The sequence below is a fragment of the Triticum urartu genome, chromosome 5, assembly GCF_003073215.2.
Source record: "Triticum urartu cultivar G1812 chromosome 5, Tu2.1, whole genome shotgun sequence".
In the NCBI taxonomy this organism is placed as follows: domain Eukaryota; kingdom Viridiplantae; phylum Streptophyta; class Magnoliopsida; order Poales; family Poaceae; genus Triticum; species Triticum urartu.
The window spans coordinates 614214199-614284845 of record NC_053026.1 but is presented as its reverse complement, the minus strand read 5'-3'; the positions used below and the strand labels follow the sequence as shown (position 1 = coordinate 614284845).

General features: G+C 44.8%; 4 protein-coding genes and 3 pseudogenes across 5 annotated transcripts; 4 read left to right on the top strand and 3 right to left on the bottom strand.

Moving 5' to 3' along the window:
- LOC125507543 overlaps positions 1–2945 on the bottom strand; it is a 5371-nt pseudogene extending 2426 nt beyond the window's left edge.
- Positions 2946–8299: 5354 nt separating this feature from the next.
- LOC125506307 (glycolipid transfer protein 3-like) lies at positions 8300–10611 on the bottom strand. The gene is made up of 8 exons (XM_048671156.1): positions 10406–10611; positions 10212–10267; positions 9969–10099; positions 9733–9868; positions 9424–9479; positions 9176–9306; positions 8920–9055; positions 8300–8557 (listed from the first exon to the last, which is right to left on the bottom strand). The coding sequence occupies exons 1-5, from the start codon at positions 10572–10574 to the stop codon at positions 9456–9458; spliced, it is 516 nt and encodes a 171-aa protein (XP_048527113.1). The 5' UTR covers positions 10575–10611; the 3' UTR covers positions 8300–8557; positions 8920–9055; positions 9176–9306; positions 9424–9455.
- Positions 10612–13570: 2959 nt separating this feature from the next.
- On the bottom strand, positions 13571–16563 carry LOC125507542 (annotated as a pseudogene).
- A 5880-nt stretch (positions 16564–22443) lies between these two features.
- Positions 22444–24581, top strand: LOC125507541 (annotated as a pseudogene).
- Positions 24582–27805: 3224 nt separating this feature from the next.
- On the top strand, positions 27806–35862 carry LOC125511266 (protein HLB1-like). The gene is made up of 14 exons (XM_048676593.1): positions 27806–28240; positions 29774–29893; positions 29987–30056; positions 30208–30318; positions 30570–30653; positions 32799–32849; positions 33449–33478; positions 33577–33639; positions 33762–33827; positions 33959–34075; positions 34511–34546; positions 34971–35090; positions 35198–35368; positions 35469–35862. The coding sequence occupies exons 1-14, from the start codon at positions 27915–27917 to the stop codon at positions 35577–35579; spliced, it is 1476 nt and encodes a 491-aa protein (XP_048532550.1). The 5' UTR covers positions 27806–27914; the 3' UTR covers positions 35580–35862.
- Positions 35863–39323: 3461 nt separating this feature from the next.
- Positions 39324–43983, top strand: LOC125511264 (kinesin-like protein KIN-14E). Of its 2 annotated transcripts, none has more exons than XM_048676591.1 (18): positions 39324–39400; positions 39489–39565; positions 39647–39824; positions 39919–40028; positions 40126–40225; positions 40306–40392; positions 40482–40658; positions 40825–41098; positions 41244–41405; positions 41495–41710; positions 41791–41828; positions 41974–42137; positions 42233–42358; positions 42492–42617; positions 42708–42779; positions 42890–42952; positions 43088–43150; positions 43255–43983. In XM_048676591.1, the coding sequence occupies exons 1-18, from the start codon at positions 39358–39360 to the stop codon at positions 43909–43911; spliced, it is 2733 nt and encodes a 910-aa protein (XP_048532548.1). In that variant the 5' UTR covers positions 39324–39357; the 3' UTR covers positions 43912–43983. The 2 variants fall into 2 exon arrangements, with proteins under 2 accessions (XP_048532548.1, XP_048532549.1); XM_048676592.1 differs by having other exon boundaries at positions 39343–39400; positions 39492–39565.
- A 1646-nt stretch (positions 43984–45629) lies between these two features.
- On the top strand, positions 45630–52417 carry LOC125511263 (probable RNA-binding protein EIF1AD). Its single transcript, XM_048676590.1, has 4 exons — positions 45630–45970; positions 46055–46130; positions 46259–46385; positions 52012–52417. Exons 1-4 carry the CDS (start codon positions 45854–45856, stop codon positions 52196–52198), a joined length of 507 nt encoding a protein of 168 aa, XP_048532547.1. The 5' UTR covers positions 45630–45853; the 3' UTR covers positions 52199–52417.
- The last annotated feature ends 18230 nt before the right edge of the window (positions 52418–70647 follow it).

Sequence of the window (70647 nt, the reverse complement as noted above, 5' to 3'; positions counted from 1 at the left end):
TGAACAGGATGAGGGTACGATTGTAGGTCATGAGAACCTAAAGCTGCACATCACTAACTATTATAAACAATTGTTTGGGGATCCAGTTGAGAATTTTGTCAGCCTGGATGAGGCAAGAGTAGATGGCATCCCTCAACTTCGGAATGACGAGAATGAGATCCTCACAGCTCCTTTTTCTGAGAAGGAGGTATATGAGGCGATTGCTCAAATGAAAAACAATAAAGCACCTGGTCCGGATGGTTTTCCAGCTGAATTCTATAAGAAGTGTTGGGGTATCATTAAAGGAGATTTGATGCCTATGTTTCATGATCTCTTTAATGGGCACTTACAACTTTTCAAATTTAAATTTTGGAACTATCACTTTATTGCCAAAGAAGGAGGAAGCAATCTGCATTGAGCAATTTAGACCGATATGTCTACTCAATGTGAGTTTTAAAATTTTCACGAAAGTTGGCACAAACCGTCTTACACAGATTGCACATACGATGGTTTAGCCAACGCAGACTACTTTCATGCCAGGGCGACATATCCTAGAAGGGGTGGTTGTCCTACATGAGACCCTTCATGAAATCCACTCGAAGAAACTCGATGGAGTGATTTTCAAGGTGGATTTCGAAAAGGCTTATGATAAAGTCAAATGGCCTTTTCTGCAACAGGCCTTGCGCATGAAAGGATTTGATGAAGCCTGGAGAAAGCAGGTTGAATCCTTTGTGCAGGGAGGCAGCGTTGGTATTAAAGTGAATGATGATATTGGTCATTACTTTCAGACGCTTAAGGGATTAAGACAAGTTGATCCCATGTCTCCAATTATGTTCAATGTTGTTGTCGACATGTTGACTGTTCTTGTTAATAGGGCGAAACAAGAAGGCCAAGTAGGAGGCCTAATCCCACATTTGGTGGATGGTGGGGTTTCCATCCTACAGTATGCGGATGACACAATTATTTTTATGGAACATGACCTTGCGAAAGCAAGGAACATGAAGTTAGTGCTTTGCTTGTTCGAAAAACTATTCGGACTTAAGATTAATTTTAATAAGAGTGAATTGTTCTGCTTTGGACGAGCCAAGGAGGAACAAGAAAGCTATAAAAAGTTGTTCGGATGTGAATTAGGTGTGCTTCCCTTTACGTATCTAGGGATACCAATTCACCATCGCAAACTAACTAACAAAGAATGGAAGTGTATTGAGGATCGATTTGAGAAGAAACTAAGTTGCTGGAAAGGCAAACTTTTATCTTATGGAGGAAGATTAATTCTTATTAACTCGGTTCTGACTAGCATGCCGATGTTCCTCCTTTCTTTCTTTGAAGTACCAGTAGGAGTACGGAAAAGATTAGACTTTTACCGATCCAGATTCTTTTGGCAAATGGATGAGAACAAGGCTAAATATAGGCTTGCCAGGTGGGATATAATTTGTAGACCGAAGGACCAGGGTGGCTTGGGTGTTGAGAATTTTGAGGTAAAAAACAGATGCTTGCTGAGCAAATGGTTATATCGTCTTTCAGTAGAGACAGAGGGTGTGTGGCTGCAGTTATTGCGTAACAAATACTTATATGCGAAGTCTTTGGCTCACGTAACGGCACAACCCACCGACTCACCATTTTGGAAAGGACTTATGAGGACGAAAGTTGCTTTCTTTAACAGAGTGAAATTTAGAGTAGGGAATGGGCAAGGAACTAGATTCTGGGAGGATACCTGGTTAGGGGACACTCCATTAGCGTTGCAGTATCCAAGTTTATATAACATTGCACAACGGAAAGATGTTTCGGTTGCTTCAGTGTTACAGTACAGTCCGCTCAATATTCATTTTAGACGGGCACTTGTAGGTCCACGTTGGGATACATGGTTGCATCTCGTGCGTAGATTAATGGATATTAATCTGTCGGATGCCAATGACACGATAGTTTGGAAGTTAACGGTGTCAGGAGTCTTCACGGTTAAAACTATGTATACGGATTTAATCAATACCAGAGACATCCCAAGGTCGGGCCATATTTGGAGGATTAAAGTGCCGTTGAAAATAAAAATGTTTATGTGGTTTGTTCACAAAGGTGTCATTTTAACCAAAGATAACCTAGCTACGGATTTAATCAATACCGGAGACATCCGAAGGTTGGGCCATATTTGGAGGATTAAAGTGCCGTTGAAAATAAAAGTGTTTATGTGGTTTTTTCACAAAGGTGTCATTTTAACCAAAGATAACCTAGCCAAACGTAATTGGGTAGGGAGTTCCCGTTGTTGCTTTTGTGATCAAAACGAAACAATTAAACATTTGTTTATCAAATGTCCGCTTTCTAGGTTACTCTGGAGAACTATTCATGTGGCTTTTAATGTCAATCCGCCAACTTCAATATCACAATTCTTTCATAACTGGCTGAACGGGGTGAGACCTCAGACAGCAGCACAAATCAGAGTCGGAGCATGTGCGTTGCTTTGGGCTATATGGAATTGTCGGAATGACATGGCTTTTAACAGGCAACACATTACTAATTTTTTGCAGGTCATATTTAGAGCGTCTACATGGATCCGTACATGGTCCTTGCTGAGCCATACGGACCACAGGGCGCATATGGCTATTGGGTGCAACCGATGGGAAATGGTTGCACGGGATACTTACAACCGATATGGATGGCGGTCCAGTAATAGGTTAGGTGTGTAGGCAGCTTAATCTATTTTAGCCGGTTGTGGCTTTTTTTTGTTTTGGCCGCATGTGGCATTGGTTTCTTTATGATATTTTGAGAATGGTTGAGGAGACTTTTGGACCTCTTTGATTTTTAATAAAATGGTTGTGTGCATCAATGTGATGCAGAGGCCGAGGGTTATGCCTCCTTTTCTCAAAAAAATCTCCAGAGCTGACGAAGCAGAGCTCCTCCTGTCCTCCATGCATGGCCATCCTCAGCTCAGACTTTCCCTTGTGCATCTTCATCCTTTCTATCTCTGCTTCCATCTCTGCTAGCTACTACTACCTTAGCTTGACATCTGGCTCCATTAGTCCCCTAGTTATATACACACACATTCAGCCTCATCTTCTGCCATTTCTTGGAGCAAATGATAGGGGTCAACTTCTTGATGCTATTCTGTGATGTAATACTAGTTGTGTGTTGGAGCTATCCTCTATGCATGTTTAGTCAGACAGAAGCAGCAAGAGGTGATTGTATTGTTAGGAGTAAAGTAAGAGGTGGTGGCTCTGTTTCCTAGCTTGTAAGTGGATGATTTGACTCAATTGATGCAGCTGGACCTGTACTTGTTGTGGTGTTGTTAAGCCATTATTAGCAATTAATCTGCATAAGACTCTTCTAGCTTGCACAGATACAATGTTGTTAAAAAGACAGTCAAGTACTAAGTTGGCCTTCTGTAAATAGCAAGTTGCCTTCTTTTTAATTGGAGATCATCCCTCGGGAGTGACATATAAGATTCCCTCGCAAAATAGACCATCAAGAATGGCATATTTTATCAGAGAGAACTACTTTAGGTAAGGGATGTATGCATATATGAACATCATGTCATCATCTAGTTGGAGCAGAAAAATCATCATGTCATCATCCATCAACCCAGCTATCAATGTAATCGTACTTGAAAGTTATAATAAAGGGTAGTATGGGTTTGAGTGTTTCTTTACCTTTATTCTTTTCCATAGATCACAGCAATGATGATAAAAAGTTCATATGCTAATCCCAGGATTTTTTTTGAAACTATGATGATTTTTATAGCAAATTCGGAAACTATACACCCTAATGCATAAAAATCAAAAGTATCACCCCGTCAGCCTACCGTTGGCCGAAGAGGGACTTTTCGGCCTACTATTGGCCGAAGAGGGACTTTTCAGCCAACCATTGGCCAAAGAGTCCCTCTTCGGCCAACAATAGGCCGAAAAGTGGTCTTCGACCAACACCTACTCTCCTGTATTAGAAAATTCATATCAATTAGGATTTTTAATATTTTAATTTGATTCTTTTTGCATTAGATTAGAAATTTTATGAAGTTGTTGTAGATATCAAGTTTGACTAGATTTGAAACTTTGAATTTGAATTTTCATGAATTTGCTCAAATCACTAGATTGCCTATAATTTGAGCTAGGAGTATTTTTTTAGATGATTCTTTTAATTTGAGCTATTTCTTTTAATTTTAATTGCTTTGAATTGTTTTCTTTAGTTTTTTTGACATATTCTTTTAGTTTCTGTTAAGTTAACAGTAGATATTTTATTTGTAGTATTTTTTATTTTATTTATTTTATCGTCCATTTTCTTTCCCGCCGTTCTTTCCCTCCATTTTCTCCCGCTATTTTCGTTCCCGCCATTCGTTGCCGCCATTCTCTCCCGCCATTTTCTCCTGCCATTTTCTTTCCCGTCATTTTATTTTCTGCCATTCTCTCCTTCCATTTTCTCCTGCCATTTTCTTTCACGCCATTCTGTCCCGCCATTTTCTTTCACGCCATTCTCCCCTGCCATTTTTTCCTGCCATTCTCTCCCGCCATCTTCTTTCCCGCCATCTTCTTTCTCGCCATCTTCTCTTCTCAACTTATAAAACGAGCCTCATGGTGTCCACGACCGTAGATAACATCGTCTGACACGGTCTGTGCCACCTGCGTCGGTGCAGGTGGTGGGGTGTGAAACACTGTCTGAGAGAAGTCATAAGTGTTTGCAGCTTCGTCATCATCATCGGAGAGTGTTTCACACTTATGACTTCTCTTAGAGAGTATTTCACACTCCACATGAAGGCATCATCGTCATCCTCTGCCGATGCAGCACTCTTGCCCTTTGATGATGCGGTACTATTGCCCTTTGACGATGCGGTACTCTTGCCCTTGGTGCTCGGCATGAAAATATCGTCTTTGTCCTCGTTGTCTTGGGTCCATAAATAAGTATGTTTTGCTGCAGCCTTTAGGAATGATTCACCCTTATGTTGTTGCTTCTTCCATCTTCCATGCAACCTGAGACATTCTTTTCGTATCTCCTCAAAGGTCCTTGCAGGCTACCCGCACCTACTTAATGCGTGAGCCAACTCATTCAGTAAGGTGTCACTACTAAGGAGTTCGTCCCATGGAACTATCCTATTGTCTATCGTGAAACTGGTGTCTAAACCCAAAAGACATTTGAACACACTAGGATGAAAACAACTACGATCAAAAGGATGACCAGACATCTTGACGAGACTACACTGGCCTCCTTAGTGTGGCGGGAGAGAATGGCGGGAAAGAAAATGGCGGGAGAAAATGGCAGCAGAGAAAATGGCGGGAAAGAAAATGGAGGGAAAAAGATTGCGGGAAAGTATAGTTTTTTCATGTATAAAACAGCAATGGTTGTACAGGATTTATAAGGCACTTTTAAATATAAACTCCTATCAAGCTCAAAGTTTTCTAGTAGGATAAAAGAAATAAAATACAAAAAATACTACAAATAAATAGCTACTGATAAATTAACAGAAACTAAAAGAATATGTCAAAAAAATCTAAAGAAAATAATTTAGATTAATTAAAATTAAAAGAAATAGCACAAAACCTATAAAACACTAAAACAGAATTGTTTTCATAAAAATCTAATTTTAAATAATCCTAAAATTTGCCAATTAATTACTACTGATAAACAAAGTCACAAAGAACTAGTAGCAAAAAAGAATCATCTAAAAAATACTCCTAACTCAAATTATAGGCAATCTAGTGATTTGAGCAAATTCATGAAAATTTAAATTTAAATTTTCAAATCTAGTCAAACTTGATATTTACAGAAACTTCATAAAATTTCTAATCTAATGCAAAAAGAATCAAATTAAAATACTAAAATTCCTAATTGATATGAATTTTTTAAAACAGGAGAGCACGTGTTGACCGAAGACCACTTTTTGGCCTACCATTGGCTGAAGAGGGACTTTTTGGCCAACGGTTGGCTGAGAAGTCCTCTTTGGCCAACGGTTGGCCGAAAAGTCCTCTTTGGCCAATGGTTGGCCGAAAAGACCCTCTTCGGCCAACAGTAGACCGAAAAGTCCCTCTTCGGCCAACAGGAGGCCGACAGGGTGATACTTTTGATTTTTATGCATTAGGGTGTGTAGTTTCCGAATTTGCTATAAAAATCATCATAGTTTCAAAAAATCCTCCTAATCCCATGGGAAGTGATGACTTCACATAAAAGAAGTCTAGTTGATAAAACTTATTGGAAATTAACAAACATAGCATTGGTCATTGATACAATTCATGAAAGAATAATAAAGTAAGAGAGATTTCACATATAAATATACTATCTTGAACATCTTTTATGATTGTGAGCCCTAATTAATTATTTCAAATCAAATAATTGATGTTGGATAAGAAAGACAATGTAATAAGTTATGTTTACTTATATTCACATAGAAATTATATTGCCATGGATCCTCTAAGATATGATCTCTTACAGATTACTGGAGCGACTTTGTTTAAGCTGGTGCTTGTAGAAGCAGCAACTGACCAATGAGTGTGTGTGTGTGCGCGCGCGCTTGCGTGCGGTAAGCCACTGGGCAGTGTGTAGCCTATGAGCGTGATTTGCCTCTCGAAATGGACAGACTTGCTACACATTAACCAGGTTAATCAATGATGATCAATGGTGTTGGTCTATATATTTGTCCAATGAGGCGTACGTACTGCCGTGCATGGTTTCTTATATGGGTGAATTTTATATTGAGCAGCCATCTATAACTAAATGGAGATCCATATAACGACCTAAGTGCGTGCATGCAAGGTTCCTTTTTTCAGTGAAGGGTGTTAACTCAAAATATAGTATCAGTGCGATACAAAACCAAATCATTTCGGCATAGCCATAACGACTAAATCAAAGCTAGCGCTTCCATCCTAATCAACGAGCACGCAAAACTTCTGTTACACCCCATCCAACCAACTTCCTCTCCCCCGAGGAAACGATCGACACAACAAGGAGTGATTCGATTTCGATGGCGGGTTTCGATCCGCGGCTATGGCGGACGGGACCGACGACGAGCCTGCCCAGCTCTGAATTCGGAGCTCTTCCATGATGGTTGCGGCACCAGTACGGGCGCGGGGGGCAGCGGCGTGCATGGAAGCAACGCGGCCGGCGGCGCGCAGGAGCAATAGGGGGAGGCGAGAGAGAGGGGGGGAGAGAGGGAGGGAGAGAGAGAGAGAGAGAGCTGAAATTTATAATCCGGCCCATCTCGATGGGTATATTTAGAGAGAAGTTTGGGGCCGGAGTAATAAGTTTACTCCCTTACGGCGGATTGAGGATCAGCTAGGTGCCGCTAGTGAAGTAAAACTAAATTTTTACTCCTCTAACTGGCTATAAGGAAACGGTTAGAAATGCTCTAGGGACTTACATTATAAGGAGTCAGGTAGAGATGCCCTTAGGTCAGCGTCATTGTCATTGTCAATCCGCATGTCAAGTGATTAGGTAAACAATCATGTTTTCTTTGGTTTCTGTATCTCGCAGTCGTTGCTTTTTCTTTCTAATTTAATTTAAGTCTTTGTTTTTTAAATTTATTCTCTTTTGCTAACAAACTATCAAGTTGCATACTGGATTAAGTAGAGATTATGACGTGCCGGCATATATTATCATTAGTTTGAGCATATGATAACTAGAAAAATATCTTTGTGCGTAGCTAGCTTTGTGCTGACCGAGTAATAAATAGTATAAAACTACTACTTTACGGGTTAGGGTTTCAAAAAACTGCCGGTTTTTTATTATTTTTTTCTCAAATAACTACCAAATGGGTGGTCAACTGTTTCAAAAAACCCAAATCGTTAATTCTTTATCAGTTGATTACGATTATGATAATTGGGACCCAAATGTAAGATAACCGTTTGTTTGACCATTTACTTTGACCGTTAACTTACATGTGGGTCCCATATGTAAGTTTTTTTAAAAGCAATCGGGTCCTTATATGTTTTTTGAAAAAAAGCAATCGGGTCCATGAAAAGCTGCGCCAACCCGCCCTGAGCAACTGCGTAGGTGGCTCGCCGGCGGCCAGGTCGCGAGCCAGGCCGAAGAAGCCGCGCAGCCGAACGGTACTGCTGCTCCTTGCCGGCCCCGCCCAGAGCAACGGCATCGACGGCTCGCCAGCTGCCAGGTCGTGGCCCAGGCCGAAGAAGCCGCGTGGCCGAACGTAGCTGCTGCTGCTCCTTGCCGGCCCCGCCCTGAGCAACGGCGCCGGCAGCTCGCCAACGGCCAGGTCGCGGCCCGGGCCGAAGAAGCCGCGCGGCCGAACGCTATTGCTGCTCCTTGCCGGCCCCATGGTGGCGGAGGCGTCCGGCGAATGGGCCAACCCACGCATCGGCCAAAAAAATACGGTGAGGCGGAGAGGAAGGAATCAAAAGGAAAAACAAGAGATGCATTGTGCTTCAGTTATTTTAAGTCCTCTGACACGATACATCCAACCGGCTATTAAACTACAGGTACAACAACAAATACAACGCAGACATCTGTAGATGACATTGATCTCCTCTAGCAGAGGCTGTACAATGGAGACCAAGATCATGACATCTTCCCCAAAATCCCCGGTATCCTGGCAGTTCCCCATTAGCAACTCAATGAAGATGTCTCTCTCTGGAATGAGTCGCAATGCTACCTGACAGTTTGCAAGTATGCCCAACACGTTAGTTCAGTTGACAAAACTCAAACTCGAGTCCCTCCAATCCACATTAATTATCGCTGATTGGTACAAAGTTGTATTAAATCACTGACAATTAATATGGATCCAATGGAGTATTAACATTTATCGAAAAAGTGAACTACATTTATCGCGTGAACAATCTCCGAAAGATTGCTAGCTTATACAGTCATGTAAAATACTCCCTCCGTCACATAATATAAGAGACCGTTTTTTACACTAATATAGTGTCAAAAATGCTCTTATATTATGCGACAGGGGGAGTACGTAGCAGCCGTGATGATGGACAGCAGTATGTCAGCTGATCAAAGTGGTCATACCCTGTAAGCAGCTGATGAGATCCATCCATGGAATGGCTTCAGGGTGCTCTCGTATGCTTCTTCCACCATCTCTTGCAGGCTTGACTCTGGGTTCTTCACTAATCACTCCAGCAAACATATCGAGAAATTCACCGACCTAAACCGAACGTATTTTGCGACACATGAGAACAAAGGTTTTGGAACAAAAATGACACATATGGTATACAGGTACCATATGTTGTTAGATGATAAGACAGTCCATGTACAGTTAAGTTACCTAGCCAGCCAGATAATTGCCCTTGTACAACTGTTGGTCTTCTTTGAGGTCCCTTCCTCCATTTCTTCCATCACGATCTCCATCAAGCCCGTGTATTTCGAGGTGTCTCTTGCATGGAGATCCTGTAATCTCTGCATAAGGAAAGATAGATAACTGTGATCGCTTCGCTGCAATTAAAACGCGGAGCCGGTATGCTCAGTCAGTCGCTTAGTTATGTGAACAAATGCAATGCAGAATCACAATATTACCTGAACATTTTGCTGAATGTCTTGCCTGAGGACTAGAAGCGTTGGCCCAATCGCATCTTTGACGGCGAAAAACAAAGCATACAGTGAAAAAAGAGGGAGTACTAGATTTATCGCTGGAACAATCTTCAGAAAATTGTTACTCCCTCTGTTCACTTTTATAAGACCTTGAAGACATTTCAGACAATGTACAAAATAGCCCATTTTGAGTTATCTGAAATGACTTACAAAAGTAACGGAGGGAGTAGCTTATACGGTCATGTAAAATATGTAGCAGCCATGATGATGGACAGCTGATCAAAGTGGCCATACCCTGTAAGCAGCTGATGAGATCCATCCATGGAATGGCTTCAGGGTGCTCTCATATGCTTCTTCCACCATCTCTTGCAGGCTTGACTCTTGGTTCTTCACTAATCTCTCCAGCAAACGTATCGAGAAATCCACCGATCTAAACCAAACGTGTTTCCCGACACGTGAGAACAAAGGTTTGGAAATAGAATGGACATATACAGTACAATGATAAGACAACCCATGTACATCTAAGTTACCTAGCCAGCCAGATAATTGCCCTGGTACAACTGTGGGCCTTCTTCGAGGTCCCTTCCTCCACTTCCTCTATCACGATCGCCGTCAAGCTCGCATACTTCAAAGAGTCTCTTGCATGGAGATATTGTATTGTCTGCAAACGAATGATAGATAACTGTAATCACTTCAATGCAATTAACGGAGGGAGTCGGTATGCTCAGTCGCTTAGTTATGTGAACAAACGCAATGCAGAATCGCAATATTACCTCAACATTTTGCTTAATGTCTTGTCTGAGGACTAGAAGCGTTGGCCCAATCGCATCTTTGACAGCCAAAGACAAAGCATATATACATTGAAAGAAGAGGAGATGGTAAGCCAAGGTTTAAAACAGAGTAGCTCTGAAGAAATAGAAGTTTAATCCATACTGTTTTCAGTTTCAGTTTTGTTCAAGTAACTAACCAAGGACACGTAGAAGCTGGTTGGAGACACAGAGGAGATCCATGGTGGATGACCTCCTAACTTTCCCCTGCTGCTCCTGATATTCACCATCTCCTGAGCTGGGCAAGCAGAGGTCGTCGATGGCCATCCTCAGCTCAGACTTGCCCCTCTCCATCTTCTCCCTTTCCATCTCTCCTAGTCCTAGCTACTACTACCTTAGCTTGACATCTGGCTCGATTAGTCCCCCAGTTATATACGCACATATTCAGCCTCATATGCTGCCATTTCTTGGGACAAATGATGGGGGTCAACTTCTTGATGCTATTTTTGTAATGTATTAATTGTTATGTCTTGGAGCTATCCTATCCTCTATGGGAAGTCAGAGCAGCAAATGATGTATTATTGGGAGTAAAATATGAGGTGGTGGCTCTGTCGCCTAGCTTGGAAATGGATGATTTGATTCAGTTGATGTACTTGTTTAACGGTTAACCAGCTGGCTTGTACTTGTCGTAGTGTTGTTAAACCATTGGCTCCCCGGAAAAAAGAACGTTGCCAATTAATTGTAGCTCCATCTTAATTAACGGCTAACCAGCTGGCGTGGTTTCCAGGTGAAAGATACGTGTACGAAAAAATTTACTTTGAGATACACCGCAGCTCATTTTGAAGAAGACCCGGCCGGAAGCGCGGTACGCAAGCAATTCGGCGAGCGCTTTTCAAAACCCGAAACCCCACATGCGGTAGGACATGTCAGGGCGTGCAGCGGCTATGGGTTGCCCTAGGTCGACGTGATCACCCATGAGCCTCGTGGATCGCCGCCCTATAAATGTGTGAAAAAAGGAAATAACATTCAAACCAATGTGGAACCAATTTACTGAAAACAACGCAAAACCACTTAACCAATTTAATTCTGCTAATGTTCTACTTGTATAAATATAATATAGAGCTAAAATACTACTGCTATAATATCAAACACATAAAAATATAGAGCAACATTACTGATAAAAATATATAGCAACAGTGATGATAAAGAAAAACAAAAACAAGACTGCATTGGCTACTACTGATAAATAATAGAGAGCTAAAAATACTTATAAAGAAGAGCTATGGCCAGAGATTTATACTTTTATATCAAGACTAATGGCCAGAGCATAAAAAACTGACAACTCCTACACTGCACTGGCTACTTATGCATTTGGTACTATTGTTGTATCAAGATTTATGGCCAGAGCATTATACTTTTAACATCCTAATTGCAGACTAATTCTATGTGAATTAAGAAGTAATCAATTCACAGATTTCACAAAATCACTAAAACAGCTAATTGCACTGCTCACTTACCTTTTTTGCACAGCCTAGAAACCTCCTATCGCTATTAGTGGATTCAAATGCCACCAACTTTTCACAGGGGGCTCGATGCTCATAACGTGCATCATGATTTAGAGCCAGGCCGCTCCATTTCGTGCACTCCATGGTCGCAGGTGGCTAGACATAAGCAAAATGGCTTCAATTTTGATTAGGAACAGAAATTCCCCTTTCTCCCTAGAACCCTAACCCTAGATGTGGTTCAAAGGAGCAGATGCTAACCTGGCTTGTCACAGATTCATCGTCAGACGACGTTGGCAGATCATCCCAAGACACCATGTCTCCCTCCCGTCGGCGGTGCAAAGCTGGTCGCGGCGGCGGCAGCAGCTGCTGCGGTGCGAGAGGGGAACGAGCAGAGGAGAGAGCGGTTGGATGAAATGCCCTCCCGCGTGTGACTAAGACTTAACGAGCGGTGGTAACTGTCGCCTGGCCTCGGCCGTTTGCCCTGGCCACGTGGTTCCGACAAGGGGGCCCAAAATGCCAGATTTTCACTTAGTCGCGGCTCACGGCTCGTTTAATGCGTTTTGTTATTCACTTGCACCAAAAGTGGTGGTCTTTCGTGATTTTTGGCAAAAAGGTTAGTTTTGGAGTACTCTGGCCACAAATGTGGTAGTTTTCAGCAATTTACTAGTCTGAGTCCCACCACCCACCAGCCAACTCTTTTATGCACTCTAGGGTGGTTGGTGCATCGGCAAGGAGAGTTCTTTTGGAGTTGTGCTCTTCGGAGGTGACCGGTGTTGGTTGAGACGCAGCTTCGTTGATCAGTTTAGGGCATGTTCTTATGTGTTGTGGTTGTACTGTCTACATTGGAATTGGAGTGAGTTTGCTTCTTGCCGGGTTGTAGTGGGAGCTTGTCAGTCTTTTTTGTATTTTACCCTTTGTCTTCTATAAAGCTAAGCCACGCAATTTGTGTCCACTCAAAAAAAAAGTAGAGATCATTAGTCTGAGTATACGATAACTAGAAAATATCTTTGCGCGTAGCTAGCTTTGTGCTGACCAGTGACACAACAACGCAAACATCTTTGGTTTTATTGCCGTGAGATTGCAAGTGGCTTTAGATCGACGATCGGCGCCATTGTCATCCTCGGCCTCATCTAGGAGATTAGGTGAAGAAGTATGATTTGATTGGTTTTTGTATCATGCAGTTAGCAACAAGAGATGAAGAAGAAGATTCTCGATGATCGCTTGTGCGGAAGCATGAACGGTGTTGCCACTAACCAGCAAAAATAATGTGAGGGAGGGAGGAAGAAATCAACCGGCCACATTGTGTTTCGGTTATTTAAGTTCTCTTACGATACATCCAACCGGCCACCAAATACATGGCGCAGACATGTGTGAAAGCTTAAACAAAAAGGTATCACCATTTTTACAAGGCAAGGTAGGTTAATTAGCTTATTATATGCGGTACACTAGTAGATATAAGTAGAGCCATCAGGTGACTGGTCATCCTTGTGTTTCAGCTGGATTTCAGCCTGTCGAGCCGGTGCTTAACCTGTAAATTAACCACCATGAGCTGCATCAGCAAATACACACCTTCCCCAAAATGATCATTAAGAAGATGTAGGGATTGATAATGGGGAACACCGACCGAAATGGCATTCATCTCCTCTAGCAAAGGCTGTACAAGTACAAATGAGAGCAAGATGATGACATCTTCCCCGAAATCCTCGTTATCCTGGCAGTTCCCCATCAGCAACTGAATGAAGATATCTCTTTCTGGAATGAGGCGCAATGCTATCTGCCATTCGTCTAGAAGATTTTACCTAGCTACCTCCAGGCATCAAACATCTCTCCCTCATGGGTTACAGCTTACAGGGAGTAACATCACAACAAGATTGCGTCGCCACCACCACCCTGCTGCGACCCCGGCTCACCACCAGCAGCCCCGCCGCCACCGCCAGACATGTGCTGCCCGATCTTGGACACGGCCCGGTTGGCCGCGTCGATCTTGGCCTTGATCTTCTCGGCATCGTCCAAGGCCATCTCAGCACGGAGCTCGGCGACGGCCGCCTCGATCTCCGACACCACCTCCGCGGGGACCTTGTCCCGGTACTCGCCCAGGCTCTTCTCCACGCTGTACATGGTGGTGTCCGCGGTGTTCCGCACGTCGATCAGGGCCTTGTGCGAGTGCACCTCAGCCTCCTGCACCATCTTCTGGATCTCCGCCTCCGACAGGCCGCCCGAGGACCGGATGGTGATCTGCTGCTCCTTGCCCGTCGCCTTGTCCTTGGCCGACACCGTCACGATCCCACCTCGACCTGGGGCGTGCCGTGCCCCTCGGTGCTGGCGGGATGCCGACCAGGTCGAACTCGCCTAGGAGCTTGTTGTCTGTTGACATCTCACGCTCGCCTTGCAGCACCTTGATGCCCACTTGCGTCTGGTTGTCAGCGGCGGTTGACAACACCTGCAGTGCAGATATTAAGAGCGCCGACATTATATTGTTTCTTGTTAGTATGTTGTGCTGCCAAAACAATATCATGTACATGCCAAGCAAGCTGCTCAACACATGTTAGATGAATAAAAGTACGATTCATCTTAGGAAATGTACTATCACAGAAAAGGCAAACCGAAGGTTCTATTATGGCATAAGGATGAATCAGTACTCTGCTATGAGGGAAAAGCCAGCTCCATGAATGCCATCAGAAGGCACAGACATAGCTAATGCTAATTGATCCTCTTAGGAAATGCACCAAGAGGTGAAAGCAAGTAAGCAAGCTAATAGTACTACAGAGATTGGTAAAAAAGAAAAACTTGTCACTATCAGAGGACATGACCAAAAACTACAGTACAATGTTCAATTGCGAACAACAATCATCAGTAACTGGACACAAGTTTAACATGACAAAAACAATGTTCAATTGCACCATCTATCAATGACTGGACACAAAGCCATCACATAAACATCTCAAGTAACTAGAACAAAAATGAAAAGAACATCTAAACAGAGGAAGATCGGCGATACACAATCAGCAAAAATGACAAGAACATGCAACACTAGTTCATAGTACTTGAGAACCATGGAGTATTATACTACTAGTTCAGGAGGAGTGAAACGTGGTTTACCAACCTGGCTTTTCTTGGTGGGGATGGTAGTGTTCCTGGATATCAGTCTGGTGAAGATACCACCAAGAGTCTCAATACCAAGTGACAGCGGGGTAACATCAAGGAGAAGAAGCTCCTTCACATCTCCACGGAGAATGCCACCCTGAATAGCAGCACCCATGGCCACAGCTTCATCTAGGTTGACTCCTTTGCTAGGGGCCTTGCCAAAGATCTCAGAGACTATCTCCTGCACTTTCGGAACCCTTGTCATTCCACCGACGAGAAGGACCTCATCAACATCCTTGGTGGTTATGCCGGCATCCTTCAAGCAGCTCTTGCACGGCTCTCTGGTCCTCTCAATCAGACTGTTCACCAGAGACTCAAATTTTGATCTTGTCAGTGTGATGTTCAGATGTTTTGCTCCACTGGCATTAACAGTGATGAAGGGAAGATTGATTTCAGTCTGGGTTGTTGAGGAGAGTTTGATTTTTGCCTTCTCAGCTGCTTCACGCAGTCTCTGCAGGGCCAATCTATCCTTTGACAGATCGATATTTTTAGTGTTTTTGTACTCGCTCACTAAGAACCCCAACAGAGTATTGTCAAAGTCTTCTCCACCCAAGAAAGTGTCGCCGTTTGTTGCTTTGACCTGTCAATCAAGAACATAATCAATCAACATATCAGCAATGGAAACGAAGCATTTATATAACAACTTAATTAATTTCCTTACTGAAGCAAACTACTGCTAATTAAGAGACAGGTTACAACAAGCATCATTGAAGTAAGCTGGAACGGTAATGACAGCCTTGGAAATAGACTTGCCAAGGTAAGACTCAGCTGTCTCCTTCATCTTGGTCAGCACAAACCCACCAATCTGGCATTTTGTGTAAAAGGGGTTCAAGACCGTAGATGCGAGCAATCCTTTTTTTTTTGCGGGGGTAAAAGGGTTGTATTACTCAAGAGCATAGAAGTTCATCCCTACACAAGCTAGGGATGTTAGCCGGGCCAGAGCGGAGCCAAACCACCGTACGGTCCTTCGTTCTACCAAAATTTGCTAAAACATGGCTTACATTATTTTGCTCTCTAGAGATATGAGTAACACTAGACTCCCTAGAACCCAAAAGAAGCTTGACCTCTGAAACCACCATTGCATGTTCGGATCAGTCTTGTCCCGTCGCCTTGATCAACGATATTGCATGCAGGCAATCGCATTCGAGGGCGATTGGTAGCTCAGTCCACTATAAGGCCAGTGCGAGTCCTTCCCGGCACCCTGCCAGCTCGGCATGAAGTGGGTTAGGGCACGAACGCAGGGCTCTGCATGCAGAGAAGATGATGGCGCCATCATGACCGCGTAGAACCATGCCGGAGCCCGCCGTACCATCCTCGTGGGCGAAGGATCCGTCGACATTCAGCTTAGCCCACCCATGCGGCGGTGGGTGCCACTTTCAAGGAAGCTTTGGTCCCGTCGACACATGCGAAGATCGCCGCACCGCCCCTTCATGCTACAGAACCATCTTCCCCTTATCCCAATCTCCTGTTGGGAATTGTTGTACACCCAACAGCGAGGAAACATAGCTCTGTAGGAAGCGTCGAGAGACCTCCATAGGCGGTGGTTTCTTGTCATGTTGGATCTCATTATGTATGAACCAACACCTCCACATCACCATGATGACTCTGAGACGGTCACCCTCCTCACACTCCGCCAAGAGGTTCAAGAACCATTCCGGCCCCGTGTTCCGTATGGATGTGACTTTGGGAATTCTCCACACCTCCGCCATGGTACGCCACAAATCCACAGCCCGTGGGCACCTGCAAAACACATGATATGTGTCCTCTCGCTCGAGACCACATAGTGGACATATATCAGATACCTCCATATGGCGATCAAATTTGTTAGCCCAAGTAGCAAGTGCATTTGTAGCCACCCGCCAACCAAAGACACGCACCTTCGGAGGAGCAGGGCACCTCCATAAAAATGCCCAGACGGCACGTCGCCCGTCCGGTGCCCTGCTCGCCGCGACTGAAGAGGGACGCAACTTGTCCTCGAGCGCCAGCCTGTATGCGCTACGCACGGTGAAGATACCAGTGCGTTCGGCACCCCATGCAATAAAATCATCTCCCAGCCTTGGAGATGCCTTGATCTTCAAAATTTGTTGTACGTCAACCGGCCAGAACACCTGCTGGAGCAAATCAACGCGCCAAGCACCATTGTCATCCAGCAGCTCGCTCACCCTCCTCAACCTGCAGCGCCCTTGTTGAGTTATTGGAGGACGCCCAATGGGGTGGGGGATCCATGAGTCTCTCCAAATGCGAACAGATAGCCCATTACCAATGCGCCAGACCAAGCCCTTCTTCAATAGATCCAAGCTATGCACTATTGACTGCCAAGTTTGCGAAGCGTTAGTGAAGAAGACTGTGTCCTCTAGTTTGCCAATCCTTATTAATTCTCCTTCATTGGCACGCACGCCATATTTCACCTGCCGCTCTACTAGGCCCTGGCTATCATTGTTTCTTCTTCTTCTATCCGCTTCCTCTCAATGGCATGTGGGGCCATGTCTTAACTAAGTTCACCTAGCGCCGAGGCCAGCATATCAGCAGTGACAGAAGACTCCTGGTTCTGGCTTTTCGGCTTTCTCTTTTTCCCTTCATTTTGGTTTTCCAGTTTTTTCATTTTGCTTTTTTGGGTTCCTGGTTCATTTAATTCCGGTTTATTGGGTTTTTTTGTTTTGCTTTTTCATGCAAAACCTAATTTTGAATATCTCATGTAACAAATCCAACATGAAAATGATTCGTGATTTGAACGCAAGGTTCAAGAGATAACACATTTTGGGGCAAAAATCTACTAAAAAAAACTCCCAGATTGCACTGCATGTGCGCCACTTGTCCACACCAGAGAAGGTGGGAGTGGCTTTTGAGAGAGATACCCCTTAATTTAGTAAGGGACGACGGGTGAGTTAATTGGTCCGGCACATTTTTCGGTAGCAAAACATACAAGACGTTTTGGTTTTCTTTTCTCCGCTGTTCTTTACATATCCTTTTTTATATTTATTTTTAATTCTTTTTTTTCAAAAACCACACTGTTCTAAAACAATGGCCGCAAATTTGAAATATATTTGCCCTTTTGAACTATAATGTTCTGTTTTCCAAAAATGTTCGCAGTTTTGAAAAAAAATCACATTTTAAAAACATTGTTCCGAATTTTGAAAACTATTCACATTTTTTTCGTAGCTTCAAAAAAGTATCAACATTTTAAAAATATTCGGATTCCAAAAAATGTTATTTTTTTAGAAAAAAACTGATCAAAAATTGAAAATTTGTCACATTTTTTAAAATTTGTTCGCTTTTCCAACAATGTTCCAAGTTTTTTCCAAAAAAATGTTCTCAGATTTTCTAAAATGTTTGCTGCAATGCCTTGTTCCAGCTTTGCAGATGCTTGGTCGATCTCTGCAGTACTTTCTTTTTTGAGAAAATCTCTGCAGTACTTGATCCAGCGCTACTGTGCATTTCCAAATTGCTTCCCTGTGCTATTAATGGGCCGGCCCACTCGGGCCCCTGTGCGAAAGGGCGACTACTTGTCGCAAGGAGCGGCATATAGGAGTTGCCGCAGTTGCGTGTACACAAATTTTTCTTCTTTTTATTACCACCCTTCTAATTTTAGTTCCAGATCCTATTCCCTGTATGGGTTGGGGAATAGCAAACACACGCAACCGGGAGCAACTAGTTAACGAGCGCTCCTTCGGGAGCCTCGCAACGATCAGCGCCACTTTGCGCGTTCTCAGCCATTCGTCACGTGTCGCGCTCTGGACGCTCCCTTCGAATTTTGTTTTTTTTTATTTTTCCGCACGCGTTTTCGGCTTTTTAAACGTTTTTTTTTCTTTTTTTTCGATGTTTTGTTTTTCCCCCGGTCTTTCTTAGCTTTTCGATCAAAAAAAATTTGCGCAAAATAATGCGTTTTCTTTTTTTTTCCTTTCACGAAAGTCACGGTTTTTCTTCCGCGAGAGGCACGGTTGTGCTTTAGCGAGAGTCACGGCTGTGCCTTTCGGAAACAAAAAAAAATGCGTTTCTGTTTTTTTTTCTTTCGCGAGAGTCACGGTTGTGCTTTCGCGAGAATCACGGTCGTGCCTCTCGGAAAGGGAAAAACAGAACGCGTTTTCTTTTTTTTTTCTTTCGTGGGAGTCACGATTTTGCTTCCGCGAGAGGCACGGTTGTGATTACGCGAAAGTCACGGCCGTGCCTCTCGAAAAGGGAAAAAATACGCGTTTTCTGTTTTTTTTTTCTTTCGCGAGTGTCATGGTTTTGCTTTCGCGAGAGGCACGGTTGTGCTTTCGCGAGAGTCACGGCCGTGCCTCTCGGAAACGGAAAAAAAAGTGTTTTCTGTTTTTTTCCTTCCATGAGAGTCACGGTTTTGCTTCCACGAGAGGCACGGTTGTGATTTCGCGAGAGGCACGGGCGTGCCTCTTTCGGAAAGGGAAAAAAACCATGCTCCTGGTTTGGTTTTTTTGCCCGATTTTTTTGTCTGGTTTTTTCGTGAAAAAAAAAGTTTGTCAAAACCTATCTACATGGGATCTAGTTTTGAAGATCTCGACGCGAGAAATCCAATGGTGAAAACGGTTCGAGATTTGGACGCACGGTTTAAGAGATAAAACGTTTTGAATAAACGAATCTACGAAAAAAGGAAAAACTCCCAGGTTGCAACAAGTGGCGCGCTGCATGTGCGCCACTTGTCGCGACCTGGGAAAGTGGAGTGTTCTTTGCAACGAGTACTCCTTAATTAGTGATTTCGCACGCAACCTCCCCCTATAAATGCCTAGTATATGGGCTAACCTCCTCCTGCTTTTTCTTTTGCGTTTATGTTTTTTTGTTCCTTTTATTCTTTATTTATTTTACATCTTCTTTCATTTTTTCATGAGATACCACTTCCTGAATTTTGGGAACAGTTTTAAAATTGATGAAAAAAATATCAAAATCAAAGAACATTTTCTGAAATCTAGAAACATTTTTTGGAATACAAACTAATTTTTAAATTCATGAAGCTATTCCGAAATATGGGAATATTTTTTCAAATTTATGGAGTTTTTTGAAATTCATATGGGAATAATTTTCGAATTCATGAACATTTTTTGAACCGTGAAACATGTTTTCAAATTAGTAATAATTTTTTAAAATTATTCGTATGTCTAAAATTTGTGGACAATTTTTTAAATTAGATGATTTTTTTTAAGAAACAGGAAAGTTTTTTTAGATTGGTGAACATTTTTAAAAACTTGTAAACATTTTATTAAGGCTTTTGTATTTTCATGCCCCTTGTTGCTTAGTTGTGCTCTATTTTCCCCCGCCCATCTAACATTCCCCGGGTTTTCCCTCCTCTAGTAAGCTCAACCTCATATATGTCCAAATGGGGCTTCCCGTCGGGTTAAAGTTGTTGACCGTTACTTAGCTTGGTTACTCAGCGTGGGACCCATGAAATGGTGACGGGTGGGGCTGGGTAGGAGACGACTGGGTCATGTCTCTCTAAAAAAGGGACCCCAAAAAGAGTCTCTCTCTCTCTCTCTCATTTCCCAACATAAGAAGAAGAACCAGAAGATAAGACTATGCTTCAGAGCTCAAAATGCATCATGGATTTTTAGAATTATTTCATAATATATGAAGACTTATGGGGCAAGAATGGGCAAGAGGGGAACCACCAGAGGCTCACACACCCTGGTAGCGCCCCCCCCCTATGGTGCGCCATGTGGCCGTATGGCCTGTGGCCCCTCTGCCAATGTCCTTTGGCTGTAAATTATACTTTGCCCTAGAAAAATATCACAGAAAATCCTCGGGACTTTCTGCTGCCGTCTGTGAGGCGGAACTTGCGTGGAGCACTTTTGCTCTTCGACATAGCGATTCTGTCGAGGAAATTTCTCTCCGGGAGGGGGAAATCGAAGCCTTCATCATCACCAATGCTCTGTTCATCGTGGGGATTATCCTCTTCATCGACACCTTCACCGGTACCATCTCATCTCCGAACCCTAGTCTTGTTACCAGCAATCATGTGAAGTTTATTCCTGTTCAATGTTTTAATATTATATTGTGTTGTTCTTTCCTCTAATGGTGTTATGTGAACGTCGACTACATCACACTCCACCATCTTTGGACCTAGAGGAAGGCATTGTGAAATTAGTTTGTAGATGATGGGTTACAGGAGTGCTAGAAATTCAAACCCTAGATTGAGAATTATTCCATAAGGGTCTACTTTAGATCCCATTATACTTGTGGATCATCAATAATATGTCTTATAATAGTTGCATATGCGATACGCCGATTAAAATATGACTAACTTGGAAATGGATGGTTGGATTGATGATGGCAACGATGGCTATGGAGATGAGATGGGAAATGGCGGCGGCTAGGGTTGGAGGACGGTTCTGGTGCTCTGTTTCATGAATGGTGCTTTCCATGTTGGGAATTTGTTGTCGCCCCTTTTATAACTCCTGGCCAGGTGGATCTCCTGGTGCTGACTTCGACTGGTATGAGCAGGCGTGGTCATACCAAGTGTCATCTTGCGCTCTATTGCGTCCGGAATTTCTTCGTGTTGACTTTCCTTTTCCCCAAACTTCACCCTATTACTCCTAAAATGTTTCTTGTTGATTTATCTCTTCCATCAAACTTCGTGTTTCCTCGTACGTGGTGATTCTCTTCCATGTTTAGGCTCTTTTCCCGCAGAAACACATTAAACAAAGGATTTCGTGATCACTAGCATTCATTAGTCATTAGTGACAATATTGGAGGAAATTTCTCATAAATGCCAGGATTATTCATTTTATACAATGGTGTGATGAGCGCAAAAATGTCCTTCATCGGATCCTTGCTCTCCAACACGAAGAATGAGAAAGAAACAAAAAAGAGATATAAAAATTAGGGTAAAAAGTAGTAGATGAGTTTGCGATTGTATTTTTTTTCTAATTGGCCATCACCTCTAATTTACGGGCCGTTGTTGTAGTGCACTATTTTAATTGTAACTTTTGCATACAATCTTGGATTGAGATGATTCAAAAAGCAAAAACGCTTGTCTTGACACGACAAAGGATTTTATGCAGAACACGGTGCGGTGTTTTTTCTGCTCGCGTGGTGCGCTGCAACCCCACGCGCGGGCACGGTGCGGTGATCTTTTTTCCCTCGCGTGATACCGTGCGCTCGAGGCCTTCGTTGTGACTACCACTCTAGAAGGCTTTATATGTTAGATGAGGATGTCATATCGCTCGTACGTGGCCATATATATAAGCATCTTCTCAATTTACTAGAACAATGCCCATGCATTGCAACGGGGTATAAATCTTCTAGTACGTCGGCTTGTGATTTACCTGTCTATAATAACGTGATTGTGTAAATAAATGATCATCAAATTCTGCCCATGAATTACCTTGATCCGAAGTTTGGTAAGTAAATTAAAGTGAAACTGGTTCAAAAGGTAAGTAATTAAGTTGATTTATTATCATATAAGGAAGGTTGGACTAAGGAGTGGTGCGAATAAAGATGAAATGGGAACCTTACATTCTTTTTAAATAATAGAGATTAGCTGGCTCACTACCGTCTGTCTACCCAAGCAAGGCCTTGCGTATGCAACACTCGCATTCAAGTACCGTACGTCCATGCCTGCCTGCCACCAGCGCCCTACGTAGATGGAGGCCAGCAGGTCATCGTCGTTGCTTCCGGCGGCTCTCCTCCTGGCCCTGGGCCTCCTCCTGAGCCGCCCCGCCGCCTCCAGCCCTCCGCCGGACGCGGTTTCCTGCGCCCGCGGCACGTCCGACTGCATCCTCGCCAAAACGCCAATGTCTACGGCTCCTTCCCGGACCGCACCGCCTGCCGCGCGGCTGACGCCACGTTCCCGCGCACCGAGGCGGAGCTGGTGGCCGCCGTGGCGGCCGCCGCGGCGGCCAAGCGCAAGGTGAAGGCCGTCCCCGGGCACTCCCATAGCTTCCCCAAGCTGGCCTGCCCGGGCGGCCGCGACGGCACCATCATCAGCGTCGACGCCGCCAAGGGGCTGATGACCGTGGAGGGCGGCATGGTGCTCCGGGACCTGATCCGCGCCGCCGCCGCCGTGGGGCTCGCGCTGCCGCACTCGCCCTACTGGTACGGCGTCAGCGTCGGTGGCCTGCTGGCCACGGGCGCTCACGGGAGCTCGCTGTGGGGGAAGGGCAGCGCCGTGCACGAGTACGTGGTCGGGATGAGGATCGTCACGCCAGCGCCGGCGAACCAGGGGTTCGCCGTTGTCAGGGAGCTCGGCACCGACCACCCCGACCTGGACGCGGCCAAGGTCTCGCTCGGCGTCCTTGGCGTCGTCTCCCAGGTACGTACCTACTCCTACACGTGTAGTATAGTTGCCAATGCGCATGCATGCCAATGTGCTGAAGTGGGTTTTGTGTTACTTGCTTGCCTACGAAAGCTTGGCTGTCTTGGTACGTGACGCATACATACATACATACATACATACACACACCGGTGAACATACAGCTTACAGTTTTTGTATATATCGCTTCGATGTACACAAATGTTCACATTTTTGTATGTGTAATGTTCCTATAAAAAAAAGTCACTAGACAGGGTAATCCCATCCTTATGTGTGTTGTGTGTCATGCTTGCGCAGGTTACTTTGCAGTTGCAACCGATGTTCAAGCGGTCCGTCACGTTCCTGGAGCGCGACGACTCGGACCTGGCGGCGCAGGTGGCCGTGTGGGGCGACCTACACGAGTTCGGCGACATGACATGGCTGCGGCGCCAAGGCAAGGTCATCTACCGCGAGGATGACCGTGTCGATGTCTCGTCGCCCGGCGATGGCCTCAACGACTACCTCGGCTTCCGCTTCTTCCCGATGCTCGGGCTCATCGTCGCGAGAGTCGCGGAGGAGCATGTGGAGGAAAGCAACGACATGGCACGATGCCTAGCCGCGGGGGTGCTGCCCGCCTTGTTCCCCATGCAGGCGTATGGCTTCACCAACGACAGTTCCTCCTTCACGGGATACCCGGTGGTCGGGTACTAGCACCGCATCCAGGCGTCCAGCTCGTGCATCGATGCCAAGGGCACCCTGCTCCGCTCCTCATGCACGTGGGACCCACGCGTCCGGAGCCTCTTCTTCTACAACTCGGGCTTCAGCGTCGCGCTCTCCAAAGCCCCGACTCTGGTCGCCGACATGCAACGACTTCGCGACCTCAACCCACGCGCCCTATGCAGCCTCCACGCCAAGATGGGCGTGCTCATCCGCTACGTTGGGGCCTCCTCCGCCTACCTCAGCAAGACGGAGGACTCGGTCAACTTTGACTTCACCTATTACCGGAGCTACACCCAAGGCAGGCCGCGTGCTCACTCTGATGTGATCGATGAGCTCGAACAGATGGCTTTGTTAAGTATGGCGTCGTCCCGCAATGGGGCAAGAACCACAACTTCGGCTTCGACGGCGCCATCACCAAGTGCGCAAAGTCCGGCGAGTTCCTCAAAGTGAAGGAGAGGTACGACCCAGATGGGGTCTTCTCTAGTTAGTGGAGCGACCATGTGCTCGGCATCGATGGGAGCCCCAACATCGTTCACAAGGGTTGCGCCATCGAAGGGCTCTGCATATGCTCTCACGACTCGCATTGCGCGCCAGAACAAGGCTATTACTGTCGGCCTGGAAATGTGTACGCGGAGGCAAGGGTATGCTCGTTCCGACCCACCTCACACCGTGACCACAACGACAAAACATGAATCTAGTCATGGATGGGTCAAGAAGTGGTGCGATCTAATGTTGAATTAGTATGCTTTTGTAAGCGGTGTGTTGATTTACTTCATTCTCTTCCACATGGTTATCTAAATCATTTTTCCGTAGATAAGTGATTTATATCCATACATGCGCTGGAAGCCGGTTGTAGGTTTAAGAGCATCTAAGCCGGGCTTGGCAAATCCGGTCCCCTATATGCCCGTAGGCGCGTTCACGGGACGCTTGCCGGCCTCTCATATGTGCTGCCGCACATTCATATGTCTCAAATGCGGAGCCTCAAATCCACGTAATCCATGCACATCGATCATACGAGACAAATTGTCCGAATTCAATTGTTCAAAACAAGCAAAGAAAATCATAGTTCAACAAAACCGGACATGCCAAAATGAAATAAATGTCTGAGCGTGACGGATGCCTCGTTGGCTGGCCGGATCACTGGTCGGACGCCATCCATGCGGCCTGCTCCGAGTCCATCCTTGCATCCTGCTCTGCCTGCATCTGGGCCGCATGCTCCACTTGCATCTTTGTCGCATGGTCCACTGCTACCGCAACCGCCCTCGTCGCCTCGTATTTCCTACCCCTGTTGTCTCCTTCTTCTTCGCCGCAAGCCCACTTCTTTGCACGGTCATCCAAGAGGGTTTCATCCGCCGGCATGATCTTGGCATCCTCCGTGTCTCGTGCGAGTTGGAACCTCCTCTTCTCAACCTCAATCTCTCCAAATGTCTTGGCCTTCTTGAGCTCCCATTTGATCGCCGGCTCTTACTTCTCCAACTCGATCTTCCCCCTCTCAATTTGCAGCTTCTTCTCCTCCCTCTTCCGGTCTCAATCCATCATCTTCTTTTGTGAATCCAACATGAGTTGTACCTCTCCTCTTTCTTGTTCTCCCTCGCCGAAAAAGGCCCGTCCAAGCGGAGGACATTTTTGTAGCCACGGCGTCACGGGAGGCCCTTGCCTTCTCCCACTTGTTTCCCATGACTCGGCGGTTATCCTTTGGCACGGTGGGTCTTCCATTCTCGACGACAATATCTTCCTCTTCGTCGTCCAATCCAATTGATCGGTGGAAGTTTGAGCCATTATTCCTCTTTTTGCTGGCCTTGAGACCGGGCACGAGTTGTGTCCACTTTGGCACTCCGTTGAATATGACCCAACAATGGCTAAAAACAAATGGATGCTTCTCCATTTCTTGATACATAGCACACCGACTAGCAAACAAAATATGCATGAGCTTGAGAATGCAACAAAACCAAGCACATGCAAATGATGACAAGATGAAGTAGTTGAGTTTACGTGAGTTGCCACTCCCATCCCACTTTGAGGGCGGTCGGTCACTTGTGAGTAGTAGCCAACACATTTGTTCACCTCCCCTTGAATGACCCCCCATCGATGTTGGAGAGATGCCGCATTGTGGTCTGTCACGGTAGGATGTGGCTCCACATATTCCTTTTGTCCGTGATACTCCTTTCAAATCTTCTCCCAATATTTTCCCCTTTGGCTCGGTGCCACATATTGGATTTATTTTTATGGCCAACCAAGCTTTAACCAACAAGATGTCCTCAAAACTTGAGAATGCCAGACCTATTGCCTTCGCCGTCATTCCCTTCTTCTTCTTGCTCTGTTTGGGATCAGATGTTGTCTCAACTTCAAATGTGGTGCCCCCCAATTCGTAACCCATTTGGGTCGGACCATGATTGTCATTGATCATGTCCGACTGAAACACCTCCTAAATGATCGTTGTTTGCAAGCATTCATCATGTACGAAATGAATAGCGGCCTATGCAAAACATTGAAATGCCATATGCAAAGTTGATTGGGCAGGAGCAACAAAAACTGTATTGACTCTTGTTGTGTCATTCCTTCGAACAGGTTGTGGGAAGACCGGGCGCCGCCGGCGCTCATGCTCATCCGCGCCCGAACGAGCTGCGGCGATTGACATACGTCAACCGCCAGCATCTGCGAGGGGCGGAAAGCTGTCCGGAATGCCCAACCGGCCGTCTGATTCTCCTCTGTTCCAACGTGGTCCGACGACGCAATCCATGTCGGCAGACTGATGGATGGGGTGCGGGGTTCCGGACGCGGCGGGGGGACAACTGCTCATCCATGTTTTATGTCCAAGTCAAACTTATGTATTTTTGAACAAGATTATAGAATAAAATGCCAACATCTGCAATACAAAAAAAATACTTTTGTGATGGATCTAATGATAAAAATTTGGTATAGTACATATTAATATTTTTTTAATTTTTTTTGGTCAAACACCTTATATTTTGGAATGGATGGAGTAAGTAATAAGGACATCTCCGATGCCGACCCCCTAAAACAGACACGGTATTTGTTCGCGGGCCGGTCTGGACTGGTGTCCGGACATGGATACGGGAGGCGGCCATCCAACCATATACCTTAAATGTCCGTTTTTTAATTAACTAAAAAAACAACATTTCACCAAATTCTTTCGCAAATTAACAGCTTTTTGCCAACATGTTATAGAGAATCTCTATCTCTACTATTTAAAAAGAACGTAACGTTCCCATTTCACTTCTCTTTCGTCTAACCTTCCTTATATACGTCCAATTCTTTCCTTCTCCTCTTTGATCTTTTCCTCCCATCTTTGATTTTTCTCCCATCCATTATCCCTAAAATAGAATCAATTGTCTCATGTTTTATTAACTTACCAAAATAAAAACATATTTATATGGTATAAGTCATTAAATTCTTACGAAATAAGTGCTTAACAATAAAATAACAGGTAAATCATCACAATTGCATAAAAAACTAGCTAAAATTTTAGGGCATCAATATAAAAATAGACAATGCAGTCCCGGGCTAATCTAATGGAATGCTTATACTGTCGTTGCAACACACGGGCAATTGTTTAGTCTTAATAAAAAAACCCTAATAACACAACTAATCACCGTAAGATGTACACCTTCCGCCAAATACCTGAATCTATTGCAAAGCTTCCGCCGAATGCCCAAATAGTAACCGCCATCCGTCTTTTAACATGCATCAATTAACAACAATGGGCAGCGGACTTCGGCCGTCCGGACGAAGTGGTGGGGTACATGACGGCTCTTGGTTTATCATAAGGATGTCTGGACTCTTATAAAGTCTCTCTTTGTTTGGTTTTGATTTACGGAAAACAGACGTTCGAACCGCTTTGTGGACTGATGGGTGCCGCGTTGGATGGCGAATTGTGTCCGGACGGCGTGGGCGATTTGAGGGTCCGGTTTGGAGATGCCACGAAAACACACAAGTTTGCATCGTGCTTATAGCACACTGAGGAGTGGGGCCAAGGACGTGGCAAGAGGCCTCTCTCTCCTGCTCTCATCTCAACCCCCACAGCACATCACAGCACAGTTGGAGATCGCCCGCCCGCACTCCACAAGCCAGATCTCTCGGCCGATGCCGGACATGGAGGAGTCCACGCAGCCCAAGCCCGCCGACCCGGAGCTCCCCAACGGCGCCGGGGACCCGGACGAGTCGGAGCCGCCGTCGCCCGCTGCCGCGGAGGCGCCTGCCGCCGCACCGGCGGCAGAGGCTGCAGAGGAGGTGGCGGGTGTGGACGAGGTCCTGGTGAGATCGGAGCCGCCCAAGGGCGCGGGGACGAACGCGGACGGCTGGCGCCCCTACACCATGGGGGAGTTGCTCGGGGAGGCCGCCGCCGCCGGGAGATCCGACTTCGCCACCGACGGGAATGGGGCCGGATCCGCCACCCCCGAGCGCTCCAGGTCAGTGCCCGCTCCCTCCCTCCCTCCCTCCCTGCCCGCGCGGGGCCGTCCGGATCTCGATCGCCCCAACCGGTTGAGCTCCTGTTGCTGCTGCATAGCCTAGTTGCAGAGTGTCCTTCATCAGATCTCTAATGTAGTTCACGTGCGATTGCGCTGCTAATGCTTAGCCCTGTAGTGTATGGTGGTCGTTGCTGCTGCGCTGAACCTGAATTGCTGCTTGGTTGCTAGATGTTTCAGTTTCAGGCTGGATCCGTCATGTCATTTTGCAGGACGGACTCTTTGATGAGGTCCTGTAATCTCTTTGTTAACTACTATTCCTTTCCGTACAATCATCGCCAACTAGCTTGTGCTAATTCATGTTCCGTAAAGTTTGCAATGAAATGTGCCGCTTCAGATCGCTCGTGCTAGTAGGCATACATGGGTCCATGGTTTTATTGTAGCAACCCAATGTCTAGGGTATGACGTACTGCCCGACATACATTGCGCTGTTTGAGCTGTGTGGATGTGGAGGAGGCATCTAGGAAGAGGAAGGTGCAGGATAAAGAGGGGTGGGGTGCGCATCCTCGACGGTGACGCCGGCCAGCGGCGTCTGACGAGTAATGAGTGCCCTGATGGGCCTAGATGAGAGCTTCTTCGGGGGACAGCTGTGCCCCGACTTGACACCACTGGAGGCGATGACAGTCGACGACCATAGGCGGCGGTGAGGCATCGGAGCTGGAGGGGTGGCGAAGCATTGGTGGGCAGTTGGGGGGGGGGGGGATGGGGCGGGGGGCGGCGGGGGGGGGCAGAAGGGGGGGGGGGGGGGGGGGGGGGGGGGGGGGGGGGATAGTGCTGGGCGCCGCTGGTGGGGGCAGAAAAGGAAACGGATGGAGTTTTGTGGCGCAGGGGGCTGCCGCACTGCAAGCCTGTAGCAGCGCCAACTTAATATACTATGGATGCTTGACTAGTCCAACTAGCACCTAGTTGGAGGGAGGTTGCGACACGTTGGAGCTGGAGGAGAAGGCGGCAGTGGGGGAGAGGAGGGTCAGGCGAAGCGTCAGTGGCTAGTGGGAAGTGGGGGTGGAGGAGAACTTATCCGAGTGGGCGGGAGAAGTAGCTGTAGCGCCAGGCGCCGCTCATGGATACAGAATGGGATGGAGGAAATAGTTGGAGTTGTGGGGTGCAGGGGACTGACGCACTGCAAAGCCTGTAGCAGCACGCATTTATTATGCTATGGGTGCTTGATTAGTCCAACTTATGTTATCAACCAATATGGTTATTGTTTTGATGCTACTTTTACTTAGGTTTAGATATGTATTTAGTTTCCAATTTTCCATATATTAGACCAGTCCAGTACGTGTATATATTGGCCCATGGCCTCATGTCATGTGACTACAAGTTGCCTTCTTAACAACTGGTACTGCCAATTTATCTTCTGCCAAAAGGGAAATTAAATAATAGAGTATAACATTTATATTATTCGATTATTTAGATACTCTCGAGTTAGCTATGATAAAGACAAGTTATACAACTCCTTTCATTTGTCCATCTCAGCCAGGACAGCCTGCAACTCTCATCCCATCATGATGTTGCCATGGACTTGATAAATAGTGTCACTGGGGTTGATGAGGAAGGTCGCTCTCGCCAACGTATTCTTACCTTTGCAGCCAAAAGGTCTTGGTTTGTTTCATCTGATTATAACCCAGTCTTATAGTAATATTATAATTAGCTCAAACTTTGCATGTTTTCTAAAGGTTCGTTTTGCAGATATATTAGCGCCATTGAAAGAAATCCAGAAGACCCTGATGCATATTATAACTGGGCCCTAGTTCTCCAGGTAAAAGTGCATTCCTTATTTACAGTACGCACCGGCTCATACATTGGTTAAAGATGACCTTTGCAGGCTTCATTTATTCTGTTGCTTAAAGCGTGCTAGTGAAACGAACACTGCAAGAGAAATGTTTTAACCTTTTCAAATATATTTGCAGGAAAGTGCTGACAACGTGGATCCTAGTTCTGATTCTTCGAAAGATTCATTGCTTGAGGAGGCTTGCAAGAAGTATGCTGAAGCTACACGACTTTGTCCAACACTGTATGATGTAAGTTCACCAGTCTGAGTTTATTTTATTGGTTCATGTTCTGAACTCTATTGAAAATTGTTCAGATTGTTGCTTTGTTATACCAAAGAGAATTGGTACCATAGTGCCTTGGCATGGACTACTAATTTTATATAGAAATCAATGAGATGCGCATGAATATCATTTATGCATTTATTTCTCATTCTAACTTGCTACTCTGCTGACAAACATCACAGTTCTCAACTTCTCATGCCTCTTTCTTATCCTTTTAGGCATATTACAACTGGGCTATTGCTATAGCTGACCGGGCCAAAATGCGTGGGCGTACCAAAGAGGCTGAAGAACTCTGGCAGCAGGTAATAACAATGTTAATAAAGTTTGCTTGCGTTCTGTGATGGTTCTGTTTTTAGTTTTACTATGCTAGACCAAAGGGCAAATAGAGTTCAGAACACGCCAGAGACTGGGCCGAGGCTTTTTTCCCGTTAGTTAGGCTTGGGCCGCCGCGGGGTCTCTTCGTTTAGGACTCTCGCCATTTGTGCATCCTTACGAATTACCATGTTTTTCACATTGATCAATAAATCAAGTGTGTTTAGACTCAAACAAAAATCAAAAAACCAAAAGTTGTGATGGTACTCCCTATTCGATCGATTCAACACATTAACGGTGTAACGGGCCCGCTCTAAATCTCAGAGAAAGGAGGGGAAGGAGGAAAATGGGAGAAAGGGGTGCCGATGAATGAAGGATAAGAGCATCTTCTCGCTTCGAATAGTTTTACTTACACCCTCTGTTTTTATTTACTTTGCATATTAGAATTGACTCAAGTCAAACTTCATAATGTTGACCAAGTTTATATAAAACAAAACAACCCTTTACCATAACGAATCTATATGATGTGAAACTACATTCAATTATGAAACTAATGGTATCGATTTGTTATTGTATATGTTAATATTTTTGTCTAGCTATAAACTTTGTCAAACTCTACGAAGCTTGACTTTGACCAAACCTAATATGCGGGGTAAATAAAAAACAGAGGAAGTACTTGTTAATTCTCAATCGATGCCTCACAACTACGGTCTCGACTCCCTTATGATACAAAATGCTCACGGCATGCAAACCAGATTTCACCTACTGCTCCATTGGGCCCTAGTTGTCATTGTTGCTCCTCCTTCTAGCCGCTCCCTCTCAATGCCATATGGGTCCATGTCTTCAATCAGTTCGCCTAGCGTAGAGACAGCACGTCGGGCTCCCGGTTTTGGATTTCTGATTTTTTTTTCTAATTTTGGTTTTTTTTCTTCTGATTTTTGCCTTTTCGGTTCTTTTAATTCCTGATTTTGGGTCTTTTTTTTGCTTTTTCATGACCAAAAAATCCATCAAAACATATTAACGTGAAACTAATTTCGAATATCTTGATGTGACAAATCCAACAAGAAAATGATTCGTGATTATGTGACACATGGTTCAAGAGATAACACATTTCAAAAAGAAAAAATCTACTAAAAAGAAAAACTCCTAGGTTTCTTCAAGTGGCCCATATGCAGTGCGACACTTGAAGGTGGGAGTGACTTTTGAAAGGGTTACCCCTTAATTCATAATTTCGGTCAAAATGACGCCAAAAACGCAAACGAGGGGGCAGCAGAAGAGTTAATTGGGCCGGCCCATTCTAGGTAGCAAAACATACAAGACATTTTGGTTTTCTTTTCTCTGTTGTTCTTTTGATTTCCTTTTTGTTATTTATTTTTCTTTACTTTTTCCAAAAATCACACTTATCTAAAAAAAAGTCACAAATTTGAAAAATATTTGCGCCTTTCAAATATAATGTTCTGTTTTCCAAAAATGTTCACAGTTTTGAAAATTTCTTTGCATTTTAATAATAATGTTCTTAATTTCAAAAATATTCATCTTTTCCAAATAATATTCACAGTTTCAAAAATGATCAAAATTTCAAATTTCGTTCAAATTTTAAAAAATGTTCATTTTTTAGAAAGTAAAAAATGATCAAAAAAATTGTCACATTTTTTAAATTTTGTTCTCTTTTCCAACCATGTTCCAAATTCTTTATCCACTGTTCTAGACCCCCGTTCTGTTATATTTCAAGTTCCCATCCACTGTTCTAGTTTTGGTGTTGTTCAGATTGTCAGTAGAAAAGGGGCAATGCTGTTTTCTTAAGTCGCTAACTGAACTTTCGATCTAATAATATTTATTTTAAAAATCTTGATTACATAGTTACGCTGTCAAATGGTAGTAGTCTAGAAATCAAGTTGCAACTCCCAGCATGAAGCAAAATATAATTTAGTCCCTTACCATTTCCTTCTTCATGCATATTATTCTTTCTTAAGAATAAGGGTGTGCTTCTTAACTAGTAGATAACATTCCCGATTTTTTACCATTACATTCGAAAAATGGCCTGATCGTTTTTTTCTACATTAAAAATAATACTATATTGTTCAAATGCTGGATTTGATGAGTTACTAGATACTCGTTGTTTTCTTCCCTTTCAGGCTATAAGGAACTACGACAAGGCCGTCCAGTTAAGTTGGAACAGCCCCCAGGTGAGTACTGACTCTCTTGACTGATTTATGGCAAATAATAAATGCTTCTCCTGATTTTGAAGTGTTGGAGTTAAATAACGTGGTAAAAGTTCACCATAGGAAACCATTGGAATATGGTGTGAGCAATAGTCATCACGAATACTGGCAACATAAACGCACACCATCACCAAACATATGATATCACACAGATATTCTTTGAGCTATTACTCCACTCTACCACAGTTATAAGGTTGCACTGGAGAAAACATTGTGAGAGTCCGTACAGTTGCGTTTGAGCAGTCAATCTGTATGATTTTGTATACATCCTCTGGATAAAACATCAATGGCTTACATCTCCATCAGATGACCTCTTCTGAGAACACTGTTTAAATGATTCTATCCATTTATGCCCAAGTTACATAAAGTTCTCATATTTGATACATCAAGTTAAATTGCTTTACATTTAGTATGTCAGTTCAGTTCTCTGAAATAAGACATTTACATTCAAATGCCATGATCTCGCATGAAGTAGTTAATTTCTTCTCGTTTTCTATAAATCCTCTAAATTTATGTAATTGGCCATTAATCTTCATGCCTCATGTCTGTCTCTTTGATTGCAGGCTCTCAACAACTGGGGCCTTGGACTGCAGGTATATTAGCTTATGCACTGTAATATCAGAAATGACTAACTCTTCATCCATACATTTTGCTTTTCACTCATTTTCAAGGGTACAAACTTGTGATGCAGGAATTGAGTGCGATTGTTCCTGCTAAAGACAAGCAAACAATCATAAAAACAGCTATAAGTAAGGTAGTTGCACTTTATATCTTTGCGGAAATTACTTCTGAGCATTACTTCTGTGCAGTGCTTTTATCACAAAATGTTTGTTCAACGAAGTGTTGAAACTAAGTTTCTTTTGTTTTGTGGCACAGTTTCGTTCTGCCATCCAGTTGCAGTTTGACTTCCACCGGGCTATTTACAACCTTGGAACTGTCCTGGTATGATTCCTTGGTCTATTTGATAGTGACTGAAACGGTGAACAGCACCGCTTCAATTTGAATGCATGTTACCTTATGCAACTCTGTGGTAACAATAATCAACGCCCTCTTGCTTCCTTTTTGTGCTGCAGTATGGCTTGGCAGAGGATACCTCGAGGTCTGGAGGGGCCGATACCTCTCCTAATGATCTGTATAGTCAGTCTGCTATTTACGTTGCAGCTGCTCATGCATTGAAGCCAAATTATTCGGTATGTGGATTTCTTCATTTGCCACTGTGATGCTTGCTAATTTCGTTATTGGTTCTTTCTGGAAGCTTGAGGGTTGACATTGTAATTTTAAGCAATGCAGTCATCCCGTGCCATCAAATATTCTAACTTATAATATCTTAATTAACACAATGTTATATTTGTTGATGTACAACTGTTTATTCGTCACCCATTTCAGTACTTTCTGATTGTTATACTTGTAGTTGTACGTCAGTCTACCATTTGTATTGCTTCCAGTTTTCAGTAGCCCATGAGCTTTGATAGCACCTTATGGCTTTTCTAAAATGAGCAAATCCATAGTTGTCATATGCATGATGTGTCTAGAACTTAATTTCCAGTTATGGGTTACTCATTAATGATATTTAGGCATAACAGTTGTCAGCACCTACTGAAATGCTGTTGTTTTGCATAATTCAGGTTTATCGCAGTGCTCTACGGTTGGTCCGCTCAATGGTATGTTGGCAGCTGTAATATTTCAGTTACTTTAGCTAGCCGCGAGTTATCCATCATGTTCTAAACGTTATGCACATTTATTTGAAATGCAATTGACTTGATTATGTTGCTGTGCACAAAGTGGAACATAAAAACTAGTCTAATCTAACTATAGAAGCAGACAAATCATGAAATGCCTCCTTTTGTTAAGATGATTCAGCAAATTACAGAATGTAAACTCTGAACTTGTAGTGTGCCTTTCCAGTAAAATATGTGAGTGCGCCCTCAGTGTACGAACACTGAGCACAATATTCATCCTCTTGTTTTCTATTTTCTTTTTGGTAATTATGCATATGTTGGCCCAGTCTTGTTCAGACCATCTCTGGTCAAAATCAGCAATTTGTAATTATGGATTTTGTGACATCCTTGCTGCTATGCTTTGCAGCTACCGTTGCCATATTTGAAAGTGGGATATTTGACTGCTCCTCCGGCAGACGACCCCATTGCACCACACAAACATTGGGAGAGGTCACAGTTCATCTTAAACCACATGGAACTCCAGCAGGTAGTTGTGTTACTGATGATAACGCATAGCCTACTTGTGTGTCTATTCATATCACTGCTAGGATCCATCTTGTTTTATGCTACTGAGTTTGCAATCATAAATCTAAGGTCAATGATTCCGAAAGCGCACCTGTCAAAGCAAACGCGCTCGTGGAGAAAGCCAAAAGGTTTATCAAGGTAGACGTCGCAGACATAGTTTCAGTGTCCACGTGCTCCGATCTGACCCTGCCCCCTGGCGCCGGCCTTTGTATAAACACAACTCATGGGCCCGTGTTCTTGGTATGCACCTCCTCTTCTTGAACTCCTCTTGACCTGATGCCTTAGAAAGCGTTCTTGGTTTTCGAACTAATTGTCCACCTCTCTGTTTTCTCCGTGTCAGGTTGCTGATACCTGGGAGTCTCTCGATGGCTGGCTAGATGCGATACGTCTGGTGTACACCATATTTGCAAGAGGGAAGACCGATGTCCTGGCGGGCATCATCACCGGCTGATCAATGATGTCTTGTTGTATGTGTGACTAGCTGTGTCTGGACAGTGCGACATGTATATCAATATGTATTCTGTGTCAATTCAAAGAAACCCACCACAGTTGATTTTTATGTACCCCTCCCTCCCCTTGATTGCTCCGATGTGAATTTTCAGAGTTTGTGTAGAGTAATGTGGTTACCCATCCGAATCATAGGCGGCATTGTTTTGTACCTGTAACACATATATACCTTCAAGTATGTAAGACTTGTAATAGACGACTGATGAGAAGATGAGTTTGTACTGTCATCTAGTTCAAATGTTTGTATGTTGTGTCCTGTATTTTGACTTTCCCAAATTCGAACCTCTGTTGTATTAGGGTCGACGTCCTAGTGAAACCGTGGCACCTTTTGATTGTCTGTACCACTTATCTCTATCTATCTATTCGTGTTTGTTCAAATTATTTGAACTTATCTCTATGTATCTACTCAGTTTGTTCAAATTATTTGAAGTTATAGCCTTATTTTAACTCAAAATTTCTTTCCCTATATGTTGTCAAAATGACGCTAAAGGAGTAGTCCAAGAAAAAGAAATTGCACCTCATTTTCCTTCCCTTTCTCTCTCCTCCTTGTACCCTTGAGAGTTGAGTCTCCTAGGGGAGAATATTAGGGTGTGTTTGGTAAGATGTATGGACCTAGCTTAGTTGTTCTCCTCTCATACATGCTGAGTGTAGACATGCTGAATCCATGTATTTTGCTGTTGTTTGGCAGCGGTGTATGTGCTAAGACATGCTGAGCTGAGACTTTGTTTGTCAGCCTGCATCTGTTTAGACAAGGTGAACAATTTTGAATTCCGAATATACTTTTTGAATGGTGAACAAAATTAAAAAAGCGTGAACAAAAATTTAAATATATTTTGAAATTCTGATTTTTTATTGAAAATTTAAACAAAATTTGAAATTCTGATCTTTTATTGAAAATTTAAACAAAATTTGAAATTCTGTTTTTTTATTGAAAATTTAAACAAAATTTGAAATTCTAAACATTTTTTGAAATTTTAAATAAATTTTGCAATAATAAACTTTTTTTGAAAATTTAAATTCTAAAAGTTTTTTAAAATTTTAAATAAAATTTTGAACTGAACATTTTTTAAAAATTTAAACATATTTTGGAATTCTGAACTTTTTTGAAAATTTAAACAAAATTTGAAATTCAGAACATATTTTAGAAATTTAAACAAATTTGAAATTCTAAACATTTTTGAAAATTTAAACAAAAGTTGAAATTCTAATTTCTTTTCAAATTTTTCTGAACATTTTAAACAAATTTCAAATTTTGAACATTTCCATTCCCTCCCTTGCTTCGAATTCAAGGCAGTCCGACAATGGCGGTGGCAAGTAAGGGAATGGAAAGACATCTGCCGCACTGCGGCGGTGGCAAGCAACGTCCGATACCTTGAAGGATGAGAAAAACAGCTAATATTGGGTTGCTTTGCCTGTAATTTATGGCAATCTAGACATCTTTTACGGGTACAATGTGTGGCCTTCACACCGACTACGTCTTCACCTACTGCAACACACTTCGACGGCGGAAGCGTCAACGACGGATGGACTGCGCTGCTGCCCTCCTGGTCGTGGGAGTCCCACAAGGCCTCCTGATCGTGGGAGACCCACAAGGCGTCCCATGTTTTCCTAATCTGATAAAATAAATAAGGGGAAGACCCAAAAATAAACGGCTAAGCCCTAATTTTTCATAAAATTGGTCCAATGGCGGGGAGGGGGGGGGCATTGGCCCCCTCATCTTAACACATAGCTCTTACCCCGATTTTGGCGACATCTGGGCCGGTCATCTTCTCCTTTCCCATGGTCGCCGCTGAACAATTAAACAAGAACAGGAAATGAGCAGAAGAAGAAACAGAGGAAGATGATGATCGAAGGCACAATGGCGATGGAAAACCGTTGCTCACTGGAAGGCGCGAGCGAGCTGAATTGCGGACCGGTCGAAAGATGCTCGCGTAGGGGAGCTGAATTCCGAATCGGTCGACGATGCTCGCGCATGGGAGCTGAATTCCGAATCGGTCGAAGATGCTTGCGTAGGCGAGCTGTATTCCGAATCAGGCGAGCTCATTTGCCAATTATAAATACCCGCCCAAATCCGGCCGTCAATCTTAGGAGGAGGCGAGCTGAGTTGGGGGAGGAGGAGGAAGGAAGGGCAAGGATCGGGGTAGCCCAATCTTGCGGAGGAGGGGATCCCGACGGTCAGGAGGAAATTAACCATTTGCAAAAAACAGACATGTGAGTAAACAGACAAAATTAAGTGCAGGCATGAAATGTACATTTTCTTATTTTAAAATCACCTGAGATGAACGGAAGAAGCATCTATTTCTCCTCTAATCGCTGTTTTTTTGGACGGACGGGCGGAGTAATAACAAAGCTAATTCTTCAACAAATAAAGTAGTAGTAGAAAAAAAGAGACTTATCCGTAATGAGAAGGGATGTTAATATATATAAGATAATGTCTAGGCCGACTGAGAAGTCTGACGAGGCATGCTATTAGAGCATCTCCAGTGTTTGAAGGCAACCCAGCCTCTAAGTTAGGTCCCACGAACTGCCTCTAAATTTTATGTAAAATGTTGCAGGGTGTTGTTGGTTTGCTGCCTCTAAGGTGAAGCCTATGTTGTGAATTTAAAAAATATTTAATATTTGAACTGACGTGCAATGTTTCTTCTCCTCTTGGCCTCATTCACCATCTGACTAGGAGGACCCACTCATTTATTTTACTACTTGTGAGAGCTTTTTTCTTTTCTTTTTAAGAATCACTTGTGAGAGCTTGGAGGTTGCCTCTAGCCATCGTGTCGACGCTAAGCGTTTTGGGCTTGGACCCATCCTCCTAGCGTGGAACAGACAGACACAGGTAGAATGGCGGCCCAACAGTTTGCATAGGCAAAGCCAACGCCACCAGCCTGAAAGAAAACCTATGTTTTTTACTTAATTCATTCAAGGGAGCCATGCTAGCTAGGATAATCTACTTTACAAGTTCCATACTCTTTTTTTTCTACGGAAAACTTCCAGTCTATTTAATATGGAGGAGAAGGGGTCGGAGTGCTTCGGCCGAGAACGATGCTCTACTACAATGAAATGCTGCTATCGCTATGCGAGTGAAGGGAAAATCGTGATAGACTGACTCTGAGGGGCATAGCTCGTTGAACCACAAGGCGAAATGGTAAAAGAGGGACTCAGAAATCTCCAAGGGCAAACCAACAGACATAGACATGTACACAATTTTTTTCTTGTGTAGTTCTAATAAATAAACTAAATGATTTTTTTTTTCTGAGCGGTGTGAAATTATTTTTCTAGGGCGGGAGAATGGGCCACACCCAGGAGGCATGGGCAAGAACCGGGCCCGAACCCGTTCACACACAGCAACGGTGCAGAGCAGAGCAGTTTCGAAATCGGACCGCGGCTCCAATCCAAACAACCCAAACCCAAACCCAAACCCAAATCCACGCCGCGCCTCCATCCTCCTCTCGCAGGCAGGCAGCTCGCGGCGGCTCTCTCTCGGCCGGACCGGACCCGACCCGACCCCATGGAAGGCGACGCGGCGAGCGCGGCGGGCGACTGTGCTCTCTCTCTCTCTCTCTCTCAAGCAGGTGAATGCGTCCTGTTCGTCAACGCCGGCGGGTGCGCCATCCAAGGCGACCATCCCTCTGCAAACTTGTTTTCCGGCGACTCTTTCTTTCAAGGAGGGGAGTTGATAGAGACATCTGAGAACATAGTCCAAGGCGGCGGGAGTAAGAGGAAACCCCATGGTTTGTGGCATCTGCATTCGCAAATCCCCAGCAACACCAGGTAGCTGGTTTATTTATTTTAGATGCAAACAATGTATGTGCTTGCATTCCTTTCCCGTCGATAAATAATCTTTGCGTTGAAGATGCAGCGGCAAAGTTTGGTACACGTGGGAGTGGCTTATGCAAAAAATGCTTAACTGATGTTGAGATTTCTTCACCTATTCAGGTCAGTTTTTCTCACAAACTGTTTTACCATCCTATCTCATGTATGTAATCCTGATACATGATCAATGTACCCAAATTGCAGAAAAGGACAGCTAAACTCATCTCAAAGTACGAGAAACAGATTGAGGAGCTAACCAGCCAGTGCAACATCAAGTCCGACGAGTGCTCCATGGCGTGGTCTTTAGTAGAATCTACCAATCAAGAACTTGACAGGCTTAAGATGGAGCTTCACCAAAAGCTTGTGCAAACTGATAATTTTGGTAAGTACCAGACTATTGCATTAAGCATCGTCCTATCCTAGGTTTGCTTATATAGGTGTATGATTGTTCTAATATATATTATAATAACTTGCAGAACAAGTCCTTGACACACAAACGGACCAACTAAGAAAAGTTTCTCAGAACTACGAAAATGACAAGAAACTATGGGCTGCTGCCATATCTAACTTGGAGAGCAAAATCAAGGTAATGCTCTGATTTACTGTCTGCAACATCAAAACAACCACAAGAAATGGTAAATGGTTGCTGTAGCTGCTGCTAATTGTATCTTCGTGATACTCAGGCCATGAAACAAGAGCAAGCACTGTTATCTCTTGAAGCACACGACTGTGCGCACGCGATTCCTGATTTGAGTAAGATGATTGAAGCTGTTCGAGCCTTAGGTAATACCTGACTCTGAAGTGGGATTGTTACACAGCTTTTCAAGTATTTAACAAAGCATTGCATGTTTTTGGTATTGCAGTTGCACAGTGTGACGATCTGAAAATGAAGTACCACGAGGAGATGGCCAAGAGAAAGAAACTTCATAATATTGTCCAGGAGACAAAAGGTGCCTATTGCCCCCTCTGTATTCAGATGCTTACACTCATTTCCAGAATTTGGTCGGGACAATGACTCTGGCTATCTCTTTTATTTCAGGAAATATTAGAGTTTTCTGCAGATGCCGCCCCTTGAGCAAAGTTGAGACATCGTCAGGGTACAAATGTGTTGTAGATTTTGATGGAGCAAATGATGGCGACATTGGGATTATAAATGGTGGAACAGCAAAAAAGACATTCAAGTTTGACAGAGTCTACACCCCAAAGGATGACCAAGGTATCTCTTGGTACTATGGAGCTTGTATTTGCTTTTTGTTGTCTTTCACAACTGTTCTTACAATGCGAATGTTGCTAATTCTAGTTTATACTTCCAAGTAATGTTGGAGTTTCCAATCATAAAATTTTCTTTGTTTGTCTAATATACAAGTTGTATCCATGAACAGCTGAGGTTTACGCCGATGCATCTCCACTAGTCACGTCAGTGCTAGATGGATACAATGTATGCATATTTGCATACGGACAAACAGGAACCGGGAAGACCTTCACCATGGAAGGGACTGAAAGGAACAGAGGAGTAAACTATAGAACTCTGGAGGAGTTGTTCAAGATTGCTGAGGAGAGAAAAGACACTGTCACGTACAACATATCTGTTAGTGTGCTTGAGGTGTACAATGAACAAATCAGAGACCTCCTTGCAACATCCCCTTCATCTAAGAAGTAAATCACTTTCCTTTAGTACCCTTCATTTTGTTTCACAATAGTTCATCTAAGAAGTACAGCCACTTCCCTTTGGCACCCTTCCTTATTTTTTTGTTCACAATAGTACCATGTTGTGGTAACCTGTGTATCTTTGCATATGTAGGTTGGAGATCAAACAAGCAGGTGAAGGATCCCATCATGTGCCCGGCATAGTTGAGGCCAAAGTTGAGGACATAAATGAAGTTTGGGATGTCTTACAAACTGGAAGCAATTCGAGGGCTGTAGGGTCAAACAATGTGAATGAACACAGCAGTCGCTCACACTGGTTGGTCATAACTAACATTATTTTTCATTTCTCCATGGAGTACCTTCCTGCTTGTGGTAAAAATGGTTTGACCTTTATCATTTTTTCAGCATGCTTTGTATCATGGTTAGAGCAAAGAACCTGATAAATGGGGACTGTACAAGAAGTAAGCTTTGGTTAGTTGATCTTGCTGGAAGCGAGCGGTTAGCCAAGACAGACGCGCAAGGTGATCGGCTCAAGGAAGCACAAAATATCAACAGGTCGCTTTCTGCTTTAGGGGATGTCATTTCTGCTCTTGCTTCCAGAAGCAGCCACATCCCTTACAGGTTTGCACTCTGAGTCAGTAACGGGTTTGCACCTATCAGCTCCTGTTTTCTCACTGTCTTGATGCTTTTCTTCTGCCCAGGAATTCCAAGCTGACGCACTTGCTCCAAGACTCTTTAGGTAACTGGATCTGTTTGTTGCTCTGGAACAAATACCATATCAACAATATACCAAATATTAACCATTTCTGTTCCTCTTGCATTCTCTCACTTGGCTACGTGATTAATTTGCTCTTTTCTGTTCTTCTCCACAATTGTGGTAACAGGAGGGGATTCGAAAGCCCTAATGTTTGTGCAAATTAGCCCATCCGACAATGACGTGTCAGAAACCTTGAGTTCGTTGAACTTTGCAAGCCGTGTCCGTGGCATAGAACTGGGCCCAGCAAAGAAGCAGGTGGACACAGCCGAGCTTCAAAAGGTCAAACAGATGGTGAGTGTCGGTATTGCCTTATGCTGAAGCTTCTTAGTTCTGCGCCTGCTTGAAGCTGAACTGATGGGTATTTCTGCTGGGTGAACGTGTGTCAGCTTGAAAGGTCTAAGCAGGAAGCCAAGCTTAAGGAGGAATCTTTGAGAAAGCTGGAAGAGAACTGTCAAAATTTAGAGAGTAAAGCCAAGGGAAAAGAGCAGCTTTACAAAAACTTGCAAGACAAGGTATGTGCAGTTGAGGAGGAGGCTAATATTTCAGTTTCAAATATCTGACTGAATCTTGTGTTGATTCTTCTAGACTGCTTTTCTTCACTTGTAAATTGTGCCTGACAGAATTTCTGTAATAACTTGATTGAAGGTGAAGGAGCTTGAAAGCCAACTAGACTCTAAGATGCATTCTCAAATTACGTCGGAAAAGCAGCAGAGTCAGCTTTCTGGAAAACTTAAGGAGAAGGAAGAAGCATGTACTGCGCTACAGCACAAGGTAACGTAGGAATTGAAAGTGGTTAATTAATGTCGTTAACAGCTAGTAATTGTGTAAGGTAAGGCAGATAATAATGCTATCCTGTTGCAGATAGTGGAGTTGGAGCGTAAGCTTGGACAGCAGCAGCAGTCAGACTCTGAGGTCGCAGCTCTTAAGCAAACGGTACAGAACTCAATTGAATCTTTTACCTGGATAACAATCATCAATCAATGGGCATTATTAACAACAAGAGACTTGGGTTGATTTGATTATGTGCCTTTTTCTTGTTTCAGATTGAGGAGGTGGAGCTGAAACTAAAGGAGCAGGAAGAGCAAAGATCAGCTGCAGAATCAAAGGTTGGTTGTTTCCTAGCCTGCATCTGCACGTATTTGGTTTCTTTGATCATCCATGCTGGTGTAGATTCTGAAACCACCGGGTAGCTGACACTTGTATATTATTCATCATCATTCATAAAACTAAAAAATGTGCAGGCAATGGAAATGGGGCAAGAACTCTTGGAAGCACAGAAAACAGAGTCAATGCTTCAGAGCAAGGTGGGTTAGCCTTTTCTCAGAGCTCTGCTCTCATTTCTTGCCTTACATTTGGAGGGCACTAGTTAGTAATGCAGAGCCTGATGCCTGTGTCCATGTTATTTCAGCTGCTCGACCTCGAGAAGAAGCTGCAGGAGATGACAAAACTCAAAGACGCAAGCACGATGCCTGACCCAAAACCTCAAGACGCTAGTAGCACGATGATGCCTGAACCAAAGCCTCAAGGCACTAGTAGCACGACGATGCCTGAACCCTCAAACAATAATCTAGTCACAAGGGTTCTTCCTGCCACCCCTGTGGAGACAAACGTGGTGCCGGCTTGTTGTGCGAGGGAGGAGGCGATGAGCGAGAAGGCGCAGCAGCACCGCCGCATCCTGAGGAGCTCCGACTCGGCCAACAAGCGCTCCCTGTTTGCCCCGGAGGCGGCCGTCGTGAACGAGAGGAAGAGGAAAGGGGAGGAGAGCCACCCTCGTGCGGGTGGCGGTGGCGGTGGCAGGCAGAACGCCGGGCGGAAGAGGAGCAGCATGCAGGGTGAGGTCGAGAACCAGCTCCCTGCTGCCGCCGCCGCCGTGGCGAGGAAGAGGAGCCTGCAGGGCGGCGAGGTGAGGTCGAAGAGGGCGTCGATCCCGGCGAGGCCTTGGACGTCGGCGGCTGCTGCTGCGCAGAAGGTGGTGGTGGCTCCTGGTTCCAGGATGACCAGGCAGCAGCAGCAGCAGCAGGCGGCGGTGGCGAGCAGCAACAAGACCAAGGGGTGGGTGAGGTGAGGTAGGCTGCGAGCGTTTAGGTGCGTGTGTTGTAGTAGATGAGATGAGATGAGATGAGATGAGACGGGACGGGACGCCATTGCATTTGCATTGCTGTAGTGATGACTGACTTGTCTGTAACTTTGTTTGTTTGTAGTAGGGGCTGTACTGTATTTGTACTTTATTCTACTTGGTACTTACTGCAGAGTTGCAGTGAATGAATGAATGAATTGTTGTTGTTGTTGTTGTTGTTGTTGTTGTTGTTGTTGTTGTTGTTGTGGTGGTGGTGGTGGTGGTGGTGGTGGTGGTGGTGGTGCTGGTGCTGCTGCTGCTGTTGCGGTGTTGGTGTTGGTGTTGGTGTTGGTGTTGGTGTTGTTGCTGCTGTTGCTGCTGCTGTTGCGGTTGCTGTTGCTGTTGCTGTTGTTGTTGCTGCTGTTGCTGCTGTTGCGGTGTTGGTGTTGGTGTTGGTGTTGCTGCTGCTGCTGCTGCTGCTGTTGCTGTTGCTGTTGCTGTTGCTGCTGCTGCTGGTGTTGTTGTTGTTGTTGTTGTTGTTGTTGTTGTTGTTGTTGTTGTTGTTGTTGTTGTTGTTGCTGTTGCTGTTGCTGTTGCTGTTGCTGTTGTTGTTGTTGTTGTTGTTGTTGTTGTACTACTTGGCGCCTCTCCTCTGTCACAAGAAAGAGCAACAAAACAGATCCACAACATAGTGTTTATATTCTGGTTTCCTTAAGCTTGCGGCTGTCTTTCTCCTTCTCTTTCTTGTGCTTTAGGTCCTCCCTTTTTTTTCCATTTTCATTTTTAATCCATGAATGTTCTTTTTAGAAAAAATCCTTCAACATTTTTATATGTGTCAATTTACTTTATAAAATTCACAATTTTTTCTCAAATTCATCAACTTTTTGCAAATTCATTTTCCAATTTTTTTAATGCTTTAAAATAAAATTAGAGGATGGTTTTGTATTTCAATTTTGTTTTCAGATTTTTGAATGAGCTTACGTCGGCGCGCGTGACTATGCTCTGCACTCTGTTCATCATGTTACACCAGCTACTCCGAGCCACTCACCAGGAGTTGTGAGATTTGTCTGCTATAGTGTGTCTATGTTTGTGTACTCTAGTGTTTACGGCCGTCAAACGGCTAAGCCCTCACTTTTCATAAGTTGGTTCTTTTTTCTTTTGAGGTAATCATAAGTTGGTTCAATGGTGGGGGTCCTTCATCTTAACACATAGCTCTGCCTCAATGATAATTACTCTATTGTCTTTGCATGGATTCATGAATTTACCACTCTATACCAATTTTGTTGGTTACACCATGGACATGCGCTGTTTTGAGCTGGATATCGTTACACCATAAACATTTTGAAAAAGGACCTTAAGAATATTAAATTGTCAGAACTAAAATTATTTTTTTATAGAATTTGTAAACATTTTTAAAAATGACCTTAAGCTCATTCTACGCCAAGGGGCGGGCATAGAAACCAAGCATGATTTCCATTATTATTAATTAATTGATGGAATTAATATTTTTTTTGTTTCTTTTGGATTGTTTGGATTGCTTACCACATATGTCACGTGGTGGCAAATTTTTTTTTTTTTTCCGCGGTGAACCGAAAAGAGGAAAAACCGAAGTAGTGTTATAAATAATGTTTAGAGGGGCCATTGATTTGGTAAAGGCCCACTATCACATCACATAGTGGGCTGGGCCTGGGCGTGTTATGTGCTGAAGTTGTGCCTGCAGTCCTACCCTAGCTAGTTCCCCACCAGAGCACACCCGCCGCCGCCGCCGCCGCAACAAGAGCCGCCGCTAGCTCGCCGCCGTCCGCTAGCTCGCCGCCGTCCGCCTCCTTCCCTCTGGGCAGCCAGCACCGCAGCAGTGTTGAGTCCAGCACCAGAAGCAGAACCTTCCCTCTGTCGGTGGGCTGCGGCGCCGTCCGTCCGTCCGTCCGTCCGTCCGTTGAGGAGGGCAAGAATGAAGGGCGGTAGGAAGAACCTGCGGCGCGCGTGCGAGGAGGGCACCGCGGTGACGCTGGCGGAGGGCGAGAGCATCATGCAGGTCGTCACGCTGCGCGGCTCAAACCTCATCGAGGTACCTACTACCTTCTTTCCCTCTCTCTCTCTCTTAAAAATTGCTTCTTGCTTTTCACTCACTCTGCCGCCGTGCTGGTTTTAGGTGACCGACGGCGAGGGCGTCAAGTCTCTCGCCCTCTTCCCCGCCAAGTTCCAGAAGAGCTTCTGGATCAAGAACGGTCAGTCAGTTGATGATGATGATGATGATGCTCCTTTTGTTTGCCACTAACTTACACCTGATGATGATGATGATGATGATGATGATGATGATGATGATGAATGAATGAATGAATGAGTGAATGTGCAGGGAATTTCGTGGTTGTGGATGCTAGTGGCAGGGACGAGGCTCTCGAATCTGGAAGCAAGATAGCCTGTGTCGTCTCGCGCGTCCTCTTTCACGACCAGGTTCGCGCCCTCGAGAAATCCGGCCAATGGTGAGTCTCTGCTCTGCTGCTCCCTCAATGAATATTTACTGCACTAACTACTTGTTGACAAAGTAAACATTACCTAGTTACTACTTACTTGGAGTGGATTTATGTCCCCTAAATGCAAGTATGCAAATTCTAGGACAAGTTTGTATGTACTGGAGACCTGTCCTAGTCCTAGCAATATATCTAAATTTCTTGTGTTTTATGATACCTGTTATCCACCAACCTGCAGTATAGGCTTGTATGTAGTGTGTTCTACTTCTATCACCCAGGCCAAGATGTACAATAATTTTTCCAATTCTAGGCACAACTCAAGACTTCCTTTTGTCGCGATAGAATTTGTAAGAATACACCCTCCTAGTCCTGGCAATATGTCTAAATTTCTTGTGTTTATGATAGCTGTCTGTTACTCCCTCCGTCCCATAATATAACATCATTTTGCAAGCTATGTTAGGTTGCAAAATGGTCTTATGTTATATTTAACTATATGTCTGCTGCGGTTGCTTGTAATCTGATATATGACCTACTTCCCAGTTTGTGCTAGTTTGTCTGGCTGTTTTAGTAATACTACCTCTGTCCCATATTAACTGACGCTCAAACGAATGTATCTAGACGTATTGGATCAAATTCACTTTCCATGTGATATGCTGGTAGGTGGTGCATTTCAACAGCCTAAATGGTGTGGTAAAACAAAAATTAGGGCAGACAGCCTAAATGGTTTGATTCTGGTTTTGCCTGCTCTCATGGAACATGGAAATGATACCGAGCACTGATACTATATGAAAATGTTGATGTGATATAAGTTGATGGCAAAATTCTAATACTCCATTCTACTAAATAAGCGACAATTAATGTGGATCGGAGGGAGTAATGAAGATCCTAAAGTATTTCCAGAAGGTCTTGTAATACCTAGATGACTCGTTGCGCCCATGGCGCAAAAAGCGACAGCGAGCCACTAACTTAAAATTAACTTAATAGATACGTATATCCTATTATTATATGATACTGGCTAAAAGGAAGTCAAAATAAGTAGGAATAGATTGCACGAAACAGTACAGATCATACCAGTACATGCAGTACAAATTATAAAAAGAAAAACAAAATTACAACTGTGTCATTGCGACAAGAGAACCACACACTCTGGACACCTATACACACGCGTCACACATGTAACGTTAGAGGTCACCACTTGTTGGAATCTCTAGAAAAAGACTTATATTTGGGAAAGGAGGGAGTATGCATTAGTGCATGAACAAATAAAAAAATAAGCCTATAATATCCCATGCTATATGCACACCAAATGAAGGCCAAACAGAAGATCACCAATAAGAAAAATATTACTATGTGAGTATAAATTTTCAGGAAAACGATAGAATGGTGAGATTGAATAAATACAAGATTAAGAAAGGGGAACATGCAACAAAAAAAGCTTTCGAAAAGCACTAGTATTTTTACCTCTGTAACAGAGGAAGTACAAAAATGTGTTAGTTGGCATTTCTTCGGATGGCGAATTGCCTGGGAAGAAGGATCAATAGGTATAATAATGATGTTACTTTCTTGCGCAAGCACCAAAACTTCGCCAAAAAGTAAAATATATTGGGCGCATTGCACCTTTATTTTCCCTGTAATCCTTGCCTTTGCTTCTAGACTGTATGATGGCGGTGCAAGCGAGCCAGCATCTTCAGATTAGTCCTTCAAAAAATCACACCGAAGGTAACAGTTGGATTGATTGTATCATCCCTGTAACGCCATTATCAGAAATTCAGTAGCCGCTTAATAGTAAATAGAAGTGTACTGCTTGCCTATCACGCTTACTTAGGACTCATAGGCCTTATCTAATCCCTCTCCAAAGCAAACCATCTATCTATGCCAAATAGGCAAGAGGTAGGCAAAGAATCTATATACCTAAGAGTACATGTCAATCTAAACTAAAGTACTGCTCACAAGAAAGCGAGCATGACAACACGTCGTTGCTTGCTCTAATAATAAATAAGTTGTTGGAAAGGAGGGGGAGGCTATTTTATTTATAAAGTTTAGTTTAGTGATTTAGTACAAATAAGGACATGTCCAAACCTGACAGGCACAACAACCTCAAATGCATGGGGTTGGTTGGTTAAATCAGGATGAGCAGAAATGAAACGCACCATATACATTTTCCATGCTTCAACATATATCCATGAAAAACATAGAACTGTTACGCATCCCCATATACTCACTAAAGAAATAGAGAATATACTAAACTATTTGTATGCATCCACATACACTCATTAGAAAAACAGAGTAATGTATGTGTGTTATGTAAGTTAGTCGGCTACCAATCGTACCAACCTTTCTTTAGCATGTTTGAGAAGAATAACACAGCAGGATCGACCAAAGCAATCTTTCGCTTGAGTTGCTTATCCTTGGTCGTTTCCAGAATCCAGGCAGAAAATTATGTACGTATGTGGTGTTTCTCCATAGAAAGGATCTCCTCTGGCGCTGGGGGACATTTGCATTTATCTACTGTCTCTCCTCGGACAGTGCCTCATCAACAGTTGAAACCAGGTCTCCCCCTCCAATTGTTTGTTCCGAATGCTGATCATTCTTGAGAAGCACACGTTAGAAAAATGTAGGTTAGTATGCCTAGACATAATTATTCTGAATGCAAACAGGAAATAAAGAAGAAGGAGAAAGGACTTACTTGCTAACTGGGTGCAATATACTGTTAAGAGATTGCATAGCCTTGCATCCCATGACTTCAGAAAACAGGAATAGCACTGCAGCTGAAGATGGCTGGACAAAATTCTAAGATTATTTACCTAGTGGGTGTTCTTGTAGAAGAATACCACTATATATGCACTTGACAACCATAGCAGTCTGGTGCAGAGTCGTATATTAATAAATGGAACATATTTCGATCTTGTGGCATTGCCAATCTTCTACGCCAGAAAGAGGGCACCAAAAAATATTCATGCAGGAGTTGAATGTAGTAAATCTAAGAAGCAGACATAGTGGAAAAGTTAATGAACCATTTGTACTGCTACTCCAGATTGGACCAAGAATCTTATAAATTTAGGAAACTCTCAAACATAAGACCGCATATGGTCTTGCAAGTTGCTCTCACTATGGAAGCTAAAACATCAAAATGTATACAGAATCTGTTTGTATCTCTAGCATTACTAAATCTGGAACACTCGGCCTAGCTGGACAGAATGCATACCTGTCGTAGACAAATACTACTGAATCACAAGTGCCAAGGATTCCTTGTTATTTAGCAATGATCTGACATCACCTTCAGGAATCTCTCCCAGCACATGTTAGTCCCCTTCAATAAAGCAAAAATATATTGCATCGGATATGAGCATTGCAGAGTAGAAGCATCCAGCATCACCTACAAAATACAAATCACCAAGTATTAGAAAATGATAAATCTGAAAGTTGCAGTCATAGTCAAATTAAAAACAACGGGAGTTAATGTCGCCCTATAATCTCTCTTCTTCTCCATGTCAGTGAAAAATCAACATGTCAAGAATAAGAGTGAGAAGCAAACGAAAGGCAATGTGCAATACATCATGATTGGCTAAAACATCGACTACTGCCCTCCGATGTGCCTCCCTGTACAAAACTCAAATCACCAGCTGCTGCCGCACACTGACGCGTTTAGGCCGAGTTGTGTAAGGAGTGGACTACTACATCGTCACCATCCCCAACAAAGGAAAGCAAAGCGACGTACCAAGTATCCATGGTCCACGAAAGAAGAGGCAACATGTCCGCGCCGCCGGCTCGGCCTCGCTGCTCCTTCCCCTATTGCCAGCTCCCCTGCTCCTTCATTCCAACCATGAAGGATCCGGCTAACAACGGAAAAACAATTAGTTGGAGTGCAGAATCTGCATAGAATAACGGAACGCGTCAATCTAGGCATCTAGCTAGCTTCTGCCATCAGGGTTGCTTGCTAATTGCAACGATATTCATAATTGAAGATTCAATGAGAACTACCAAGGGATAAAAAAAGAAAGCTGAATCTGTTCACTCAATGTGTGCATGGCCTATAATGTCCTCACGACCTCACATATGAGTAATTCATCAAAGAAGCCCTAAGAAAACCTTCAATCAAAAAACACAAATGAAAGGCAAGCTTACCTGAATGGGGATAGCCCATGACCTGGATCTCCTAGTCTGCGCGCTGGTGATCTGCTACTACTTGAACAGCAACTCTGCCTGCTGACGCTGCCCAAACTGTGCAAGTTTCTCCATAGTTTCCCTGCAATTGTTAAGATCAAAATCAGCAGCTTTTTTTCAACTAATGCAGAGTGTGAGTTTCTCTGCAGACAAAAAAGGCTTTGCAGATTCAGTATAGTTGACACAAACAAAATGCATTACCTGCTTTCCTCAAGAACCCGTGACTGAAGGATGTGGAGAGAAAACTGCAAAATATGAGCATTAGTACGTAGGTATCACAGAGATTCAATGGAACTTCAACAAAACCAGGGCTTGCTTTTCACACTATCGAACGTTCACGTATTTCATATTTGATCCACCTTTCAGCTGGGCAAAACAACAAACAGATGGGGGCACAATATCTATTTATTCTCAGAGAAGAAATTACCAAATATTCGGCCACGAGGGCGTGCGTAAGAGGACGGAGGAGAGAGCGCACGTGACAGTGAGAAAGGATGTAAGCGAGGACGCGGTGACTGATCTCTCGGGTGGATGGACAGCAGCGCGAAAGCCGGATGGAGCCGGCCGTCTCTGCGACCCACGCTCCTCCTGCCGACGGCGGCGACGTGGACCACCGCTGTGGCTAGAGCTCCTCCCGAGGTCGCCGCCGCACGCGTAGAGATGGAGGCGGGGTGCAGCCTCCCGTCCCGTGCATCACGCCCGAGGCCCGGCCTCCTCGCAGCTCACGATTCAGGAACGGATCGAGCCGCCGCCAACCGCAAGGTCGCGCCCGACCTCGCTAGCGCATGCCGACACCGGCCGGTGACCATCTCCCGTAAGCCGCCACACCTCCCTCTCCTCTTTCCTCTCCCTTTCTCCCGCCTCTCCTCTCCTTCCTTCTCTGCTAGGGTTCATGCGGGAGGAGGGGGAGGGGGTTGGGAGGCTACCGCGGGGGCTAGGGATGACGAGACGCCGCCACGCATGAAGAGGAGAGGAGGCGGCGTGGAGGGAGAGAGGAAGGAGGAGGAGGCGAAGAGGGGGAGAGAGGAAGGAGAGGAGGCGGCGCGGATATTTTCTCGGGCTTGACTCGGTCCACCCATGATGGATGCTCTGGCAACCCACGATCACCGCTGCCTTTTTCCACCCTGACACAAACACGAACACACGGACGTGACTGCAAGACGGACCCGCGCAAGAGGCTGGCCCAGCCGTCAGCCGCTCTAGCCCGAGTAGACGGCGTACAGAAAAACGAGTGCACGGATGTTTACCACAGCGATGGAAAGTACGCTGGCGTCCGCCAGTGAGGCACATCGAGCGAGCCGGATGAATTTGAACCAGCGATGGCACTAGAACGGCGGGTTGCGTAGCTTGATTTATATGTTCAATAATGTGCCAGTTTGTTGGTTTTCGTACGAGCTCTGCATCAGTAGTCTATCTACTTGATAAAATCAGGATTGTTAGCTTGTTACTGATTCACTCATCTTTCTTATGCCAGGCCGGCTATCTTCAAGTTAACTCCCAATGGGTGGGCGACAGGGCCACAAGGAACGACATCACAGGCTGAGGAAGAGCACAACTCTGATGAAGACGACGATGATGATATGCCGCCACTTGAGGCAAACACGAACAGAAATAGACCGTTTGACGTGCATTCCGATACAGAAAGTGATTCTGATTCTTGAACTGGTAGACGACTTGGGAATAGTCATCATCCTATGGTTACCGTCCACCTGTACACCTAATGTATTTATGCTTGTCGAATTTGGGCATGACATCATGAACTTACGGCCCAATCTGTCAAAGAAATAGTAGTCAGTGCGTTTTGTCGACATTAAGTGGCAGGGCATGTGGAGGCCTGTCACCTGTAGTGTAATATGAAGAAAACAAGAATGTTGCACCTAGCTTATTGTGGTTGTGGATGATATTGTGCAAGTCTGCTTGCTTTCCACCTTGAAAGTGGATTGAAAAGGACCCAGCAAGCTAGCTTTGCTTTGCTTTGCCCTGCCTAGTTAATTCCAGTTGTACTAGGTCTCAAGATGGTGCCACAGCTGCACAAGAAACAAATCCACCGATTTTGACAATTCAAGTCACACAAATTGATATGATTTACTCCTACTGATGAACAACTCTTGCCATATGAGAGCCTCAACAAATTAAGCTACCTACCTTTAGAGGAGAGGAGCATAATATATATACTTATATTATAGGTTGCTAATAGCTTAAGTATGGGTTCATTCTCTTGTCGGTGCATTGTTAATGTGTTTGTTACTTATTAAATCTTTAATATTGTGCTTTGACTTGGGTAGAAAGTAGTAGTGATGATATTATAAATTGGCAGGCATTCCTTTGAATACTTGTTTTCCAGTTGCCCAACTCCTCTCTGAATATGGTTTTAATCACCATTAAGCAATGTTATCTTATTAATATCCTGTGCAGAAGGTGATGGAGGAAGGGGCCGTGGCCGTGGACCTCCTCCTCAAGAGTAGATTTTGTAGCTAGGTTAATTCTTGCATTTGCTTTTATATACCAGACCTGGGTATCATCATATCATTCCAACTTGTGTGGCATCCTGAATGTGTTTATCATAAAATCTAGCTTTGTTTCTGATTTAGTATCCTGAGGACGCATGCATGGTAGCTGGAATCAATCAAATTAAAATTGCCTGGCGTGCTGGTGATTTAAAGTAATATTCCTCCTCTGGCATGGCTTGATCAAGATTTGTGGGCACATGAAAAACTACATACTAGAAAATAAATAGATACCAAGGATTTGTTTGCTCTGCCTACCATTCTGGTTGAGAAATACAGTAAGTTGTTGGTGACATATATGCTTTGATGTGCTCAAGCCAAACCGGGGGTATGCTTGATGTGCTCAAGTTCCTGATGCTTGATGCTTCCTTGGGGCCAGCTAGCTATGCTATGGTGTTGGTGGACGCCTCCCTCTGCTAACTTAACTTTTCTCCCAGAATTGGACGGACCTCTTCTCCTTCTCCTAGCTAGGATGATTTCTTCTGATACTTTTTTTGATGACTTAATTAATTAATTAGGAAGATCGATGCCTCACAAGTGCACAACAAAGAAGCTGACAAGAGGTTTCAAGGCTCATTTCATGGATTTAAATTTCTGAATTGTTCAAGATGATTTTGTATTTTTGGCTATTAATCTGCATGTGTTTAGAATACTGTTTAATTTCTATTCACTTCATTCACTGCTACTCAATACTATAAAATAATAACTGGACCATAACACTTGTACTTGAGTTCCCTCCACATTTTCTCATCCGGGCCGGCTTGGGACCGGCACAGTGTTACACTGCAACAGTATAAAACACGAATTACAAACGCACAGCCACACTCACCAAGGAATTGTTTTTTTTTTGAAATGCTCACCTGAATATATTTCAAAAGTGGCAGTAAACACCAAGGCAATATTCACACACACACACACACACACACACACACAGTGGCATACAACAATAATATTCACACACACACAATGGCACAAAACAACAAACAATAAATTGTTAGCAGGACCTAAGTAAACAAAATCTAGACCCTCAAGGTCTCGAAAATACTCATGCTAAAAAAAAAGGCCTCGAAAATACTCTAGGAAGCTAGAGCCTGATTATCTTCATCACTCGGTACAGCAAAAGATTCTGCTGTTTTAGCCATTAATAAATATATGTGAAATATGGAACATAACGACATGAACGGATACCTTGTGTCCTAAAAATCCAGGATGCATGTAAGAAAAATGCACTCGGCAGGTGTTTAACTAGCGAGCTGTCAATTAAATTACAAGTTCCCCAGCAAACAAAGAATATTAACTCAAGATTCCGTAATCGTGATCAAATTAGTCAGAAGACCGCAAGATGTATTGAAAGATGCTTTGTAAGTACAGTACAAAATAAACTGGCATATGTACAAAGCATTGATATATAGTGATCAAAGTAGCATCCAGGATGACCTAAGTAGAAACATAACTTGTAAGTGTAGAATCAGCAGGAGTCATTCAAATTAGCCTTGCTGGCTATCAATCAAAACAAAACTAGCAAGTTCCCCATCAACCCGAGCAGATGCAACTCAAGATTCCATGATACAGATTCCACTGAATAAGAGACTGAAAAATCAATTCCATAAGCAACAAACTAGAATCATATTTATTGAAGATGACACTAATCGAAGAAATGACAAGAGTAGAATGTTCAAGAAGCACCAATGAGAAGAACATTCCCTTCGGAGAAATCAATTCCATAAGCAACAAACCAGAATCATGCATGACACTAACCGGAGACATGCAAAAGGTAGATTAAAAAAACCACGAATTATGGCGCATAGGTTACCTGGTACAAATTTGTGCTCAAAAGCAAAAGCAGATAACAGCGACAATGTCTGTCAAAATAAAATCATCTCAAGCTTAATTTCACCCACTAGTACAATATATGAATCAAAAGCAGTTGTAAATTCTAGCTAATTGGTGTCATCGATGGCAACTGATGGTGCAGCTGCAAGAGTTTTCCAACAATTCAGCTGGTGCTACTAGTTGTTGCTTTGTGCAAGTGTTGTTTCCTGTCTAGTTGCTTTTCACCTTGTAGATCCAAAAGAACCCATCAAGCCAAATTTGCTTTCCTTTGCCCTAGTTTAATTGCAATTATGTGGTGGTATGGAGGAGATTCAGTAAAATTTGTTTTGTTTGGAATAAATATGCTGCTTACCAATTTTTTCCAGACATGTTTGACTTGATCATACTGTATATGTTAATTTGTTTGTTGAGATTTCAAATCTAATCATTCAACATTATAACCCACCTCTGTCCATCACATATAGTATCTGCCATTTGAACAGCTAGCCATTTAAATTTAAACTTAAAAACCTGGCTCTGGCTTGTTCGTGGCAATCTCATGCATGTAACCAGTATCTACCAATCCAACGCCATATATGAGAGAAGAGAAAAACAAATAAAGCTATCTTAATTTTACCTGAACAGAAAAACTAGTGTTAATGCTGCCAAGGAGGAAGTAGGATCAGTTTCAGGAAACATGCCGATCACTACTACTACTATATGTATGCATGCATCCTACTACTATATATGTCAGGATTTTTAGTTGCTTACAATGGTGAAGTGATGAATCTACATAGGAACACGACGTGATGCATCATGCATCCCTTTCCAATACATACAAGCAAAGCACGCTCAACTCGCATCACAGATTAGCAGTGCAAGGCTGTGGGGATGACCACCAAAGCCACAAAACCGACATGAAAGGAGGCAAGTGATAACAGACCACAGCAGAGCGAAAATGACCAATGCTCAAAAGGACACAAGTGATGGTTTTAATTAAATTGCAGATAGGCAACAAGACAAAAAAACACATTGGTAGCAATTATGGATCTCCTTTGATCACACAGAAGTGAGAATTAAGTTCACAACTAAGACTAGCGATACAAGAGATGGCATTTGTCGCCGCAAACTCAGCCACCACCATCTTACTCTGCCTCAGCTTCACCACTCTTCTTATTGTCCCTCAGAACTGCATCCCCGCATGGAGTAGATTGTCGATGTCAACGAAGTGCTCTGGATACATGCCTGGAAATCCGCTATGGTCATGCAGCCAGATAGAACCTGTTCTGACAGACCATATAAGAGTGTGCCGAGATTTCCAACTTGCATTGCGAGCACTCCAGCCCTAAATCTGATCTCGGTCTTAGCACGTCTTAGCTGACCCGCTTGGTACTTAATCCGAGCAAGCATGTGGAGAACGCTATTAGGCCCCTGTAAGGCGGCATGTGGATTCACGGCGGGCTGTAGGCCTTCGAGATCGCCGCGGAGGCGTTGGACAGAAAGAGCCAACCCGCTAAGTCTTTCCAGAACGATTAGCTTTTCACATGTCCACAACCTTGCTCTCACTAGGGAGTTCGTATGCAGTAAGAGCAAACGCCGCACCTTGATACGTCTCCGTCGTATCTAATTTTCCAAACACTTTTGCCCTTGTTTTGGACTCTAACTTGCATGATTTGAATGGAATTAACCCGGACTAACGCTGTTTTCAGCAGAATTGCCATGGCGTTATTTATGTGCAGATACAAACGTTCTCGGAATGACCTGAAACTACATGGAACTTATTTTTGGAAAATAAGAAAAATACTGGCGAAAGAATCAAGGCCAGGGGCCCACACCCTGTCCATGAGGGTGGGGGGCGCGCCCCCTGCCTCGTGGGCCCCCTGGTGCTCCACCGACCTCAACTCCAACTCCATATATTCGTGTTCGGGGAGAAAAAAATCAGAGAGAAGGATTCATCACGTTTTACGATATGGAGCCGCCGCCAAGCCCTAAACTCTCACGGGAGGGCTGATCTGGAGTCCGTTCGGGGCTCCGGAGAGGGGAACCCGTTGCCGTCGTCATCATCAACCATCCTCCATCACCAATTTCATGATGCTCACCGCCGTGCGTGAGTAATTCCATCGTAGGCTTGCTGGACGGTGATGGGTTGGATGAGATCTATCATGTAATCGAGTTATTTTTGTTAGGGTTTGATCCCTAGTATCCATTATGTTCTGAGATTGATGTTGCTATGACTTTGCTATGCTTAATGCTTGTCACTATGGCCCGAGTGTCATGATTTCAGATCTGAACCTATTATGTTTTCATGAATATATGTGAGTTCTTGATCCTATCTTGCAAGTCTATAGTCACCTACTATGTGTTATGATCTGGCAACCCCGAAGTGACAATAATCGGGACCACTCCCGGTGATGACCGTAGTTTGAGGAGTTCATATATTTATTATGTGCTAATGCTTTGTTCCGGTACTCTATTAAAAGGAGGCCTTAATATCCCTTAGTTTCCATTAGAACCCCGCTACCACGGGAGGGTAGGACAAAAGATGTCATGCAAGTTCTTTTCCATAAGCACGTATGACTATATTCGGAATACATGCCTACATTACATTGATGAATTGGAGCTAGTTCTGTGTCACCCTATGTTATGACTGTTACATGATGAACCACATCCGACGTAATTATCCAACACCGATCCAATGCCTACGAGCTTTTCACATATTGTTCTTCGCTTATTTACTTTTCCGCTGCCATTGTTACAATCACTACAAAACCCAAAAATATTACTTTTGCTACCATTACCTTTGCTACTGTTACCACTACTATCATATTACTTTGCTACTAAACACTTTGCTGCAGATATTAAGTTTCCAGGTGTGGTTGAATCGACAACTCAACTGGTAATACTTGAGAATATTCTTTGGCTCCCCTTGTGTCGAATCAATAAATTTGGGTTGAATACTCTACCCTCAAAAGCTGTTGCGATCCCCTACACTTGTGGGTTATCAAGACTAATTTTTGGCGCTGTTGCCGGGGAGCATAGCTCTATTCTTTGAGTCACTTGGGATTTATATCTGCTGGTCACTATGAAGAACTTGAAAGACGAGAAAACTAAAATTTATCCCTCAACTACGAGGGGAGGGTAAGGAAATGCCATCTAGCTCTGCACTTGATTCTCCTTCTGTTTTGAGTAAGCTTGCGACACCTAAACCCGCTACTGCTATTAACTCTGATATGTCACATATTATTGATGATGCCACTTCTGCTATGCATGATACTTATGATGAAACTACTTCTATGCTTGATACTACTGTGTCACTTGGTGAATTTCTTGATGAACAACTTGCTAGGGCTAGAGAGAATGAAATTATTGATAATATTGAAGATAGTGATTATGGAGGCTCTACCCCTAATAAATTTGAATTGCCCGTTGTGCCTGAGGGCTATATTATGGATGAAGAAACTAAAAGAGACTTTCTTGCTTGCAATGATAGAAGTGATCTTAAGAAATTAGTAGCTAAGCTTAAACAAAAATCTCTGAATGCTAGAATGAAATATGGTCCCGCTTATGCTACTTCACCTATATTTGTTACTGATAAGGATTATGAATTCTCTGTTGATCCTGATATAATTACTTTGGTTGAATCTGATCCTTTTTATGGCTATGAATCTGAAACTGTTGTGGCACATCTTACTAAATTGAATGATATAGCTGTTGGGGAACGTAGTAATTTCAAAAAAATTCCTACGCACACGCAAGATCATGGTGATGCATAGCAACGAGAGGGGAGAGTGTTGTCTACGTACCCTCGTAGACCGAAAGTGGAAGCGTTAGCACAACGCGGTTGATGTAGTCATACGTCTTCACGATCCGACCGATCAAGTACCGAACGCATGACACCTCCGAGTTCAGCACACGTTCAGCCTGATGACGTCCCTCGAACTCCGATCCAGCCGAGTGTTGAGGGAGAGTTTCATCAGCACGACGGCGTGGTGACGATGGTGATGTTCTACCGACGCAGGGCTTCGCCTAAGCACCGCTACAGTATTATCGAGGTGGACTATGGTGGAGGGGGGCACCGCACACGTCTAAAAGATCAAACGATCAATTGTTGTGTCTATGGGGTGCCCCCTGCCCCCGTATATAAAGGAGCAAGGAAGGAGGAGGCCGGCCCTAGGAGGGGCGCGCCAAGGGAGTAGGATTCCTACTCCTAGTAGGAGTAGGTTTCCTCCTTTCTTAGTCCCAACTAGGAGAAGGGGGAAAAGGAGGGGAGAGGAGAAGGAAGGGAGAGGGGGGCCGCGCCCCAAACCCCTTGTCCAATTCGGAATGGGCTTGGGAGGGGCTCGCGCCACCTCCTGGCTGCTGCCTCTCCTTCCCACTAAGGCCCATTAAGGCCCATTGCTTCTTCCTCGTATTCCCGTAACTCCCCGGTACTCCGAAAAATACCCGAATCACTCGGAACCTTTCTGATGTCCAAATATAGTCGTTCAATATATCGATCTTTATGTCTCGACCATTTCGAGACTCCTCGTCATGTCCCCGATCTCATACGGGACTCCGAACTACCTTCGGTACATCAAAACACATAGACTCATAATATAACCATCATCGAACTTTAAGCGTGCGGACCCTACGGGTTCCAGAACTATGTAGACATGACCGAGACACGTCTCCGGTCAATAACCAATAGCAGAACCTGGATGCTCATATTGGCTCCTACATATTCTACGAAGATCTTTATCGGTCAAACCGCATAACAACATACATTGTTCCCTTTGTCATCGGTATGTTACTTGCTCGAGATTCGATCGTCGGTATCTCAATACCTAGTTCATGTTGGGGATCGTAGCAGAAATTTAAAATTTTCTACGCATCACCAAGATCAATCTATGGAGTAATCTAGCAACGAGGGGAAGGGGAGTGCATCTACATACCCTTGTAGATCGCTAAGCAGAAGCGTTGCAAGAACGCGGATGAAGGAGTCGTACTCGTAGCGATTCAGATCGCGGTTGATTCCGATCTAAGCGCCGAACCACGGCGCCTCCGCGTTCAACACACGTGCAGCCCGGTGACGTCTCCTACGCCTTGATCCAGCAAGGGGAGAAGGAGAGGTTGGGGAAGACTCCGTCCAGCAGCAGCACGATGGCGTGGTGGTGGTGGAGGAGCGCGGGACTCCAGCAGTGCTTCGCCAAGCACTACGAGAGACGAGGAGGGAGAGGGGTAGGGCTGCGCCAACAGGGAGATCGAATCGTGTCTGTTGCAGCCCCAATACCTCAAGTATATATAGGGGAAGGGGAGGGGCTGCGCCCCCATCTAGGGTTCCCTCCCTAGGGGTGGCGGCAGCCCCAAAACCCATCTAGGGTTGCGGCCAAGGGGGGGGGACAGGGGGAGGCGCACCTGGGGTGGGCCTTAGGGCCCATCTGCCCTAGGGTTTGCCCCCTCCCCTCTAGGAGGCGCCCTGGGCCTTGGTGGGAGGCGCCCCAGCCCACCTAGGGGCTGGTCCCTTCCCACTATTGGCCCATGTAGGCCTCCGGGGCCCGTGGCCCCTCCCGGTGGACCCTCGAACCCCTCCGGTGGTCCCGGTACACTACCGGTGATGCCCGGAACACTTTCGGTGGCCAAAACCATACTTCCTATATATCAATCTTTACCTCCGGACCATTTCGGAACTCCTCGTGACGTTCGGGATCTCATCCGGGACTCCGAACAACATTCGGTAACCGCGTACATACTTTCCCTATAACCCTAGCGTCATCGAACCTTAAGTGTGTAGACCCTATGGGTTCGGGAGTCATGCAGACATGGCCAAGACAACTCTCCGGTCAATAACCAATAGCGGGATCTGGATACCCATGTTGGCTCCCACATGTTCCACGATGATCTCATCGGATGAACCACGATGTCGAGGATTCAATCAATCCCGTATTCAATTCCCTTTGTCCAGCGATATTGTACTTGCCCGAGATTCGATCATCGGTATCCCGATACCTTGTTCAATCTCATTACCGGCAAGTCTCTTTACCCGTTCCGTAACACATCATCCCGTGATCAACTCCTTGGTCACATTGTGCACATTATGATGATGTCCTACCGAGTGGGCCCAGAGATACCTCTCCGTTACACAGAGTGACAAATCCCAGTCTCGATTCGTGCCAACCCAACAGACACTTTCGAAGATACCTATAGTGAACCTTTATAGCCACCCAGTTACTTTGTGACGTTTGGCACACCCAAAGCACTCCTACGGTATCCGGGAGTTGCACAATCTCATGGTCTAAGGAAATGATACTTGACATTAGAAAAGCTTTAGCATACGAACTACACGATCTTTGTGCTAGGCTTAGGATTGGGTCTTGTCCATTACATCATTCTCCTAATGATGTGATCCCGTTATCAACGACATCCAATGTCCATGGTCCGGAAACTGTAACCATCTATTGATCAACGAGCTAGTCAACTAGAGGCTTACTAGGGACATGGTGTTGTCTATGTATCCACACATGTATCTGAGTTTCCTATCGATACAGCATGGATAATAAACGATTATCATGAACAAGGAAATATAATAATAACCAATTTATTATTGCCTCTAGGGCATATTTCCAACAGTCTCCCACTTGCACTAGAGTCAATAATCTAGTTCACATCGCCATGTGATTAACACTCACAGGTCACATCGCCATGTGACCAACATCCAAAGAGTTTACTAGAGTCACTAATCTAGTTCACATCACTATGTGATTAATACTCAATAAGTTCTGGGTTTGATCATGTTATGCTTGTGAGAGAGGTTGTAGTCAACGGGTCTTGCCATATTCAGATCCCTATGTATTTCGCAAAACTTTATGTCGTAGATGCTGCTACCACGTTCCACTTGGAGCTATTCCAAATTATTGCTCCATTATATGTATCCGGCATCTCTACCCAGAGCTATCCGGATAGGTGTTAAGCTTGCATCGACGTAACTCTTTATGTCAAACTCTTTATCACCTCCATAAATGAGAAACATTTCCTTATTCCTCTAAGGATAATTTTGACTGCTATATGGTGATCCACTCCTAGATCACCTTTGTACCCTCTTGCTAGACATGTGGCAAGGCACACATTCACTACTAGGGAAAACCTTATACACAGAATCTTAGCAGCAGCGCGGCATAAAAACAGGCGCTGCTGCTAAGTAGTAGCAGCGCGGCTACGGAAAGCTCACTACTGGTGCAAACTTAGTAGTAGCGCGTGACGCTTAAACCGCGCTGCTACAAAAATCCACCGACAGTACACAACGACATAAGTTTACCAATAGCGCGGCGCCAGGGAGCACGCTGCTGCTAATGCAATAGTAGCAGCGCGCTTTTTTGTCACCTCGCTGCTGCTAATTTTGAAAATGTGCACAGGGTTGGCCCGTTTAGCAGTAGCGCGTGACAGGAAAGCGCGCTGTTGCTACGCTCTTAGCAGTAGCGCGCTTTCTCTCCCGCGCTACTGCTAAGACGCAGGACCCACCACCTTTTCCACCTCCCCCTCCCCATCTCCTCTCCTCCCTTTCCCCTACCTCCCACATCCTCCCTCTCTCACTCTTCTTCTTCCTCAATACTTCTCCCCCCATTACTCTCCCTCTTCTACCTACCTTTCTCTCTCTTCATTACTCCTAGCTATAACTACACCACCTCCATTAATTCATCTCCTTTCTCTTTTTCCTCCCCCCTCCACTAGTTGAAGTTGTCTCCTCCCAAATTAGCTAGCTAGGTAGATGTAGCATTTAGTTAAGTGACCTATTTGCCCCCTAACTAGATCTTTCTTTGTCAAGAAGAGCTTTGTGCACTTTTGACCTCCCTACATCATCATCTCCACCGTGTGCTCGATCTCGAGATAGAGGTGTGATTAATATTTCATGCTTTTGCAAAATGGAAATATGTTTATGCATGTGTGTGTGATATTTTTATGGAAATTGTGTGTGTGGCATGAGTTGACGCCAAATTGTGCATTTGAGTTGCCTATGTTTTGCCGAAATGTCAATTTATTTTCGTTTCGGCGAATTTCGGGCAAACTCTAGATCTATAGATGTCCTACTTTTAAGGAAGGTCATGCCAAATTTTTGTATGACTTTGATGAATGCACGCATTTTTATAATCAATTTGTTTATTATTACCGTGCAGAGTTCACGATGGTCAGTGGAACGATGGTGGACAGGTGGTTGCGGTCGGCGGTGCAGGACATGAAGGAAAATAACCTGACAGAGGTTTTATGTCCGTGTCGAAAATGCAAAGGAATAGTTTGGCTTGACCCCCATGTTGATGGTCGTGTCGAAGCGCACCTGCTCATGACTGGTTTCATGGATGGCTATACTCGGTGGATAACTGAAGATGAGGATGACGATGTTGAGGATGCCGACGGGGCATGCAATGATGACACGGGGCAATACGAAGAGATGATCGATAATGGCGGCGGGGAAGAGGCCGGACATGGCGGCGGAGAAGGGGCCGGACATGGCAGCGGAGAGAACGACATGGACTCCACGCAGCAGAGTTCATCGGTACTAAGTTCAATCGTGCGAGACCCTCATGTTCAAGCATTGTTTCGCAAGGAGACGAGTACTGAGAGAGCTGCTTCTAGAGAGGAGGCTAAGCTGGAGCAACTGGTGGTAGACTCGAACACTCCATTGTATGATGGTTGCAATCCTGAGGTGACCTGCTTGAGTTTCACGCTCCAAGTGCTGAAGATGAAGGCTAAAAACAAATGGACCGACACTAGCCTCGATGAGCATCTCAAGTACCTAAAGGATGTTCTTCCCGAGGGTAATCTATGTCCTAGTAGTGTTGATGAGGCCAAGAAGATCGTGTGCCCTCTTGATCTGCCACACGTTAGATACCATGCATGCATCAAGGATTGCATAATTTATCGGAAGGAGCACGCGGAAAAAACAAGTTGTCCGGTGTGCAATGCTTCTCGATACAAGAAGGCCGGGAAGAAATGTCCCCAGAAAGTGGTATGGTACTTACCGATCACTCCCCGTCTCCAGAGGTATTTTGTAGATCCCAAGGAAGCAAAGCTAATGCGCTGGCATGCGGAGAGGAAGAAGCCCGACGATGGAGATGATCCGAAGCTGAGACACGTCAAGGATGGAAGCCAGTGGAGAGCGTTGAACAGCTTCTATCGGTATTTTGAATGTGATGCAAGGAACATCGTGCTCGGCGCGTGTACCGATGGCATGAATCCGTTTGGCAACCAGAGCACCAACCATAGCACATGGCCCGTGTTTGTATGGATGTACAACCTTCCCCCTGGTTGTGCATGAAATCGAAGTACATTCACATGAGCATGCTTATTCAAGGGCCGAAACAACCAGGAAATAATATTAATTTGTATCTGGGGCTACTTCAGGAGGAGTTAGACACGTTATGGAAAACACCGGCCAAGACATGGGACGCCAGCAAAGGCGAGTATTTCAACATGAGAGCCGCGCTGATCACGGCAGTGCACGACTATCTTGGTTACGGATATGTGGCAGGCCAGGTGTGCCATGGATATTGCGGATGCACGCGGTGCATGGATGATACGACGTCTCAGCAGCTAACGTCAAGGAAAGATGGCGGGTCTGGGAAAATCGTGTACATGGGGCATCAAAGATGGCTTGAACAGGACGACCCGTAGAGAAACCGTGGAGATCTATTCAATGGTCACGCTGAGCATCGAGGACCTCCATGTAAGCGGAGCGGTGCCAAAATCGATGAGCTGTTGAAAAACTGGAAGGAGTGCCCCGCACCGGGAAAGACGATGAGAAAGGCGCCGGAGCCGCTGCTGAAGGTATGGAAGACGAGGTCTGTGTTCTGGGACTTGGAGTACTGGCACAAACTCGATACACCTCATTGCCTTGATCAAATGCATATCTGTAAGAATGTCCTTGAGAGCTTGCTCGCAACACTGATGAACATGCCGGATAAGACCAAGGATGGGCCGAAGGCAAGAAAAGACTTGCAAGATTTGGAAATCAGGGAAGATCTGCACATGCCGCCACGTAAAATGTCAGATGAGACATAGGTGGAGACAGAGGCACGGGAGAAGAAGGGCAAGAAAATAAAGAATGAGGATTATTGCCCCCCTTCTTGCTTCACCTTAAGTCAGGCTGAGATCAATCAATTCTTTAAGTGCCTTACCGGAGTCAAAGTTAGTTCCGGTTACTGTGGCAAGATAAGTAGATATCTAGACACGGACAAGAAAAGGTTCAGCGGGATGAAGTCTCATGACTGTCATGTGATGATGACGCAGATATTACCTGTTGCCCTTAGAGGGATAATGGACGAGCACGTCCGTGACACGCTTATTGGTCTCTGCAACTTTTTCGATGTTATCTCTCAAAAGTCGATCAGTGTGAAGCAGCTCCGAAGGCTACAGGAAGAGATTGTTGTGATACTGAATGAGCTTGAGATGTACTTCCCGCCCGCGTTCTTTGACGTGATGGTGCATCTGTGTGTCCATATTGTGGATGACATAATAGACCTGGGGCCGTCATTCCTGCACAACATGATGCCGTTTGAGAGGATGAATGGGATCATCAAAGGATTCGTTCGTAACATGTCCCGTCCGGATGGAAGCATCGTCCAGGGCTATTTGACACAAGAGTGCATCTCTTTCTGTGAGAATTTTCTATATGGCGCAGACCAGCCGCCTGGTGTTAGTGTTGGTTTGCCCGTTAACAAGCACGATGGGAGGCTCAAAGGAGAAGGTCACTGCAACGGTCGCAGGGAACTGCACGTGGCATACTCAGATCGACGCAACGACTTTGACAGAGTAAACTTGGTAGTGCTACAACACCTAGATGAGGTAGATCCTTTCATGGCACTGCACAAAGAAATTATCGCAAAGAAGTATCGTGCCCGGGGGGTATGCAGGACGGACGCCGAAGTTACTAGAGAGCACAACTCCACTTTCCTGCATTGGTTCAAAGAGCATATTATTGCTAATCCCTCGGAGGAGGGCTCTAAGGACGGATTGCTCATATACGCCTTAGCACATGGCCCCTCGCCCAACCTCGTAACCTATCAGGCATATGATATCAACGGATACACGTTCTACACGGAGGCGAAAGATATGGACAGTGATGAATATCAGAACTCAGGGGTGACGATGGAATGCATGACCGGCAGCGACAACGGCGCAACTAAACGATTTTATGGAAGGGTCGAGGAGATCTGGGAGCTTGACTACTCTGGACTGCACAACACGACGATGTTCCATGTCAGATGGGCTAAGAATCTCGAAAGAGAAAGCCGGATTTTCACTACCATGACTATACCCGATGCCAAGAGCGCTACCGTGAACGCTATCGCAAAAAACGAGCCATGGGTACACGCTAAGCACGTGGCACAATGCTTCTTCATAACCGACCCATGCAATCCCAGTCGTGTTGTCGTGAGGAAAGGCAAAAGAAACATCATTGGAATGGATGGAGTCGCCAACGAGGAAGACTATGATCAGTACGGCAACCCAATGAGGGAAGATGACGATGATGATGAAGTATACGTCAAAAGAAGAATCAATACTACATTACCAAAGAAAAATTGTACTCCATGGAAAAGGCAAAGTCACAATGAGGGGCTCAATTATTCTTCGACGAACAAGAAGGGAAAGAAGCTGACTCAAAAACGAAAACGTCAGCGCTGAGGAATCGGTCAAATGATGTAATATATATATGTTCCTATTTTGTATACACACTTAGCCATTATTATGCATGGGTCCAATGATGTAATATATATATGTTCCTATTTTGTATACACACTTAGCCATTATTATGCAAGGGTCCAATGATGTAATATATATGTTCCTATTATGCTGAGGAAAAGAAAAAAGGGAAACTGGTTATAGCAGTAGCGCTTTAGTGAAAAAGAGCTACAGCTAGTCAAGGTAGCAGTAGCGGTTTCTGCAGAAAATTGCTACAGCTAGTCAAGGTAGTAGTAGCGGTTTCTGCAGAAAACCGCTATAGCTAGTCAAGGTAGTAGTAGCGCGTTTCATGTAAACGCGCTACTGCTACGTCCACTTAACCCAAAATTCTCCCTCTCCCTGCTTCATCCCGCCTCTTTTCCCCCAAATCCCCACTCTCTCTTCCCCGGCCCCGTCGCACCGCCGCGCCCGCCCCCGACCTCGGCGCGCTCGCCCCCGACCCCGGCGCGCTCGCCCCCGACCCCGGCGCCCCCGACCCAGGCGCGCTCGCCCCCGATGCTGGCGCTCGCCCCCGACCCATCGGCCCTCGCCTCCCTCCTCTGCTTCCTCCCCTCCCAACCTCGGCCGTCGTCGGGCCTGCCTCCTCGCCCTGCACCCTCTGTAAACCACCCCCTCTCTCTCTCTCTGCTAGCTAGGGTTAATTTACTTAGGTTTTAGTTATGTTAATTAGGTTATCTATTTAGTTATGAATTTAGATAGGTTTCAAAATTTGCTGAATTTATATGAAAATTTGAACTAGACATGTGATATGTGGATATGTCATGTTTTGGACATGTCATGTTTTGGTAAATGATCCGAGTTGCCTATGTTACGCCGGAATGTTAATTCATTTCTGTTCCGGTGAATTTCAGGCGCTCGATATGTCCATTTTTTAGCAAAGGTCATGCCGAAATTTCCCGTGAATAAAGGCATGATTTGTGCTACATAGTTGGCATATCGAGTGCTGGCACATAGATTTCTTTTTTAATATCATTTCTCATTTATTCATACTTTTAGAAATAAATGAGGACACTTAATCATAGGAAACATGTCGAACAACGAAGAAACTGGGCCTTCTGACCAAGATGCAGACGAGATGGATTATGAGGGTGAACAAGACTACCTCGACTTTTTGACTGCTAAGCATGGTTTGCAGGTCCGCCTCGATGATGGTACTGACGCCGACACCGACACGATGGCGCCGGCACCGATGGCGGCGCCGAGACCGGTGGGGAAGGTACCGCCGTGGAAGATACCGGCGCCGATGCCGGTACCGAAAAGAGGCATAAGAAGCAGAGGATACAAAAACCTAACAAACTAGGGATTGGACGACTTGTGATCACAAAGATGGCACCTGGCAAGTTTGAGCCGTTAGAGCCGGAAGAACCTCGCAAGTGCTATGGGAACCAAGTAGGATGCATCCTACGGGAATGCGCGAGCATCAATGACGATGACTTAAGGAGTAAAGAACATTTGACGCAGTTGCTCCTAACGAAGTTGCACAAGAGATTCAAGTTCCCCGATTGGGATGATAACATAGAACAACCGTGGGATGATCCGAAGATGAAAAAGATTAACAATCAAGCCATGGGCATGTTCAGCAATGATTTGGCCTCCTGGAAATCGAGGGTGAAACGAGCTATTGAGGCTGAGGAACCCCTGTCCAAGATTCTGGAGGAAAATCCGACACTTATGGAAGAGGAGTTCGAAAAGTTCAAGGACACTTGCGCTACCGAGGATGCCAAGGCTAAGGCTGCGAAATTCAAGAGCCTTCAGCAAAGGAACACGGGGAAGCATCGCCTCGGAAGCCGTGGCTACCTCGGTAAAAGGCCCATATGGGATAAGGAGGACGCGGAACGTGAAGCCGCGGGTCTCCCAGACCCCTTCGCGAAGTTCACCAACCCCTTGGAGCATGACTTCATCAGGGCCCACTACAAGTGGGACAAGGAGAAAAAGGTTTTTTACACGGACAAGATCACGAGGAAATTGATTAGACTACTGGAGAAGCAACACCAGCTTGCAGCCGAAAACCCTACTTCTCCGATGAGGCCCAAGTGGGACACCCCTCTCAACCGGGCCTTGAACGAACTTAAGGGACTCCCTTTGGGCCAGCGGCCGCAATATGGTCGTGTGCACGGCGCTGGAGATGGCGCCATGTGGAAGGTGTTTTACAACGAGGGCCTGGAGGCCAAGAAGCAGAAAAGGAAGTTTAGTCAGGCAGACATCAACGTGAAGGTGAAGCTTGCGGACGAGAAAAAAGCAGCTGAGGACGCGAAAAAAGCAGCCGAGGACAAATATGAGTTGCTACAGCAGGCAGTCAATGCAGCTGTAACTGCCTGCAGAAATGATTTTGCTACTAACTTGGTTCCAGTTATCATCAACTGGATGAAGGAAAATCCAGACAAGACGGTACATGATTTCCCGTTGCCCAGTTTCGTCGGGAGAAACTCCATGAACAACAACACCATCGCACCATCACTTGCTCATGCAACTGGGCCTCCTCTCGCAGCCGCTCCCGCTCATAGCAACCCGTCCTCAGTCTCTGGCGCGCTTGGTGGGCCTTCGTCTTTGGTTGAGCTCGACGCCGTCACGGTAATTACATGTCGCACCAACACATATATATAATATTCCATTTTTGTTGCCTTTCGGATGTTTTACGCCACAGACATATGTGTTTGCAGGCGAAAGAAACCCCGTGCACCATACTCTACTTGATCAAAGGCCAGAAGGTGGACGTGGGAAAGGGGATGATAATGGACCCCTTGCAACCCATGTTCCACAACCAGCCGATCCCTGCTGGGCACTTTAGGGTTAGCTTGTCCAGTATGAAATCGGGGCACGAGGATTTGCCTCCTCCAGTACAGCATGTGGGAGCGGACGACGAGACCTCGCCGCGGATTGGAAGCTGCAAGGGTTGGGTGCTGCTATGGCCGAAGAATCTTATTCGTCTGGAGCCGGCCGAGAGCACACCAATAACCACACATCAACAAGAATGTGCGGAGACCACCACCCCGCCTATGCAATTACCAGCTCCTGTAGTGCGGGGTGAGAGCGGCGGACGACATGATGAAGGGGGTGCAATAGTGATGGCCGATGTAATTTTTCCTGTAGAACAGAGAATGGATGATGAGACGGAGGTCGACCCTATGGATTTCCTCAATACAAACGCGTATGACTGTGACATAGAATTGATGAGTCAACCATATGACGAATCGGGCTATCAGCTTGCTAATGAGGATATGGATGATATGCCCGGGCAGGAAGGTCGTAGCAGGGATTGCAAAAAGTCTCTCTTCATGAAATCCTCACAGGACACGCCTGAAGATGCCGCCTCAACACAGGCTCAACTATCCCAGCGCGAGGGTCGTACAGTACTTAGCCCGGGAACACTGGGGCAGGGGTTAAGGAAGGGTCTAGAAGGTGTGCCCAAGAAAAAGGAGAGAAAGAGATCGGGGAAGATAGCTGCCTCCAAACAAGCCAGAGCACATAGCAGCCAAACGATGCATTCTGAAGAGCGTGTACCCGTGAAAGGTGCGGCCATGTTCCATCTCACGGGCGAGCCGATGCTACTGCCGAAACCACTGGAGGCACTATCAGGGGATCTCAGGAGACTGCACGACCATGTGTTGTCGACTGAGAAAAGCCTACTAGCCTCAAAGGATCCAGGATATCCGACATACGCGGCTCGTGTGCCCGAGGGGAAGTGCTCGTCGAGACACGGCCCGCGGAGGTGTTCTTCCTGCGGTTTGACCATATCTTTGAGATGTTTCTGACAAGGCGGCTCGATTTTACAATCGTCCGCCTTTTTGCGCTACATATGAGCTCTGTCATGAACAGTGAAGAAGTCTCGCAAATCTGTGTGGCGGATCCGTACTACATGCACGAGTCTTTCTTGAGTCTCGGCGACTTTGAGCGTGAAACTGCTAGGGACTACCTCCAAAACTTCATGGTACAGAATAAGGACCGGGAAATTGTCCTCGTGCCTTATCATCCAAAGTAAGTCAGTTTCGAACAACCCTTTCATACATTTCAATCATTCCTTCTCTCTCTATGGGGAATAATTTGAGGTGTCTTTTCCCCGCAGCAACGGGCGCGCCGTCCTT

What these genes read in the sequence shown, in the direction of transcription:
- LOC125506307 (XM_048671156.1), bottom strand. Translation starts at nt 10,574, where the DNA reads ATGGAAAGGGAGAAGATGGAGAGGGGCAAGTCTGAGCTGAGGATGGCC. An exon ending in CCAGCTTCTACGTGTCCTTG is followed by an intron (nt 10,268 to 10,405) that starts GTTAGTTACTTG and finishes TGGCTGTCAAAG; the next exon opens with ATGCGATTGGGCCAACGCTT. An exon ending in ACATTAAGCAAAATGTTGAG is followed by an intron (nt 10,100 to 10,211) that starts GTAATATTGCGA and finishes ATTCGTTTGCAG; the next exon opens with ACAATACAATATCTCCATGC.
- LOC125511266 (XM_048676593.1), top strand. Translation starts at nt 27,915, where the DNA reads ATGCCGGACATGGAGGAGTCCACGCAGCCCAAGCCCGCCGACCCGGAG. An exon ending in GCCACCCCCGAGCGCTCCAG is followed by an intron (nt 28,241 to 29,773) that starts GTCAGTGCCCGC and finishes TGTCCATCTCAG; the next exon opens with CCAGGACAGCCTGCAACTCT. An exon ending in TAAGTTGGAACAGCCCCCAG is followed by an intron (nt 32,850 to 33,448) that starts GTGAGTACTGAC and finishes CTTTGATTGCAG; the next exon opens with GCTCTCAACAACTGGGGCCT.
- LOC125511264 (XM_048676591.1), top strand. Translation starts at nt 39,358, where the DNA reads ATGGTTTGTGGCATCTGCATTCGCAAATCCCCAGCAACACCAG. An exon ending in AGATTTCTTCACCTATTCAG is followed by an intron (nt 39,566 to 39,646) that starts GTCAGTTTTTCT and finishes CCCAAATTGCAG; the next exon opens with AAAAGGACAGCTAAACTCAT. An exon ending in ACAAAAACTTGCAAGACAAG is followed by an intron (nt 42,359 to 42,491) that starts GTATGTGCAGTT and finishes ACTTGATTGAAG; the next exon opens with GTGAAGGAGCTTGAAAGCCA.
- LOC125511263 (XM_048676590.1), top strand. Translation starts at nt 45,854, where the DNA reads ATGAAGGGCGGTAGGAAGAACCTGCGGCGCGCGTGCGAGGAGGGCACC. An exon ending in GAGCTTCTGGATCAAGAACG is followed by an intron (nt 46,131 to 46,258) that starts GTCAGTCAGTTG and finishes GTGAATGTGCAG; the next exon opens with GGAATTTCGTGGTTGTGGAT. An exon ending in CTCGAGAAATCCGGCCAATG is followed by an intron (nt 46,386 to 52,011) that starts GTGAGTCTCTGC and finishes TTCTTATGCCAG; the next exon opens with GCCGGCTATCTTCAAGTTAA.